Source organism: Mixophyes fleayi, chromosome 7 (assembly GCF_038048845.1).
Source record: "Mixophyes fleayi isolate aMixFle1 chromosome 7, aMixFle1.hap1, whole genome shotgun sequence".
Taxonomy (NCBI): Eukaryota; Metazoa; Chordata; class Amphibia; order Anura; family Limnodynastidae; genus Mixophyes; species Mixophyes fleayi.
Genome location: NC_134408.1, coordinates 147,454,887 through 147,526,975, shown reverse-complemented (window position 1 = coordinate 147,526,975; position 72,089 = coordinate 147,454,887). Strand labels below are relative to the sequence as shown.

General features: G+C 41.0%; 1 long non-coding RNA gene across 1 annotated transcript; it reads left to right on the top strand.

Moving 5' to 3' along the window:
* Positions 1–26,910: 26,910 nt before the first annotated feature.
* On the top strand, positions 26,911–71,043 carry LOC142097095 (uncharacterized). Its single transcript, XR_012678123.1, has 3 exons — positions 26,911–26,987; positions 35,908–36,088; positions 70,962–71,043. It is a non-coding gene; the product is annotated as an uncharacterized LOC142097095 (long non-coding RNA).
* The last annotated feature ends 1,046 nt before the right edge of the window (positions 71,044–72,089 follow it).

Below are 72,089 nucleotides of genomic sequence, written 5' to 3'. Positions count from 1 at the left end.
AGGAGCACCGCAGAGAGGAGTCGGCAAGAAGAGAGAAGACAGAAGAAGAGAAGAAAGAAGCCATTAGAAAAGGTAAGTGTAAGAACGGAAGCAAGGGGGAGCACATACAGCAAGGCAGAGAGTGAAGGGAGAGCACAGACAGTATGGCAGCGAGGGAAGGGGCAAAGGCAGCATGGCAGAGAGTGAGAAGAGACAAGGCAACATGGCAGAGAGTGAGACGGGGCAAAAGCAGCATGGCAGAGAGTGAGAAGGGGCCAAAGCAGCATGGCAGATTGTGAAGGGGGGCCAAAGTAGCATGGCACAGGGTGATGAAGGGGTGCCGGAGAAGGGGGGGGAGCAAAAGCAGCATGGAGGGCGCTGTGTGATCATAAGAAGGCACAGCATGGTGATGAAGGGGCACAGTAAATGTGTGTGTGATGGCACAGCAGGCTTGTGGCAATGTAATGTGTGTGGTAGGTGGTGGCTGAATAATGGGTGCTATTTTGTTTGTGGGGTGATCGTGGGGCAATTAAATTTTATAGTGGGGACTATTAATTTAAGATAGGGTGATTTGGGTGCTATTAATTGAAAGCGGGGCTGAGTTTGAGGAGCATGAGGTCTATTTATTAAATGTTATTAGGAATTATTTAATGGCATTGACGGTTGCGAGAAATAGGTATATTTATTATACGTAAATGCTATTAATTTATTGCTGGGCTGTTTGGAGGGAAGAAAATAGGTTTATTTATTAAATGGGAATACTATTACTTTAATGTTGGGGCTGGAGGAAGCCCTACGTATTAATTGTGGGTCCTATTGATTTGATGCCGGGGCTGGTTGGAATTTTCTAAATGTACCGATTTTTTTCCCAAATAGGGTCCCCAACATTCCAGGACCCAGACAAGCCACAACTAAAGAAACCAGCAGCCACAGGTGGTAAAAGTGACAAGAACAGGTATCAGGACAATCTGACAAATGTTCTGAGTCTAGTGGGACAATCCCGATTTTTGGTTAATGTTCTGCCCAATCTAAGGGGCAGGTCAAGGCTGTGTATTCTTAATATACTACACTATGGTGCTAGCTGTCCTTCGTGGGCTGACCACTCCCCCTCTAGTGTCTGGTGTCGCCTCTTTGATGACTGGCCACACCCCCTCTGGTGGACCCCTAGCATTGCAGTCCTCCGGTGGGCCCTTCATGCCCCAGTCAGACACTGTGTACCTATATCCATCCACCCCTTACCACCCCCGATCCGCCCATCAAGTCCTAGCTCTCAATTGCATTCGGACATGAATTACATGCAATCGGCGTAAGGTCCGCTTCTAAGCATTCTATTTCACGAAAGACACGTCATGCAAACGGATTACCCCTGAACATGAACCAGACCCATAATGTACATTGATAATGGTCTTTCTTTGGTGCCTACTAGGATGACGTATTTTTATCATCTTCTAATATTCGTGGTTTTCTTATTTCGACAAGTACCTGTAAATGAAAAGTACAACAAACCTAGTATTGGCTGCTAATGATGAACTTAGGTGTGAATTACTGACCACTTCCCCATAATACCTCTCTACCACTTATGATGAATGGATAAAGGAACACACGCCATGTAGCAGGACAGGATATCACAACAGCAGCATGTTCAGGGTCACAGAGAAAACTAATCATTAGACGCCTGACAGATATTGCAAGAATACGGCCATGTGCTCTCAATGTGTCAAAAATATTTGAAATCAGTAAATGTGTCTCTTAGGAGAGGCGGTGAAGCAAGGTGATATTGCTCCGGGGCCTAAATTCTAAGAAACATAAATCATCATTCTTAACTGCATGACAAAGATTTGTGATTTACATTTAAAGTTTCGGTTTGCCTTCAGTTACTGTTTACAAAATATTAGCTTATTTAATTAACCCGTCCAGAGGGTAGTTTGCACTATAATGAGCATTTTTACTTTTGCACTGTGTTGGCTTTGCCAGCAACAACTTATTTCATAGTCTGCGTAAGCACACTTAATTTTTTTTTAGAAGAGATAAGGCTTTCAATCTGTAGCATATTAGTTTAAATTAATATTTACATTACGGCTTTAGGAAAGGGGAAGAAATGAATTAGTACAAACCCAGCAAATTACCAAGAAATGATATTGCCTAGTTCTCCAGAGTATGGATGATACCAGGTAAGTATAAATAGCTGATAACGATGATGGTAAATGCACTTTTTCAAGGTGTGAGTTTGCTTTTGGACCTGTGGCAATGGTAAGTTTTTTGTTTTGTATTGGGGGCGTTGACACTGAAATTGTATTTATAACAATATATTACACCAATTACTCTTAGATCAATTTTTCATGGATTTATTTGTTATTATTTGCATAGGGGGACCTGATTCATGTCCCTCATGCATTATCAGGATCTTGCTATCCCAGAGACAAAATAGGACTTCTTCTTACAAATGTGGAAGTATGGGACTCTCATTGTTTAGAGTAGGACCATCCTATTAGCAAAAGCGCCTTGGCGTGGCGGATGGCTTAAACATACATTTGTAAATGTGTGCAACAAAGACTTTTGCATTTTTATCTACAGTAGAAATGGCAGATCTGTTGCTGGCTATAGCAGTGTGCTGGGGGAAAAAATGTTGTGTGTATGTTCCTTGCAGGATAACCCCACCCTTTCAAGCACCTGTTATGGCCTATAAATTGATTTGAGCAGCTTCCACTTTTGTAAATGTGGAAGTGTATAGCGCCTTTGAAATTATCATGGGACCAGGAACTACTCTATGGTCCCCACCACCAGGCCCCCCAGCTGGGGGGGGGGGGCTGGTGGTGGGGACCATAGAGTAGTTCCAGTGGGGGACAGTGGGGGTTGGGTTTATAAATGGATCCACAGCTTAAGGACCATGCCCACCTGCTATATTTACATATATATATATATATATATATATATATATATATATATATATATATGTATGTATATATACAGCAGACTAGTGGTGACCGGTTAATATTAAACCCTACATTGAGACCTCCTTCCTCATCATTCTCAGTATCCTCCAATGGATTTGGGCATCCACAAAGGATGGATGATCTGATTTGCAGTGTAGACCACGTGCGATGTCAGTATTATTATTAATTACTTATTTATAAGGCACCACAGGCTCCGTAGCGCCGGATACAGAAGCAAGTAACAAATAGACGGGGTAATACACATAAGTAGCACAGATGAGTGTGAGTAATTCTATGGGGACTCACACAGAGTGCACGGGACGTACGAGGGAGTCAGACAGTAGACAGACATGGGACAATAGGTTAGAGAGGACCCTGACCATGAGAGCTTACATTCTAGAGGGAGGGGTGGTGAGAGACAGTAGGACCAACTGGGAAGTGATGGAGATGGCAGAAGAGGAGGTGATGGATAAGATGGTCAGGAGGTGGTAGGATAGGCAAGCTTGAAATGGTGAGTTTTGAGTGAGCATTGGAAGGACTGAGGGTCGGGTGAGAGTTGAGTGAGACAGGGTGGGCGTTCCAAAGAATGGGGACAGCACGGCAGTAGTCTTGGAGCCAAGCATGGGAGGAGGTAATGAGAGGTGAATTGAGGCGGAGGTGAGAGTCAGACCAGAGTGACCGGGTAGGTATGTACCTCAAGACATTACTCCACCTGTAGTTACCTTTCAAAGGTCTTGCACAGAAAAGCAACAGCAAAGTTAAAAAAGTGGTGGTTGCGCATCTCTTAAGGGCATGGTTGGCTTGAGTCTCCACACTCCTACAGTTCTGAATTTATATGAGAACGCAGATGACTTCTCTCTCCAATGGAAAGCATTAAATACGCTCATCTTAAAATACGGCTACATGTTGAGTGCATGCTCACTGTGACAAATTTTACGCAAGTCTTTTTTTTTTACGTGGTATAAACGGACTTATGCCCAACTCTGAATTGGTTATAAAGTTAGTCTGCATGAGATGATCCTGTCATTAAGGTGTGGGCCTTCAGTGAATCGAAATATTTAACAGCAGAGGACGCAGCAGATTGTATCTAAATGATATTACAAAAATCTGAACAACTCATATTGCCAGCAGCATTTATTTTTATACTTCCACTGTCCCTCCTCTTTCCCACAGTGCACTCTGTTCTTCATGTATCAGGCTCTTGTACAATATATGGGTTATAGACGTACAGTCAGGATCAGAATATGGCGCATCTAGCGTTTGGCAAAAGCACCTAACAACAATCAGTACATAAAACACTTCTTTCTCACCCTTTATCGCACAACGAATCCTTTTACTATTCAGCAATATATTTCAAATGGCCTAAAAATACAATTTTAGTATTACAAAAATAACTTGTGCTGTAACGTATAGGTTATTAGAATATAGAGCCAGGCCCGCTCCCATTAGGCAAAGTTAGGCAATTGCCTAGGGCGCCGGGCTCTGCAGGGCGCCTCGAAATAAAAAAAAAAAGTGAAATCCACGGGGAGGAGAGGAGGGAAGGGGCTATTGAAACTTACCTGCATGAAGCTGCTCCTCTCTGCTCTGTCTTCTCCCCTCCGCTCACTGACAGTGACAGGCCGTGATGATGTCATCATCACGGCCCGACAGTGTCTGTGAGTGGAGGGGAGAAGTCAGAGCAGAGAGGAGCAGCTTCATGCAGGTAAGTTAAAGAAAGACATGGGGAGGGGTGGGGAGGGAAGCGCAGCGGCGATTTTTAAAGGAGGGGGGGCGGCGATTTTCAAACTGTGCCTAGGGCGCCAAGGACCCTAGCACCGGCGCTGTATAGAGCAGTATTATGAAAATGGCTCCTAATACTCTTATAATCTACAAAGCACAATACATTTTTTTCCTAAATAATTTTATGTTTCTTTTTGAGATTTAGACTTCGGCATTCAAATGAGTTAAATCTGCATCTTTCCCAACACGAGAGCATACAGGGAACATTACAGAACCATTTTAATTCACAAAACATTCCGTGGATGAAATAATTAACCCTTGTCACCCAGAGGATTAGGTTTCACTCCTTCCCACCCATAATGTGGGGGCTGCCACCTGAACCGGCCTCACTTCTCTGCCATCTCGCCACCGTCGCCCAGAGGACAGTTTCATTTTCTCCCTCCCAGTTATCGGCCTCTTTGAACTTCTCATGTCTTGTGTTTCATATTTGGCAGACGGGCGGTTCACCTGTGCTCATAAATGGACTATTCTTCCCATATGCAGTGCAGGATGCAGCACACAGACCACTTGCCAATAGGCCAGACTCGTTGATTTGCACAGAATGGCAGGTATTGTTTGCTTGGAGAGAGGCAATCTCCAAGAACGCTGGCAGCAGATTCACGGATAAGGCTAATAAACAGTGGGGTTGACAAAAATGTTCATGTATTAAAATACATTTACTGAGAAATAAGCTACATATTTTTATGAGCGGCAGCGGTGAAACCAGAAAGTACCGTAGTAATAGAGGACTTTTGCTGATGTCAGTAGCAGTCTTATTAATTTGGAACAACGTTGGTTTGAAAACAATCAGGACTACAATAGAACATTAACTACATTTAAAGAATGTATTATATAATGTTGTCCTTTATTGGGGAATTGCCACAATTTTAGAGAATTTAGACCTCTGTCTAACTACAAGCCTAATTAAGCCGAATATCAAGACATCACAGAGTGAGAATTACTGACTCACAGTGCAAGGGTTCAGTTCCAACCAAGGCCCAATATGTGTGGAGTTTGTTTCCCCGTGTTTGCATGGGTTTCCTCTGGGTGCTCCGGTTTCCTCCCACACTCCAAAAATATACTGGTAGCTTAATTGGCTTCTGATAAAATGGACCCTAGTCTGTGGGTGTGTGAGTGCTAGGAAATTTAAACTGATAGCGCCAATAGGGCAGGGACTGACGTCAATAATTACTGCATTATTAGATTGGTGCTACATAAAAAAATGATAATAATAATTATAAGAGTCGAGGTTTCACAAAATAAATGCAAAAGGTAATTCAGCTGCCCAGTTAATTGATGAAAATGGTTCTACAAGTAACTGTTAATACAAAAACAGGCAAAAATCTATTTTAGGGAAAATTTCATCCCGCACATTCAATTTTGCTTCTTTAATATGAAATTGATTCCCAGAGAAATAGCAGTGGATAACAGTTTTCCATGGTTTTTAAACTTCCTGATTTTCCACTTCCTACCCCCATCCCCCCTCCTCTTCGTGAGGTCACCGCACAAAGTTTGTGAATATGATCCACTTTGTGCATACCTAGGTTAACATTCTGCTTTTGGGAAATATCTTTATGCAAATGCTTTCTGTGACCATGTGCAGGACTCAGGGCCAAGATCGGAATAGCTGAAAATGAGAATGCTGGGCAGAAAAAAATAATTAAAAAATACAGTCCTGCCAAGTATCCCCATGGACCACCCCCGTCATTATTTATAATATTTAAATATATCTCCTAAATTGCCATTTGTTTGAACCTCATTTACTTTATAAATAAGTCACAAGAGCAAGGAGACATTCGGGCTCTCTGTATTTCCTATTTAACATTTGTACATTGTAATGTCTTACTTAGAAATAGTGGTCTGTCAATAACCAAACTTAGTTCCTCTAGCACACATGGGTGGATGCTATCTGGATCAGGTGATTTATGTGTTTTAAGCTTGCCTTTTCCTGCATAATATATGTGTAAATAGTGCAGAAGGTCACCCACTAGTGGGAGTTGAACCAGCAGCCTGAGTGGATGGTCACATAGAAGGAGAGCTCTGCAGAGATTATTTATCAAATTGTCTCAAAGCAACTTTCTGCCACAGATGCTAACTGCAATAAAGGAGCTAAACACTCCTGAATCTCTATTCTAGGGGAAATGAAAGGAAGAGATGCACCTTCAAAGTATCTTCCGAACCCCGCACAAAGTGGCAATTATAGTGTTGGTTTCTAATATGCTCTATGATTATTGTCTTGATATTTGTTTTATTATGGCTTACATACTGTAGAATCAAGGACCAATTAAGTTATTTACCATCCCTTTTTTCTTACAAGTAATCTTTGTCATTTTGAAGGTGTGGCTTGTTTATTGTGGTTTTATGCTTTTTGCATGCTTTGTGTAGAAAAATAAATGCTATGATTTTCTTCCCCCAGCCATGAGTTTTTTAGTCTTGGTTCTTGCTGGAAGTAAGCAGAAACCAAAATATTTGACACTTTCTTGTAAATAACTTTGGAGTTTGGTTGGGAGAATAGCATGTATGCTCTCATCCCTTACTAGTAACGGCCAGTGCTTTCTAAGAATGTTTTGGAAGGGTTTGGATTGATTACTACATTCCATTCTAAAAAGTATGTTGATTAGTCTTCTGCTTACATGTTAAAATATCTTTTTGTCTAAACTTCTTCATAGGCTTTGGATACAAAAAGGCCATATTTTCTGTCTAGAAACTTATCTTTGAAAGTATGTCCTGGGATGTTCTTGAGCCCGTTTTTGTGATGATTGCTGGTGGTCGGAATATAATTATTGCAATCCACTGATTGTATGTATGTTATTATGTTCAGTACAGTGGTCTCTACGTATTTATACAGATGCAGAAATACATCTTTTTCTTGGCTTCTTTGGGCTGTGAATTCCAGGTTGAGGTCATTGTAAATGTTCCTGAATGCCTTCCCAGATGCAGATCATGTCATCTATAAACCGGTGCCAGGTAAACATGTCGGATTTGTGTGAGTTGTTTCTCCATATACAGTTGTTCTTCCACTTTGCCTTAAACAGCTTTGTATAACTAGGTGCAAATTTCATAGGATCTCTTAAGTTCTCTCTAAACTAATATCCCCCTATGATCAAACATTAAAGTAACCAGAGTTATTGTTAACCAAACAATAACCGTTCATAAATAACCAAACTTAACCTAGCACATGAGTTTAAGAACACAAACAAAGAAATGTATTAAATGGAATTTAATGCAATAAAATAGTCACAATACTTAAGGTATACAAGAAGAATATTAATAATATGACATACAGTATTAAAAGGCAAGCAGGTTTTTTTTAAAATAAAAAAGAATAGAAACAGAAAACTCACTTATTTTAGTGTAGCTGCACCTGAAAAAAATTGGAAAATTGGATAATGCTTCAAAATGACTTCCAAAGAAATGGCAATGGATAACAATGCTCCATCATCATCATCATCATCATCATCATCAGTTATTTATATAGCGCCAACATATTCCGTAGCGCTTTACAATTGGGGACAAACGTAATAAACTAATAAACAAACTGGGTAAAACAGACAAAGAGGTGAGAAGGCCCTGCTCGCAAGCTTACAATCTATGGGACAATGGGAGATTGACACATGAGGTTAAGTATACATTTTGCATCTTGGCCCAGCCAGACTGCAAAGGTAGGGTGACTCATAAGCTAAATGATCCTGTCACACAATAATGTTGGTCCGGGGGTAGTTGTCTTGTGTGAAATTGTGTAACAGGCTAAAGGTAGTGAGGTTAAGATGGTGGTTGAGGAATATTATACGCTTGTCTGAATAGGTAGGTTTTCAGAGAACGCTTGAAAGTTTGTAGAACAGAGGAGAGTCTTATTGTGCGAGGGAGAGAGTTCCATAGAGTGGGTGCAGCCCGAAAAAAGTCCTGTAACCGGGAATGGGAGGATGTAATGAGGGTGGATGAGAGACGCAGATCTTTTGCAGAACGGAGTTGCCGAGTTGGGAGATATTTTGAGACAAGAGAGGAGATGTATGTTGGTGCAGCCTTGTTGATGGCCTTGTAGGTTAGTAAAAGTATTTTATATTGGATTCGGTAGAAGACAGGCAGCCAGTGTAGAGACATACAGAGTGATTCAACAGAGGAATAGCTATTTGCAAGAAAAATCAGTCTTGCCGAAGCATGCAAAATAGATTTTAGGGGTTTGAGTCTGTTTTTGGGAAGACCAGTAAGGAGGGAATTGCAATAGTCAATGCGGGAGATGATTAGTGCATGAATTAAGGTTTTAGCAGTGTCTTGTGTGAGATATGTGCGGATTCTGGAAATGTTCTTTAGATGTATGTAACATGATTTAGATATAGAGTCAATGTGGGGAACAAAGGATAGGCGTGAATCAAGGATTACACCTAGGCAGCGAGCTTGTGGGGTGGGATTTATGGTCATGTTATCAACAGAGATAGAAATGTCAGGTATGCTCTTGTTGGCGGGTGGGAATATTATTAACTCTGTTTTAGAAAGATTAAGTTTGAGTTGACGAGAGGACATCCAAGATGAAATGGCAGAAAGACAGTCAGTTACACGGGACAACACAGATGTCGAGATATCAGGAGAGGATAGATAGATTTGGGTATCATCCGCATAGAGATGATACTGAAAGCCAAAGGAACTTATTAGATTTCCAAGAGAAGCGGTATAGATAGAGAACAGCAGAGGACCTAGCACCGAGCCTTGTGGTACTCCAACTGATAGGGGAAGCGGAGCAGATGTGGCTCCAGAGAAATTAACAGTGAAAGAGCGATTAGAGAGGTAAGATGAGAACCAGGATAGAACTGTGTCTTGAAGACCTAGGGATTGCAGCGTTTGTATGAGAAGAGAGTGGTCAACTGTGTCAAATGCAGCCGAGAGATCAAGGAGAATTAGGAGAGAGTAATGGCGTTCAGTCTTAGCAGTGATCAGATCATTAACAACCTTGGTCAGCGCAGTCTCTGTGGAGTGTTGAGAACGAAAGCCTGACTGAAGAGGATCCAACAGGTTGTTTGCGGAAAGAAAGCGTGTGAGGCGAGTGTAGGCAAGTCTCTCTAGAAGCTTGGAGGGGCAAGGGAGCTGAGAGATGGGACGGTAATTTGAGAGAGAGTTTGGGTCGGAGTTTTGTTTTTTTAGAATAGGAGTAATCACTGCATGCTTGTATAGTGATGGAAAGATGCCAGTAGAGAGTGAGAGATTACAGATTTGAGTTAGAGGTGAAATGAGCACAGAAGACAGGGATCTACCAATTTGCGAGGGAATAGGATCAAGAGGACAGGAGGTAGAGTAGGAAGATAAGAAGAGCGTAGAAATTTCCTCTTCATTTGTGGGGTCAAATGAAGAGAGGGTGTCAGAGGGTAGTGGGAAGGAAATGAGCTGATGGCTTGTTGAGGAAGAGGATACCATTTCTAGTCTGATCTTATCAATCTTGTCCTTGAAGTAGGTAGCAAGATCCTGAGCACTGATAGTAGATGGAGGGTTCGGGGTGGGAGGATTGAGAAGATGATTAAATGTATTGAAAAGGCGTTTGGGGTTAGAAGCCTGAGCATAGATAAGAGATTGAAAGTATGTTTGTTTTGCAGTGTCCAGAGCATTTCGATAGGAGTGGTAGACAGAAGTATATGTGAAGAAGTCATTAGAGCTTCGAGATTTACGCCAGTGACGTTCTGCTTTACGGGACAGTTTTTGAAGATTTCGTGTTGCTTTGGTGTGCCACGGTTGACATCGAAGTCGACGTGTAGTATGAAGTGTCGCTGGAGCCACTTGATCAAGGGCCGTTGCTAAGGTTAGGTGAAAATGAGGTACTGCCATCTCAGGGGATGAGAATGTAGAGATAGGGGAGAGAAGGTGTTGGAGAGAGGTGGAAAACTGTTGAAGATTAATAGAATTCAGATTTCTACGAGTATGAGGAGGCTTGGTTGAGTTAGACAGTAGAGAGGTTAGAGCAGTGGGGGTGAGAGTGTAGCTGATAAGGTGATGATCCGAGAGGGGGAAGGGTGTATTAATAAAGTTAGAAACTGAGCATAGTCTAGAGAAAACAAGATCAAGGCAGTGGCCATCCTTATGAGTAGATGATTCAATCCACTGGTTTTTAAACTCACTGATTTTAAACTTCCCACCCCCCTCTTTGTGAGGTCACCCTACAAGGTTTGTGAATGTGCTTCCGTTATGGCTTTAACCTCTCCACTCAGTATTTCTTAGAAATGTGATATTTTTTTCTTGGCACATCTCTATAAATATAATTTTACATTCAATAAACAGGTTATAATGCCCCACGTATGTGCACATGAAATATAACAACTTTTATAAAGATACTTGATTACTATCATTTCCTTATAAACTTTACGTTTGACCTAAGTCAGGAGCCTATTTGTACTGATAAATGCCTACAGAGTTTGCGATTAGAATTATGTAAAATAATGCTTTAATCTATTCCCTCTCCTATAGGAATATATCCATGTCTTAGAATGATCACATTTTTGTTCTTTGTAATCCCAACAGCCATAAACCTTATCTGGTGTAGACACTAGTTTTAGTTAAATATGCCACCTCATGCTATATAGAAGGATACAGACCTAGGTAAGAGCCAATGGACAGGGGATATTGCCATCCTAGTCAACAAACTCCTTCTGTAGTTGCAGTACTTACAGTTACTCACATGTACACAGTTACACTTGCACAGCAATCACAAAAAATATATCTGGGTGAGTAATCAATTATATATTTATTTTTTGTCTTAGCCAAGAGATTTGGTACATGGGCAGAAGGTGTTTGGTCTGGATGTCCTACACCACAGCCCTGCTCAGTTATTTTTTTTAGATATGCCTAAGGATTGAAGGATGGAATTAATGGTTTAATAGGAACTACAGCATAAAGTAGGCAGAGTGGATGAATGAAACTGTAGGTGTAAGAAAACACTCGGTCACCAGTGGAAAATAAATGTGATTTGTTAGTGATGGGAGAGGTGGATAGTACAATTGTTTAATCCAGTCGGCGAATGATCCAAGAAATGTGCAGACTGATGTCTATAGGTTTTTGCTGAGCGTAGACTTTTTTCTCCCTTGGGATATTGCATTGATCACAGGGTATTAAACAAACAGAGTGAGTTTTCTATGTGGTTACTCACAGAAAGTCTCATGAATGAGTCCACAACAAAGCGGGATAGGTGTGAAAGTCCTTTCTTGTGGGGGCGATCTGAGCATCCTTTCAAGTGGGTATTTTTCAAAGTCAGCAAATCTTATAGGAATCTGCTGGAGTCTTGTGTCTAGGTCCAGTAATCTAACCCTCGTTGTATATTAATTTATTATTGCAAGAAAGAAGAACTGTGTGCAGGATGCCGGACAGGACAGGATGGTGGGTTTAGTGTTGTGGTGAATGAAACCAGAGATGATTAGTTTTTCACAACACCTTGTTTATTCCATATAAAGGACATGGTTCTCTGCTGTGGAGAGAGAGGTAGAGTTTTCTTCAATGTGAATCTCAGTGAAGAGTATTGGAAAGATTCAGGTATGGAATACTTAACGTTTAGGCAAATCTTTGGATATTTGCATGATTTCTGTAGAAAGTTGTGTCCCTTTTAGGCTGTTTTGTAGAGAGGTTCAGCAGCGTGCGGAAGTTTCTGGCAGCCAGAGGAAAGTTGTTGTCCAACGCTCACAAACAAATAATATTTAAATCGCTATGTGTCAGCATATACATAAAGGAAAATTTTGTGCACAATATAGCTATATTGGGATTAAGCTCCCCAGCCAACGTCAAGGCATCTCCTGTAGGTGAGCCATCTTGGAAACGCTATTTGAGCTAAAGATCAGCTAAGCAAAGTTATTTAGTTACTGTTCTCCCAAGAAAGTTCGTGATGTGGCTGATAAAATTTATAATCTTTAAAAGGTGAATGAAACTTCCTTCCCCACAATGTACCCTCCACCCCTTTCCCATTCTTCCTATTGTAGCCTTTCCTTGCTCCCTTAATGTTTTTTGTACCCCTGAAGTTTGTTAAAAGTTTTATTAAAAATATTGCAGCTGACAAGATAGAAGGTGAATGGAAAAAAAGAACAAATTTAGAATTTTTATAAATGTCACCATCTTTGCAACTTGGTAAATTGGTCTAAAAAGGTCATGCAAAAAAATAGTAAAAAATATAATTTCAAATTTTTTTTTTCAAAATGTCGTTTATCAGCAATAACCTCTCAAAATAAAAAAATAATACATTAACCACCTTTTTATCTTTACCTTTTAACTAACCACCTTAAAACATCTTTAAAAATAATTTTCATCAACAGTAATAAAGAGTCTGGATCAATGCAAATATATTTATTGGTTCCATAAACGGAACCTTAGGAAATGACTCTATGTAGATTTTTTATAGTGAGTATTCAATACACCTGGATTAGTGAAAAATGGAATCACAACTATCCACAGGAAGCATGTGATGAGGATTTTATGGAGTAATCAAACTTCACATCGCATAAGGCTCCAGTATTTGTTTAAAATAAAAATAAAAACCACGAGAGCCCTTAGTAAAGACAGGGTCAGAGAAATGTACAGAAAACTATTTGAAAGAATTCTACAGGCAGTCGAGAGCGCAATGTGCCTGAACAATTCCATGTTTGTACTTGCAGGACTGAAGACTGAACCTGGGAGCATATATATCGTTTGCTCTCTATGTAAAACACAGTCTCAGTTTTATTCCAGAAGGCCTCGCTTTCTATGATTATTTCCTAGAAGGACGTCTTTTTAACAACTGTCAATGACACCTGGAACAATATTTAGGTGCATCAGAGACGAGAGCAAAAAAAAGAAGATTTTTAGGGTCATGGATCCAACTGGTGGATTATAGAAAAAAATCAATTATAGTTTTTTTTAAACTAAATCATTATTTATAATGTATTAATGTCATATATGTAGTCAGGAAAAAATGTTTGCTATATGTGGAGTGTTTCTATTGTTAATTAAGTAAGTCAGAATTTAGACATTGGAAAAATATTTTATAGCCATCATAATAAATTGTGCACCTGGATCATCATGTTATAGTAATATATACAATGAAAACACTGAGTGTACAATGTAATTATATTTATAGCAGGTGGGCCTGGGATCTTGGGGGGTCTGTCAGGATGACTCTAGAACTTGCCTTGATAGAGTTCTAGCTCGACACAATATTAGGCTTCAATTTGGGTATTAGGTTGCCACATAGCAGGGTATAGAAACGAAGGTTGTACACACATTGATCACTCACAGTGTTGTTGGCTCAATATAACCAGAAGATGACAGTTTATTATCATTTTCTCAGCCTGAAGCAGGAGGTCCAGGCTCAAGACAAAGGTTAACCAGTAGGATCAACTTGGTCATCTACTTGTCCAGGGAGACCTGTTAGACATTCAAGTAATCTAACCATTGGTTTCACAATCGTTTCACAAACAGGAGCCCAGAAATGATCATCTCTGAGCTGAGTCTGAATGTTTCACCCTGGGAGGAGACCCAGACCATTCCTCGAAATAAGGTGAGACCTTAGCACCCTATTGTGAGAAATCTTTGAAGGGTGTATCCAACAAGAGTCAAAGAGAACCAAACCATATGTCTGACTTAGAATGATGAGAACCCCTAATGAATGAATACTGGTAAAAAGTGTATCAAAGAGACATCACAAAGGTTTCAACAAGTTAAATAATACCTCCTTGAGAATCATATTGTTTATCAGAAGAAACAGGAATAGAGCTAATAAGGAATGATGTCCACCAAAATATAGGCATGAATGTACGTTTGTGCAGCGCGAGAGAGCTGAAAGTGCTTTTTGTACAATCACTTATCTTTACCTTCTGCATGTCCAAGGCTACTATGTAATAACTATGTTATATATGATAATATTTACATAGAAAACACAAACACATAAATACCAATAACAACATTTATAATCTATATTAATCATGCCCTAAAACAATTTACAATGCACTACAAATAATTGCCTTTCTGGCTATTTGTTAGATTATTGCTACCTATTGATGAGAAATAGCCCCGCTGGATCTGGAGGGGATTCTTCCCCTCCAACATAAAACAATTCTTATGTGGGATGGGGCGAGGGAGGGGCTCAACACAAGTAACCCCACTACCCACCTCAAAAATGACCTAAGCTTTCAAATTGGTTTTGTGTTGACAGTGACACTGCTTTAATGAAAGTGTTCTTTCTACCCCTTAGTGATAAGATATTAATGAGGATTGTTTCATGGGTCCCTATGCAAGACATGCGCTGTCATCTAACCAACCCCCCTCCCCAAAGCCCCTGCAGCACTCCCCGATGCCCCCTCTCTTCTTTATCAAAGCAGAGCAAACTCTTCTTCTGAGCCGGACCATGGATGCTCGTTAGAGGCCTTCTCCTTACCTCCCAACTGCACTGATTTTGGTGGGACATCCCGACTTGCGGATTGTAAAAAAAAAGAGGTGGGGATTAACAGGGAAGTGGGTGGCGTTTTGCCCAAATATGGCTATTTGCGGGCTTAGTCTGGCAGGACGGAGCGGGGCTTATTTGGTCCCTCTTTCAAGATTCTAAACGTTGCAAGGTATGGCACTTTATGGCCTTTTCAGAACAGAGGCCATCAGACGCTAACGCACCATCCCCAGGCCCCATCCCAACTTTTGGCTATGAGGCCCAACAATCCACATGTCTGCCACTGGTTCTGTTAATTCCCACCTCTCCTTAACTACCACTCAAAACAGTTATTGATCCAGTTTGCAAATGGCTTCATAAAGGCGTCTTTAATTATACTAAAAGCAAGGCGAGGTATAAGCATTGTAGACGGAGTTCTTTCTACATCACGTTTCGCTGAAGGCGGCAGCTCTCCAAGAAGTAAACACCTCTGATTTAAGCTGGATTCCTTGTCTGTCGGGGCTGCCAAACCCACAAGTCAAGTAAATAGCCTGACTGGTAAAACAATCGGCATTGTAGAGCAGATTTACCCCAGACAATAGAAACACATGGCTTTCTCACTAAGACAAGCACGATGGCAAAAGTCAAGCAGGGGATACAATGCAGGAGGCAGGCCTGTCATGGTCTGTTTCTCATTAGCTGGCTCGTTCCTGTAACCCCTGACTGGGCTTCTTTTTATGGCAGGAGAAAAAAAAAAAGAAAAAGAAAAAGTCCCACTGTGAAATAATTGCCAGACTGGGGTGCAAAATGCAGCTGTTCTGTATGCAACCGAAAGAATGCAGAAAAGAAACACATTCGGTGAGTGAGAGGTGTTTTAATACAGCTGCTTCTGGGCATAAGCCTTGGTTCCAGACGTGGAGCATTCCAAGAGAATGAGGATTCATACAGTGGAGCTTTTGTTGGGATGTGGAGAGATACGGTTGGCACGGCCATAAAGCACACAGAACTCCTGGACCCTATTCCAACATTCTATCACTGTCGGATTCCTCCACTTCGTTCCCTCAGGCCATTTGTTTTTGATGAATCCCTCAGTTTTTCTAAGAAAATGAAGTAGATTTGCGACGTACAAGATATTGGCAATCACAAACGTTTCAGTCATTGCACTGCACAACACAATTCCCGAGCCAAGCTTCGGCATACAAAGAATGTTTTCTGTTGTGGGAAAGTATTGGAAAACAAAAATGAAAATTTTTTTTTTTTTTTTTTTGAATCTTTCAAATTCTAAGAAATATTCACCAGCGGATAATTAAAAGCATCATGGGATGAAATGGGAGGGGATGATAGTTTATGACGGCGCAGAAGAAGCAGGCGCTATATATTTCTGGGTTTTGTGCAGGTTTTGCGTTGTTGTGTATGTCAAAATGTTACCTTTTGTGAGCCTATAAATTTAAAGTTACAAATGTACACATGCAACAAGAATACCTAAAGCCCCTTTTTGGAAGTCAAATAGAACCTTGAGGGACAAACGTGTAATTCATAGGAAAAAAAATCAGGACGTATTTAATTTAATGAGGTATGGGGTCTGGGTGTGGGGTTAAACAGTGTGCTATATTATATCAAGCGCTGTAAAAATACCCGCCCATATGAGCATAGTATTTTTATAGGTATGGTTTGCTTTAGCAGAAAACTATTTAGTATTTATATTCCCAAGTAATACATTATATTTTGCTAAACTTAACTTCATTTGTTAGTTATATAACCAGCAGTGTTGTATGATTTGTGACTTTCTGCGACACCTCCTGTGGGGGAGGAGGGGACGTGGCTAGGGAGGGGAGAGAGAAGGAGTTATCACGTATTGATACAATTTAATAAATGTGGATACATTTTTGTACACAAATAGTAAAGTTGCATGTACTTAATACTAAGTACAGAGGGAGGGTGCTTTTCATGTCATCATGATCATTTATTTATATAGCGCCACTAATTCTACAGCGCTGTACAAAGAACTCACTCACATCAGTCCCTGCTACAATAGAGCCCTAACATACACATAAACACAGAGACTAGAGTCAATTTGATAGCAGCCAATTAACATACTTGTACGAGAGCTTACAATCTACCAATGTGGTTACTGAAACAATGGGACATATCTGCAACAATGTGTGATACAATGCAATATGCGCTACAGAGGTGCATATTTGCACCTTTAGTGTCTGATTAGGGGCAGTACGGTTGCTCAGTGGTTAGCACCTCTGCCTCACAGCACTGGGGTCATGAGTTCAATTCCCGACCATGGCCTTATCTGTATAGAATTTATATGTTCTCCCCGTGTTTGCGTGGGTTTCCTTCGGGTGCTCTGGTTTCCTCCCACACTCCAAATAACATACTGGTAGGTTAAATGGCTGCTAAATAATTGACCTTAGTCTTTCTTGGTCTGTTTGTTTGTATGATAGGGAATATAGACTGTATGCTCCAATGGGGCAGGGACTGATGTGAGTGAGTTTTCTGCACAGTGCTGTGGAATTAGTGGCGCTATATTAATAGCTGATGATGATTATATTGGTCACTTCCTGAACTTCTGAACACTAATGCGTTAACGTTAATTCGCCCCGCTCACTTCCTACTTGACCATCTTGTCCATAGCAGTCAGTGCATTTAAAACAAAAACCCACTATATTGCCTGAGTATTTGTAAACTTATATAGCTAATGCCGCTAATGACACATACTGGAATAAATTGGAGTTTGGACTTATGACAGTACTAAATAAATAATTGTAGGAGATTAGGATAAATTTAATAATGAAAATTAACTAAAACTATGTTGTACTCCAAGAAATTGTGACAATAGGGCTAACAAGGTAAATAAGGCAAAGTCGCTGTACCGTTAGGACTGCATGTACCAAATAAAAACACAGCTATTGTCAGAGCTTGTCCTATCTATTGCAAATCTGGATGTATTATCATCATTTATTTATATAGTGCCTGCAAATTCCATAGCTCTTTACAATTGGGGACTTTGACACAGTAATAAAACAATACTGGGTAATACAGACAGAGAGGTGAGAAGGCCCCGCTCACAAGCTTACAATCTATGGGCTATATCTAGCAAAATGAAAGTATGAGACATTGGTCCATATTTTGATCAAACCATTTAAGCCTGCAGCCCGCACCAAGGGTCCAAATGCAATGTGCACAGAAGTGCAGAACATTACACATATAGGGTCTGACTCATTATGCACGCATTCTGAACGCAAATTGCGTAAAGTATTTTGCGCACATGTACGCATCAAACGGACGGCCGAATTCGTCAAGCAATGGATCTCAAGATACGCAGCAAGATGAATACGACCAATAATGTGTTTTTTTGGCATTAAAAATGATGTTGACACTTGTGTCTATGTTGTATTTAAATGTGTCTTTTGGACATCACAGCAGCCATGGAGTATGTTTGTGCTTGTAGTAATAGTGCTGCTAAAAACAGTTTGGAGAGTTAATATCTGGTAGAAAGGGACAAATGTATATTAGATATTCGTTTATGTTCAAAATATCCCTTCCTTATGGCCCAAATTTACATGACTACATATTTTCAGTTCTTTGTATTAAAAAAAATCCACTGATACTAACGGGGGCTGGAATCCGGGGCAGGGGAAGTTCGACCGGGCCCTTGCGCAGTTAATGCCAATGGCTGATGGCTGTCTTCATTAGCTATAAACAATAAATAAATGTTAAAATATAGACATATAGGGATACAAGGGCAAGCCACAAAAAACCAAAAAAAAACAAAAAAAACCTAAAAACAAAACAAGTAACCAATGCAATGAAGCATGTGAAAGGCTATTCAACAGTCACATAACATTTTAAAATAGAGAAGCATTGTTAATGTGACACATAAATGATTAAATGCAGTTTAGACATAAAAAATGCCCAGTATAAGTAAGGGAAAATATACCTAAGAAAAAAAAGCAGGTAAATAAATTAATATTACAAATCATACGTGGTTGGAAGATCCCGGAAGAGGGTTGGTGGGAGGGCAAAAGGGGGTGGGGCATGGCGATTTGCGTCATTTTGGCACCACTGCCGTAACAAAAATTGGTATTGAGGATGGATGCGGGAGAATTACCTGCTCTTCTGGGAGTCTCCCGAAAATTCCGGGAGACTAGGCAAGTATATTTTAGATATATATAGAACCATTCACAACTATTTTAAACTCCCAACAATTGTAAATGTACATCAGTAAGTGTTTTATAATAAGAGGAGTGTATGCAGGTGTCTGGTCGGCTGTGGGATCAGATGATAAGAGTGACAGCTGTGTTTATCCAGCGCTAGATCCCGGGCTAGGGTAAGTGTTTTTTTAGTGGTATTAGGTGAATTGCTGCGTGCGGCAGAGTATGAATCAGACGTATTTGGAGGTAACCGCCTATTTTGAGTATTTCCCAGCAGTGTCCGCCCATCACACACCCCTTTTTCTTCCCAAAGACGTAGGCTATCATAAGTGGTCCTTGTGGTTGTCTTCAATAATTTATTTATATAGTGCCAATCATATTATGCAGTGCTGTGTTATAAAGGGTTAAAAAAAAATTGACAACCAAAGGGTTTTTGTAACCTGTACTGAGCTTTCTCTCACACTCCAAACCCTGTATGTGTCCATGTGGTCAGGAATATAGATTCACTTGGGCAGGGACTGATGTGAATAACTAAATATTCTCTGTAAATTACTGTGTAATATATATGTGCCATATAAAAAACTGTTAATAAATACATAATAAGAGTAATACAATGTTCACCTGGAGATGGCAGGGTCTGCTTTGTGCTGCAGAAACTTTAGCTGCTCCTTTCACTTTTGTTGAATGATTGACAGCTCTTGCTGGCATCCGATACAACGGCTAAACCCAAGTGCACAATGTCTCTTTTTGTAAAGCACTTAGTTCTATGCTCCTCTTTTTTTTGGGGGGTTGTTTTAATAAAAATGCTTCAGTGTTTTTCAAGCCCAGCCCATTGAAAACTAAAACGTTTTCTTTATTCCTATAATTCGAGTCTTGTATCCTTGTAAAACGGCTTGGGTAATACTGGAGTTACCTGGCACAATATAACGGCTTCTGCCAGCTGCTAGTGTGGGCTCTGCCCAGAGAACCAGGATATGAGAGAGTAATTTAATATTTTGCTGAGAGGAGAATGTTCATTGCAAAAGCAGCCATTTGGAAACTGGGGCACTTTGAAGCTAAAGTGATTATAAAAAAGTAACTATCACCGTTGTATAGTGCAGTGGAACATGTTGGTACATTATAAAAGCATAATAAATTCAATTTAGATTGCCAGGATTGCTAGGCTCGATGTACGATCTCAGGGGTAGATCTCATCTTGTATTATTTTACACTGGTATAAAAATGAACTTTCATTTCCTGCTACTCGGTGGTCCAGTCTCACCTACTGTCTGCAATTTGTGTATGATACAAGACATTACATACCAAGTGGTATGACCACCACCTCACTCAACTGTCATGGGCACCATGGTGGGTCAGTGGGTAGCACTTCTGCCTCACAGCACTGGGGTTTTGAGTTCAATTCCCAACCAGGCCGGTCCTTAGCTGTGTTGAGTTTAGAGATGCTCAAGCCAGCTTGATCGGATCAGTCCAAACCAGACATTGAATCTTAATCATCTCAAAATTAGCAAACTTAGCATATGGTTCAACTACCACAATGTGTATTTTATAACTCCTGAGATGTTAACTCGAAGATGTTTGAACCAAACATGGTAGAACCTGTTCACCTTGCTCCAATTAAGCGCAATTTTTATTAGTCACAACTTTACCACATATTTTAGAACTTTAGAACAGGCTTAACAAAATGGTTCTAGGACCACTTTGAAACACTTCTAAGAATCTCTATTGGAACCGAGATAAAATATAGTGTATTACTTACCTGGGGGGCTCTGTTCTCTAGAACCATCTGACTTCCAAAGTCTTCAATCGTCCAACGAAGGTCTTCTGCACATCTCTACGCTGGTGTGACCCAAACACACAATCTCTGGTGAACTTTCCACTTGCATGCACAGAGAATGGATCTCCCAAGTTAGTAAAGTTCTTTAAGGTCTTCTTCTATTATACTGAAGATTGACCTCTGTACCATTCTCCTGAGCATTTAAATCAGTGATGGGCAACCGGACACACGTCAAGGGTCTCTAATCTTTAAAGGGCTTCAGATTACCCTTATTCTCAATAATAAATTAAAGTAATACACTTAATCAAAGACACACCAGATGCCCTTATAATAGATGCTACAAGTACTCTAAAACACCCTTCAGATTTTCCCACATGCCAATCCAATCCACCCACTCACCTCAAAACCGCCCGTAGATTCTTACACACTTCACCCAAAACACCCCATATGCCTTTTAGAATCCCATTTACCACAAAATACCTCTCATACCTACTGTATGCCCTATAACACACATTAGAACCCACTCACCCATCAAATACCCCATGTCCCACTGACTGCACAAAAGGCTGGTACTAGTCACCCAAAAGTAATCTAATGGCTAATTAAACTCTGTTTACAAATTCCTTACCTTTCCTTAGTAAAGAAAGTAGAAATCATGTAGCTCTTCCCATGGAGGAAGAAGGAAGGAGACATTATGGTGCAGACTGCACGGACCTCCTCCTCTGATCTCAGATGTTCTGCTGGTGCTGCATGACCTCTAAGTGTGAAACGGAAAAGACCACTTGATGCAGAGAAGACCACTTGATGCAGAGTAGACCACTTAATGCAGAGAAGACCACTTGATGTAGAGTAGACCACTTGATACGGAGTAGACCACTTGATGTGGAGAAGACCACTTGATGCAGAGAAGACCACTTGATGTGGAGAAGACCACTTGATGCGGAGGAGACCACTTGATGCGGAGAAGACCACTTGATGCAGAGTAGACCACTTGATACGGAGTAGACCACTTGATGCAGAGAAGACCACTTGATACGGAGAAGACCACTTGATGTAGAGTAGACCACTTGATACGGAGTAGACCACTTGATGCGGAGAAGACCACTTGATGCGGAGTTGACCACTTGATGCAGAGAAGACCACTTGATGCGGAGAAGACCACTTGATGTGGAGAAGACCACTTGATACGGAGTTGACCACTTGATGTGGAGAAGACCACTTGATTTGGAGAAGACCAATTGATGCAGAGTAGACCACTTGATGCGGAGAAGACCACTTGATGCAGAGTAGACCACTTGATACGGAGTAGACCACTTGATGCAGAGAAGACCACTTGATACGGAGAAGACCACTTGATGTAGAGTAGACCACTTGATACGGAGTAAACCACTTGATGCAGAGAAGACCACTTGATGCGGTGTAGACCAATTAATGTGGAGAAGACCACTCCATGCGGAGAAGACCACTCGATGGGTAGAAGACCACTTGATGCGGAGTAGACCACTTGATGTGGAGAAGACCACTTGATACGGAGTAGACCACTTGATGTGGAGAAGAGCACTTGATGTGGAGAAGAGCACTTGATGTGGAGTAGACCACTTAATGTGGAGAAGACCACTTGATGTGGAAGTCGGCTGCTCTAGCAAATAGTAAAATAAAATTCATTGTTCTCAACTGTATGACCTGCAGAGCTTCACCCTTGACTCCAGCTCTTACTGAGTCCAAAGTGGGCCTCGAGTGAAGCTTGGTGGTACATTATCTAAAGAATAAAAGCTGGAACTGACTGGCATAAAGCAGGAAAGAGCTGGGGGGCGCAGGAAAAGTCTTGGTGGGTCACATGCTGCTTTCGATACACATGTTGCCCATCACTGATCTAAATCAACCAAGCTAGTAGCCAGGATGGGGTTGAAATAGGTACATAGGAATCCCAGTCTGCACACTTGGGTCTCCGATTTAGACGGCAAAGCACTCAGTCCCTACACTAACAAGAGGCTAGTGATCCCATCAACAGAAAGGCCTTTATGCCCTTCTACTGGCATAAGGCCCAGATCACCCCTCCAAAGCTATGAGCAAGGTATTAGTTATACTTAATGTAGCAGGAGGACCAGAGCCCCACGGTCCTGCTCACTGGAGAAAGGCCTCAGAACAAGCCAAGTCATAGGAGTGTATCTCTATATTTGTATTAAACATCACGTTTTAGTCTTTAGCTTGGCACAGCTATGTACTTCTTTTAACCATTTTTGGCTCACAGAGGAGAATTATACAGGAACCATGAAAGAGCCTCTAATCCAGCAACCAAATATATTAATACATTTAAAGATTCCTAGAATATATTTTTGTACGATTCATAGAAAAGTGCTGTAAAAGTAACCCCTGTTTATCATTAGGGTGTACGTTCCCTTTAATAACATGTTTGAAATGCGTATTACACCGAGATATTTCACTGTTTTTGTTTCATTATTGATTTTACCTCCTTTGTACATTAATAAATTGCTAGGAGCCCAATATAACTGTGTTCAGAGAAGCAAATGTAGAACTTGAAGTTGCGACCTTGATTCAGTAAAGAGCGTAAATTCCGTTTCGTGCTGCATTTTGTGTCAAATTGTTCTGCGCATGCTAGAAGCGGACTTTGCGCCAGTGGACGAAAGCACATACAATTCATCTGTGTCACTTCTGAAGCCTACGACTTGAAGGGCGATACAAGGGGAGGGAAGGAACGTATGCACTTAGGCAATGTACAGTAGGGTGTGCCGTGGTTGAGCGCAAGCACATCAGCCGATTAGCCATATTTGCAATTAAGACAAACTGTAAAAATGCATTCTATGTACAGTAGGCATTATAACATCCTGATAAATGTATTTCATGTAAAAAAAAAATATAACGGTGTGTGTTATCTCTATTCATGATTAACAGGTGTTAATGTATTTCATTTTTTTCCCTGTGTTGTGTCTGCATTTATATAGCCAGAGCACACTTATATCTGCATTAAAATGGTAACGTGTCTTCAGATCCGCTTGTAATTGAATACGGGCGAACTTCACACCTTTGCAAAACAGCTCTTTTACGCTGTTAAACTCGATTTCTGTTCAATTTTTCAGTGATTTCTCTCATATGTGCTCATGAATATTCATATCCTCTCAAAAGAAATCTAACTTCATGCAAAAATAATAATAAAAAATATTACTGCGCAATAGGTGGGTGACGTTTACTTTGAATACAGTTCTAACAACCATGAACTTGTTTAACGAACCCCTCTTAATGTTTTGCCCAAAGCCCAGGGCCCTTTTTCCAAAAATGGACACACAACTGACCGTATGTAACATCTCGCTGTACAGAAATGTCGCATTCAGTATTTGAATCACACAACGGTTATGCAAGAAAAAGTTGTGTGCTCGCATTATCATACACTTCAGTTCATGTAGAGTCATCTTAAATCACATCCACTTGGTTTCTTTGGGCTGACTGCTGCCAACACAAGACCTTTTAAGCTTTTTTCCATCTGAGACATTTGACAGTGTTGGCAGTGGCACGATCGTACATCTGTTCCACAGTCCTCTCCAAAATAGAAATCCATTTGTCTCTTCCATTTCACAGACAAAACGAAAAGATATTAAATTGAAACGGAAAGAAAAGAAAACTCTGTCACATGACGCAGTTTCAGCGTCCTGTTTTTTTCTGTGCACAAAAAAAAATTGTTTCTTTTGGATGGTAGCGAAAGGTCAACAGCATTAAACAAATATGGGTATTTGACAGTGTCTAACGGTATCACTCTGTGACTCTGAAGAGGTTAAGAAAAAACACAATGTCACAAAGCACTATTAACACATCATTGTTGATATTTCTGTAACAATCAGATATGACAGTGGAACGCATAAGCAAACCGAGGGGGATTTTCTAGTGCCTGGAAACCCCCCTCCAAGCCTGGGGCACTGTATAACTGAGGTGGCTGGACCCTGCCCCCGCTTCACACGGCTCTGCTTGAAAAGGTAAAGCTGCGTGCACCTAACAGTAGTGCAGGCAGCATTGCCCATGTATATTATGGGGATAGGAAGAGTTGGAGAACAGCTAAGCACGCTCTAAAATTATAGCTACGCCCCCATGCATGCTGGTCACACCCACTGGTGGCGTGGGGTGGAAACCCCCCTCTACAAATCCTGCATTTGCCCCTGGGAAGGGTAAACTAAGACACCTTTTTTAAATAAGTCTTTATTTTCACCAGTGATTCCCAATGTATGCCACTGGAAATCTGCAACTTAAATTTGTAATGTGCCAACAATTCAGATTATCTTAAAAGAACAGAATTAATAGAAAAATCTGTTTGCATGTAAATGGCTACATTTTATACCAGAGACGTATATGATTGTTGTGTGCCCCAAATGATGTTGCACCTCTCTCCAAGACACCCCCCCCTTACTTAATTTTTACTGGGGATATATACCAAAAAACATACAAAGAAAAGGGGGGGAAAAATAAGTGAAATTTACATAAACCATTTCCACTTTGCCCCTATAATAGCGCAGCCCCAGGCTTATTCCTACATTGTCTGATGGTAAACCAAATACAGCCTTGTTTGGCACCCAAAATAATCAGAGGACTGGCTATAAGGGACTGTGCAAACATCACGCTGCTCGGTATCTCAGGTTTATGTTTCAGGAATACGGGAGACCTGAATTTTGTGAAAATATCAAACATGGACTGGAACTCATGATAACCAAATAGTTACCTTCATCCGTCTACTTGAAGTAGGGGTTTTATAAAAAGCTACTGGAGCCCCCAAATCAAAAATGTAGATTTATCATGCAATGATCCTCCAACGTAACCGTTTCATTTTACTGTAATATTTATATTAACATTTTTTCAATTCCACTTTAATTGATGTAAAAAAAAGTAATTAATGTCTTAATTCAACAAAGCTGCAATACGAAAATAAGTGGAAAAATAAAGAGAAGAGTATTTAATAATGAGTGAATTGGGTCATGTTAGAGGCTAAAAATCAAAGATTAAATGAACTTCTAACTCCCATTGTCCTATAGATTGTAAGCTTGCGAGCAGGGCCCTCTTACCTCTCTGTCTGTATGTATTACCCAGTATTGTCTCATTAATGTTTGTTCCCATTTGTAAAGCGCTACGGAATTTGCTGACGCTATATAAATAAATGTTGATGATGATGATGATGGACTCCGTCTGGTCTTTCAGCTTTATTAAATAGAAATTCCACTCAGACATATTTTGCCTAGTTAACATCACTGGGCACATTGCTGGGTACAACTACTGCAATAATTCCTAATTCTTGTGCTGGAAATCATCTGTTGAAAACTGAGGGACACATAGTTGCAGATTATGAATAACTGACCTTGCTTAGCAACATTTGTAACCATGGAAATAAACTGTGGACTTCACTGATTGTTTCTATGGTTACTAAGAAAGGTCAAGCATTCACAATCTATCTGTCAAATTGAAACAATAGTGTAGTTTTCAGTTTTCAACAGGCAATTTCAGGCCTGTGAAGTTACTAGCTGCTGCTGCTCCATGTATGTGATGTCCTGGGCAGGAGCAGGCTGGGCTGGGGGGCAGGGAGGCATATGCTCCCAGGGGCAAACACAGGATTTGTAGAGGGGGTTTCCACACCACGCCACCAGTGGGCGTGACCAGCATGCATGGGGGCGTGGCCTATAATATCAGACAGTGCTTGGCTGCTCTCCAACTCTTCCTATCCCTATAATATACATGGACAAGTAGTGCACGCAGTTCTCCCTTTTCAAGCAGAGCCGTGTGAAGCGGAGGCAGGGTCCAGCCACCTCAATTATACAGTGCCCGAGGCTTGGAGAGGGGTTACAGGCACTAGGAAAGCCCCCTCGGTTTGCCTATGGCTCCCGGGCCGGTCCCATAGTGGGCTACTTTGGACTGGGTCACTGGGCCACCTGCATTTTTGTTCTTAAAAATAGGCCCCTGGGCCAAAATTTGCCAGCCCTCCCCTGGTCCTGGGATTGTGGCTCTGAACTATGATGGCAAAGCACAGAAAGGTAAGAAATGCCCCCTCCCCCGTTGCCCTGCCCCCTGCCCCTCCCCTCTCCCCCACAGGGCAGCGAGTGGTATGTATGGGGGCACTTAGACTACTCACAGGTGTTAAAGAAACATTAACTGTAGTTTTAGTTTCCAGTTCTATGTTTGCACCTGGAAATACAAATGTATTGAAATTGAATCATGAAACTTGCAGCCAAACACTAGGTATTAATATAAGTGCAAACTAATCTGCTGATAAATTAAGGGGTTTGCAATCTGTTACTTGTTATCTAATCAGAAGACTAGATATTGTGCTACCAGGAAGAGGCGTATGAGAGAGATGAAATGTGAGAGAGTTTTATAAGATCATTTTATCTTTGAGTAGCCTTTGGCTTCGTCTTTCTTCTGACTCATGTAATTTGAAGATATGTTCCATGTTCTGCTATTAATGGACTATAAAAACCCTTTGCTTCCTTGCACTCCCAGAACGGGGTCCCGCCCAGTACATGTGTTTTTTTTGTGCCTGGAGAAATTTCACGAGTAACAATTACATTTAGCTCATTGTTACGTCAAGCGATGCAAGCACGGGTCCGCTGGGAGAACATTTCATCTGGTTTATCAAGTCAGATAGACGGAAAAACTATAAATAGGAATGTTCCTTCCCTTGGAAAATGCAACAGGAGCAGCTATAATGTTCTTAAAATGGGATCTGGGGAAACGAGAAATGAGTTTAAATACGTCATTGTACAAAACAAGTTTCTTGAAAACATTGAGGGACTCTTTTCCGTTACTCACTGAGTGCTGCCATATCTCAGAGATAGCCTGTCTTGCATTATTATTATTAGTAGTAGTAGTATGCACAAATTATGCCAATATATGTATAATACAGAAGTGGTGTTAATATTTGTATGAACTCCTGTAAATAATATGTGTATAAAAAGTGAGTTCTGATGTCATCACTTCTGTGTTCATTAGCAAAACTTGCATATAAAAATGAATAACGGTCTCCCTACAGCAAATTGTTATGTAAATTAGAAGTCACCTTAGAGGTACAATATATGATAAAAGTATTCAGACTCTTGACCCTTACACCAGCAGGAACTGTAATGACATTGTAATATCTATACTTTAATATGGAGTTGGTCCCTCTTTGCAGTGATCAGCGTACACTCTTTTTGGAAGGCTTTCCACAAGATGTTTGGAGTGTTTCTGTGGGAATTTGTCCCATTCATTTTGTAGAGTATTTATGAGGTCAGACACTGTTGTTGGACTAGAAGGCCTGGCTTGCAATCTCCGTTTCAGCTCATCCCAAAGGTGTTTGATGGGGTTGAGGTCAGGGCTCTGTGCGGGCCAGTCAAGTTCTTCCACACTGAACTCATCAAACCATGTCTTTGCAGTCCTTGCTTTGTGCACTGGGGCACAGTCATGTAGGAATAGAAAAGGGCCTTCCCCAAACTGTTGTCACATAGTTGGAAACATAGAATTGTCCAAAATGACTTGGTATGCTGAAGCATTAAGATTGCCCTTCACTGGAGATAGGGGGTCTAGCCCAAACCCTGAAAAACAGCCCCATATCATTATCCCTCCTCCACCAATGTTCACAGTTGGCATAAAGCAGTCAGACAGGTAACATTCTCCCAGCATCCACCAAACCCAGACTCGCCCATCTGACTGCCAAACAGAGAAGCGTGATTCATCACTCCACAGAACACGTTTCCACTGCTCCACAGGCCAGTATTGGTGTGCTTTACACCACTCCACCTGATGCTTAGCATTGGTGAGCCGGAGGACCAATGAGAAGATGCTATCATGGACATTATGGCTTCTGATTGGTCCCACCTGCTCACATCCCTCATCCGCAGAAATTTTAAAGTAGTGAACAAAAATGTTCACCAGTCTAGGTGGTGACGGTGCTTTAAGTAATGGAACTGAAATCATTAATCTGTGTCTGATTGTTAGCGGTGCTCCAGAATGTCACCTGCAGTGTTTTCTGGGAATGACCTGTGATGTCGGCAGTCGACGAGGGAGAGGTGAAGAGCTCTCAGCTGTACTGAAATCTCACAGAACCTTTCTCATTGTTTCTTTTTTGGGCACATGCTTGATGCAACTGTAACCAGTTATGGCTGATTTAACTCTAGAAATCACCTTCGGTCACCTTTACCAGTTTGGCTCAGGGTTCATTTACTTAAATTGGGTACACATCTATGCAATTATCGTTTGAGTTGGTTTTCCAAACTTCGTAAAAATCACGATCGATGATGGAACGATGTCGACAAATGTGGCAGTGTAGGCAGATACCTGTACAGTGTCACAATCTTTTCAGCAGATGGTTATGAGAGATGAAGATCACAGAAAATGTGTAGGTGTGTACACATAAATCTGCTTTCTCATCGGGACTTTCGGTCATTAGTGACTTTGTCACAGAAATTGCATTGAGACGGGATGGTCTTAATTTGCCACCCAGTCTATTGGGGGAAGAAGGATGATGGGATGTTCTTCCTGCACAGTTTATCTGGGTATCTTTCTTACCATTAGTAATCGACTGACCACTCCTATTGGTGTCACTTTGCCACCAAACACTCACCGACTGCAAATGCCAACTGCACAATAGTTGTAAGAGAATCTCGCTGCCACCACTAGGCTCCTTTGCGGTAAATACTTCTGGGGTAGCTGTTATAGCTGCTACAGCGCCTCTTTGCTGTGTGTTGGCTGGTACCCCCTAACCGCTTGCTATAGATCAGGACTGCTGGGTAGCGGACAGAGTGTTGACACAGAGACGCTGGGTTCAACACAGGGCAGCCGGGGAACGGATTAGAGTGTAATCTGTTGGTCACAGGATACATCAGGCAGTAGGCGACCGGCATAATCTTCAAGCAGTGATGTTTATTTGCTCAAGTTGTCCTTACAAAAACCATTACACACTAGTTGGAGGTAATAGTGATCATCCAGAAGGACAGATGGAATAATACATTACTTGAACAAACCAGAGCTCTTTATATACTGTTTCTGAAAAACAAATTTGCTAGGAAGTACCAGACCCCTTTCTTATTTGGCACCACAAGGTCTGAGATATTACATTCAATGATTAGCATCAGGATGTAATATGTTCTCTAAACTTGGATTTAAATGCAATTTAAACATAGAAAAATTTACATCAATCTGTGATTTCCTAAATTACTTGGTTTTCTATCTCTGTAAGACACAGGATGAAAGTCTAACAACCTCCTCCTGTGCATTTAGGCTAAAAGATGTCTTGATCACTCACAACTTAAAAGACCTGATTAGCATGAGATTAACTTTTTTTCTTTCTTACAAAAATACATTTCCTCCAACATATGCCTACTGCATCAGAATCAATTTCAAATACAAAAATCAGTACATGTGCAATGATATACATCGGTGAACTGCACCACTAACTTTATACAGAAACTTATGTATAAGTGACCCAGCCATACATAATAACTTGGATTTTATTGCTTTCTAAAACCAAGTTAAATTAGTCTTTAAAAGTGCTAGGCTATTATACCATAGAAATGATAAAAAAAAAAAACAACAGCAAATGTATATGATTAATCACATTACATATTCTAAAAGTTCTTTATTTAAGTGACTTTTTCTTTGAACTAAGCAAAGTTTCTTAGCTCTGCACGATTTTTCATTGTTCTAGTGACTGACGAGTGCAATTGTCCTGATAGTCCTGATAGGGGTCCCTGCCTGCAAAAGGTTGGGATTTTTTTTTGTACTCTTATTGATTTTTTTTTTACATCAATTTTCAGTTGCTTTGTAGCTGTTAGTAGTCTATCAGTACTCTAACACTACTGTATTAATACCCTGTAGTACTACTACACTCATATTGCATTAATTAGCTCTAGTTAATATTCAGTGCTTTCATTTTAGAGTAACTACATTGCTGTCAGAATGTTTTCCATGGCTGGTAATCTCAGCCTGTGTATACCTGGTGCTATGTATGAATTTCTAGAACAACCCATAAATGGCAAGTACTCCTTCTGTAACATCTGAGCTAGTTGTCCACCTATGGAGGCCCAGATTCTAAATCTAAATAGACAGCTGATGATACGAGGTTTACTGACAATGTGGAGAGGAAGTTGCTGCTTACTGAGCAGGTACTGGCTGGACCATGAATGTCTCACTGTTTGCTGTTTGCCAGGTGTTTGTGTTTGGCATATTGTGAATTGGTTCATAGAAAGTTGTGACAGGCACAGGTGCCAATAATAGAAATAATGGAATTGGGTTCTAAACTTAAAGAAAAGACGTCCTACTCAGCATTATCCTGCTCTCTAGTAAAATGGACATTATATCTAATGTACAAGTGAAAGGGAATTTAGACAATAATAATCATGGTAACATTTGAGTTTCAATATATCATTTTGTAAGGAAGATACAAAAACTATGAACTTTACAAGGGCAAATTTTGATCAACTTAAAGAAAAAATGATGCTTATCGACTCGGATAAAGTACATTAATTTTTTTTTAAACAAATACAAATATATACAGTATGGAAATACAATTTCCAGTAATAAAAGACCATCAATTTGGTCAAATAAGAAAGTATTGGAGGAGTTACGGGAAAAATTGGAGCTTTAAAACTGCTAAAACTAGAAGGGACTGGTAATTAATTTTGGAAATACAATAAATGTAGCAAAATGTGTAAAAAAGGAAATCAGGTTAGCAAAGACTAAAGCTGAACAACAGGTTGCTAAATGTAGCCTCTAAAGTCCCACAACAATGCTGGTGAAGACCATCCAGTGGCCTGGTCTGGTTACCATATGGGCTAGCTAGTGGGAGCGGGCAAATAAAAACTAGAGCCCTCCCCTCCCCCCAAAATACTCTGGTGTTTAACACAGGTTTAACTCAGTGGAGACAGAGGATGGGGGGGGGGGGGGGGGCACGTGTTGGTGCCGAGCAAGAAAATGGGTGGCAGACCATCTCAGTTCGAACAAGATATAAAAGTTTATAACACTCCTTCTCCTCCAGCAGATACGATGATGACGTTATACCAGTATGTAACGCCAGACTTCTCCTGCAGCTCCTTAGTAGATGTCAGCATCATACTTTATCACGGTCTCCTCACTTCACCTGCATGGTACTTAGTTACAGCAATCAGTGTTGTCAGTTTACATGCCAGCTGCTGGGAGCAGTAGTACCACGACCGCTCACATACCACTGCCTCCTTCTGATTTTCACATTACCAGGCAAACAGGTTTCTCGCATGTCTCCAACATAAACCAGACATTCTCCAGCGCTTCCCCCTCATTGAAGTTATTCCAGGCTGCTTCTTACAATGCCATCCCAATATCCAGTATTGGAGCAGTTTTCAAGGGGGTCTGTCCTGATGGGGTCTTTATCCTCAGTAACTTCCACAAGACAGTCACACTGCTTCTGTCTCAACCACTCCTTACTATATGGAGACACTTTACAGGGTCTTAAAACATTTCCCACATTCAGAGCTTTACAAGTGGTACTTCTTCCCCTTGTACTATATATCCTGTACCATGTGGCTCCATACCATGTACCCAAGCTATTATTACATCCCCCTTTTTGGCTTACTCCACAGGGCTATAATATATATTGCCTCACAGCATGCACCGTGACCACTCCGCGGTCGAGGACCCGCCTCTTACCTCCCGGGTCTGGGCACTACTCAAACTCTTATTTAATAACAATTGGTCGTCGTAGCTACTTCCTGGGAGACCGCTCCCAGGAATGCTGGAGGAACCTGGAACCTTCTCCTCTCCTGTCCTGGGTCCCTGGCAAGAATGGCAGACCTGCTTTCAAATGTGGGAAACCAGAGTCCTAAATAGACTCTAGTCCCTAAGTGATATCCTTATACCCATCACTGTAGCTCTCGCTCCACGCCACTATGCCCTGCCTCCACAAGACGTGGCTGTCCGCTTCACTGTCCCTCAGCTGTCTTTCTGGTGACCTCGCCTGCCGTCACTAGGAGATAAGTGCAACTACTAAAGCACAGACAGGTGCTCCATGCTTATGCATCTAGTCTTCCTAGAATCCTGCAAACCGAGCCATCTGTAAGGGTCCTAATGAGTTTCCACCAGCAAAAAAGTTGGCTACAAACAATCTCTGCACTTTGCAGTCCTGGGGGCTGGTTATGGTTACAAGAAAGAGTTGCAATGAATTTTGTGTACCCGCTAAACTCAGACTGATCAACCCAGTTTTCATAGTAAGGTGTCGTACACTACTGATCTCTCCAACGTAACGCTAGCCATCAGGGCTGGTAATGGAAATTCAAAGGATGCCATACTGTCTTTTTTTAATCTAAGCTATTAATGACATTGGTCACGCCACCGAAGCAGCGTTGCTGTCTTGTACATTTATATAAAGGATTTAATATGTATTACATGTCCCTAAAGGATAAATATAAATACAGCCAAACCAAGGAGAGATAAGTACACAGTGCTAGAGATTAAAGAACCCAACCCACAGAATAGAGACACACGATAGAATAACCGGTAGGCGCTATTTTCGAGAGCGCCCCCACCAAGTGAATGGAGGATGACTAATTTTAAATATCTCTTACACAGAACGACCGCAGGGATGAAAATATAAGTCAGATGACTGTGTTGCAGACTCCACAACAGAACGGGCCAAAGTAAAAATAAACTAAAAGATAAGAAGGTCTATGCAGACAGACACATAGAACAGGAGTTCGGATGAACTATTTATGTCCTGTCATTCCAAAGTAATACAAGTTGCCGGGGATGTCTAATGTCCCATCAAAGTTCTGACCTTATATTTCAAGTCTGACCTCTGAAATCTTTAGGTCTCTACGTAGCATGTTAAGGACTGTTAATGGGTTCCTCCTAGATCCCTTGAAACAGTACGTGTATGTTTTAATGAACATTGCAAGGCTTCTCTCTGTTATAATGTCATCCCAGAAATAGTGCTGACCGAAACCCAGTTTAGGGAGTAAAGTAATTAAGGCATTCCTAAGAAGAAAAAAAAAGAGTCCAAACTCAGAACTAAGTTTACGTCAGCATCCGTATTTCCAACGAAAACTAGAACATTTTATATAAGATGTTTGTGAATAGTGCAAATAATACCTGTGCAATAGAACTCAAGTGCTTGGTGCCAATTTTGCTGCCTTAGGCTTTATGATTGATTATATTCTAACTAGAGATGCTCACTGACCCCCGTGAACTGGTTTTGGTTTTGGATTAGCTTCATGTTTTGGTTTTGGTTTTGGCAAAACTGCCCTCATGTGTTTTGGTTTTGGATTTTTTAGAAAAAAAACTAAAATATTCTAAAATCACATATTTTTGCTCTTTTTTTGTTCCTACATTATTATTAATCTCAATAACACTAATTTCAAGTCATTTGCAGTCAATTTAGACCACCTCACAGATCACAATATTATTTTCATACACTTTCGGACAAATACTGCAGCGACCTGGCTGGATGGTAAGCGACAGAGCAATGACACAAACACACAGCAGTTCCTAGCACATCTAGGACACATTGGCACACAGCAGTGGCAGAAAAGAAAAATGGTGCAAGATGGAATTGTCCTTGGGTCTGACCTCTCTCCCACCCACTGTCATGTTGGATCTTAAAATGAAATCCAAAAATCGCGAGATCCGACGACATAATGATGATATTTTGCCTCGCTTTCGATTCCAAGTGCGCGTGACAGTACAGAGGCGACTCAGCTCGGATCCCCTAAGTTCGGGTGTGTTCGGTTCTCCAGGAACCGAGCCTGAGCATCTCTAATTCTAATTAATAATAGAGAAAAAGTAATGAACTGTTTTAGATCAATACTAATATACGTCTTTGATTACTATTCTGCAATTCCCTATTAAGGTCATTTAGATCGTTCTGCTCCGTTTTAAAGGTTCGATCTGAATTTCCCCTCATATAAGGCTCGAATTTGAACCGCATGGCGCAGGAGAGATAGATAGCGCTAGGACCATATTCACCGGCATGAAGTAAGCAGTCACCAGTGAGCGTATTTCAAAATGTCCAAATTAAAAGTATATTGGCCTGCACTGGGTATCTGGAAAACCTGGCATTTGCCAGAGGACTGGTGCATGGGAGAATCTCAGCTGGCAGCTTGTGCATTAAAAATGCACAAGCAGCTCTCACTGTAATAGGGAGACATTGTTGTGCAGATAGACTGAAAGTACTGGGAACCACCCAGGGATTGATGGACGACACTGTGCTATCATTAGCTAAACCAAGTTTGTTTTTTGTTTAATTTTTGACACCCTCTTCTATGCTAAGAGTGCCAAGACTACTTTATTAGTGTCACAACAGCATTGAATGTATGGATGTACCTGTTTGGTGTTTCCGGATACAAAATAACTCCTTCTAAAAAGTAAAAGTGGAGATGTTGCCCATAGCAACCAATCAGAATCTAGCTATCATTTATCTAGTACATTCTACAGAATGATGACCAGAATCTGATTGGCTGCTATAAGCAACACCTCCACCTTCCCTTTTTCGAATGTTTGATACATTTACCCCATGATGCTAAGTAATTTAGTCTTACTTTTCCAAGAAAATACCTTAGCTCTACTTTTTTTTCGGAAGTAAATTTTTAGCTGTAACATTTTAGTGTGTTGTTATTCCGCATTACTTGTGAAAACGTGAGAGATTTAAAAAATATATATAAAAAGTCCCTTTAATATTTTTTAACTCTACAGCTTCTTCTTTAAAGAGCCGACAATACCAAGCAGCGCAAAATGCTCACAAATTACAATGAAACTTTTATTTCCCTATCCGAGCGTTCCGACTGATCCCATAACTTTCTAACAATTTGCCAGAAACACCCTAATTGCAAGATCTTAAGATACAAAGCATGTCATTTAGAGATACTGTACTGTTCCTCTGGGTTAATAATTGCTTTGCAAAAAAATTGACTTTTTAATAATGTTTTCCCATGTTGTTTGCTTCTCCCGTTGCAGTGAGAAGGCAGCGAGCTTATCCTTGGAACGGATCCATTTTTGGAGTTTAATAATGTAATCTATGTCATCCATCTCAGCAGCTATTAATTATCTTGCTGTAAATACTTTGCATGTGATATCACTTGTTGAAGAGAGGAGCAAAGTCTCTGAGAGCACGGTATGGTGGCGCTTCATCTGCAAGGTAACCATTTAATTCTTAATGATGTTATTTCTGGAGCGGTGGACAAACGCTGCACAATGACTGCACTCCAGATGGTCCCAGCACATTGAACCCCATGTTTAGGCTGAATGATGTGGCACATACCTTATCTCGAGCCAAGGTAAATTCATACTGAATGCCTGGTTCATATCCTGCTTGTTAAGGATGTGACAGCTGAATGCTGGAGTTAAGAATTCCAGAGATTGTTTTCAATGTCAGGTTGAGAAAGAGAGAGACGGGGTCTTGTTAAGAACTGCAATGAATTGGGGAACTATTAACGTTGCAGCAATTAAAAAGGATCCGAGTGATTTCCTGCTGTATTTTCTAACATTAGTGTCAGGAAAAGGGACAGACTGACAGCCAGGGAACCAGTCAAAGTGAACTTAGCAGCCTTTAGTTTAGTTGCTGTACTTACAAGGCCTGGGCAGAGGGGTAGGCAAAAAAGGCAGAGAAATTGGGTTTTGGGGGTTTGCAAGTCCAGCACTGAATATAATCAGTGGTGGACGAGCTTTGGGGTATCAATAGGGGAACTGTGTATTCAATTTCAACTCTATCCCTGACCATTATTCGCAATGATTGTTACCTGCACAATGTGTCTTTGGTAGTGAAAGCAAGAGATTGCACTTGGAATATTCTTGGAGGCTTAGAGGGATGAGCTCTGCCTTGTTTGTCAACACACCTTGTTCTGTCACTATGTATTCATGGATTTAGTGTATGCATTGATTTATTTGTGCACTTACAAGGATCTGAAATGCGATAATTGCGAAGCCATTGCTCATTCAGTGGCTCAAAAAAAGTCCTCCGCTGTTTTGAGGGCCGAGTGAGGGTCTCGGATGGGGGGACACAGTACAGCCGCGCTGCTTGCACAGCCTGCCGTTCCTCTATTGCCCCTATACACCCCCCCTTCTCAGTGCCCCTGCTGTTCTGTGCCACCATATTGATGCTGCCCGCCTACTGATTTATTACCCTATGAGTTGTAGCAAGATCTATTTAGTTATATCACTACATTATATTACTCCTGGTTTGTTCATTTTGCTGAGGGAAAGTTCCTAAATAAAGTTTTGTCAGAACACCAGTTTCAGGTGAATTCATTTCTATCTTACACTGTGTCTCTATTACTAGTCTGAGTTATACAAGCGGCAGCCATTTTAATGGAGACCAAAATGCCCCGAGGCCTATGAAAATAGCTCCGCCATTGTGTCTTCTGCATTGGAGACATATTTGATTGCGACAATGGGTCACTAAGTTGTGAGTTAGACTGAGCAGTGTGAAGAAGTGTCGGTATGGCATACTGTTGTATACTGGTTCACTTTGACCACTGGTCCACACAAGTTTTCCACTTGGCCATACCCATTATTGGGATCCAAAAAGGACTTAAAAAAAAAAAAAAAATTGGGACTGTTGGTATGCACTTACCCTATATTGTATACATGAAAATTGTATACATGAAAAAGTACAATAAGCCCAACATGATACAGTTCCATAATACAATAAGGCTCATTTGTATGCAAAACACCATTTACAATTAGCTTTTAAACCTTCTAGAAAGGAAAACTGGAGTTGTTGTCCATAGCAACCAATCAGATTCTAGCTCTCATTCTTTAGAATGCACTTGATAAATGATAGCTAGCATCTGATTGGTTGCTATGGGCAACACCTCCACTTTTCCTTTTTAGAATGTTTGATACATTTACCCCCCTAGAGTCAATAATGTAAATTTCTCGGCCTTGCAAACACCGTCCCTTTTATCAAGGGACCGTGCACAAAACTATTACATAAAACAAGTTCTGTTTTGAGTCTTTGAAAACAGACCTCTGACAAACGGATGTTATTTAGGGTGGGGTCCTGCTTTTTTTTTTTTTTTTCTTTTCATATCTTTGTTTTACTTGGAAATCAAATTAAGAAAATACAAAACTGAAGTTCTAAAGTGTCTCCTCAGCCCTGGTGATTAAATGCCTGAGTTTTGTTATTTGTTTGCACGGCCCAGCCAAGATTTTAGACACTCCATTTAACACAGCCGTCGACTTCCGAGGTCGAACATAAATTCTCTGTCCTAAAAAACAGGTTTCAGGCGAATGTTTTGACTGTGAAAAACAAGGAACCTGTTCTATTTAAAATATTTAAACAACGTGAACTGGAGTTTTATAGACACCCTGATAAATTCTTGCAAATTCCAATAATTACAGAGCAACTCAATGTCCTCCTATTACACTATATATATATATATATATATATATATATATATATATATATATATATATATATATATTGTGGCAATGGGAGTGTTTTTCCACAGGCCTCTCAGAGTGGAATTAGCTATGGTGTTAACTGTCTGCAGATAAAAGGCTGTAAACCAAGTTATATACAGGTGTAGCACTGTGCTTAAGTTCAGTTATGTACAGGTCAGAGACATGTGGTAAAGTAAATGTAAAATGTGATTTGTTAATATGCTGTTAAGCGTTTGTATCCACAGCTAGCAGCAGGGCTGATAGGGGTGACTGTACTGAATAGGTGTTACAGAACACCTGCGAGAACTTCCTTTAAAGACAAGGTGGGAGTGTCGCCTGTCAGTCATCCAAACCTGTGGGAGGAGACATGGGTATTTAATCCTGAGTTGTGCTCTTGTTAGAGGTGACTGATGCTGAACTAGTTGGCCAGTCAGTAGTGAGCTGGTCTGTGTCTAGTTAGTGTTTAGGGTCCCCAGGAGGTGCAGGCAAAAGGTAGTTGCTTGCTGGTGTCATCCTGACAGAAAAACTGTTATTTATTGTGATGCAAACAATAAATATATTTGATTTAAAACAAGAAGTTTTCTGACAAAAGTACCATGAGAAGGGTGCGGTTTTGTTACAATATATATATATATATATATATATATATATATATATATATATATATATATATATATATATATATATATGTGTGTATGTATGATTAAACCTATTCATATGGACCTGTATGTACAGCTTGCACTTTTTTTTCTATGCTTTTCCAGGATGAACGAGGCACTGTGAAAAAAAGTAATTTTCTCAAGTCTAATTAAATCACTTTAAAGGGCAACTAAACTTAAACGACAGGTTGACCTACTATGGCTAGACACAATGAAATATTCACAAATATAAAGGTACAGGCTCTCAGTACAGAAGAGAGAAGTAGGAAGAACTTGATATCTATGTTTTGAATTGTATGGCATGCTGTGATTTGTAGTTCCACAACAGATGGAGTTTCATAGGTTGCCTACATCTGCCCTAGTGCTATATTTTTAATCATTTTAAAACATGGAACTAGGTTTACTACCTGTTACCATCCCCAATCTATTGCCACTTATAAAGAGGGAGAACTAAAGCACTGATCACACATAACGCAGGTCTTCTATCGCTGCCGCTTATCACAATTTAGCTGGAGAAGCTTGTAAAAAAATAAATGAATAAATAAAAAATGTTAAAAAAACTATTCAGAAAATATCTTTAAAAATCAATAATTGTCTAGTGGTTATGATTTTAAAAATGCTTAATTTAAATAAATAAATAAAGCAAATCTTTTTTTTCATTCTATGTATTCTGCTATCACCATCCTGGGCTGGCGTGAGCGAAGGGATGGATTGCGGTGGTACGAATGATGTTTGCTAACCCTAGAGTTCTGCACTCCTGTGTTTCTTCCACATGTTACTTCTCAGAAATCTCCACATTAGTGATGTTGAACAAGAGGCCGTCTGACATCCAGCAGTCAGCTGTGACGCAGCACTGTCTGCTGAACGCTAGGTCAGCTCTCGGCTGCACTTCTATCCAGAGATCAGCCGTTTCATCACCATCAGCAGACAGCAGTTCTATTTTCTGCTCTCTCATACGTGCCCATTAGCAAGATGCTTGGCACAGTCTGAGAGCTGAACTGGCATATCCGTCCGTGTGGAAATAACGCGACCCCCTGCTAGAGGAATGACATCTTTTCTCACCATTCCCGATAGTCACTTTTTTACGTCCCTTTGTGATTTAAATTGCAGACATGTTCTCTATACCGTTAGCTTTACCTGCTGCGGTTTGGAAAATCAGGGGCTGTGTAATCTTTAATGTTGATATTAAAGCATAGTTGCCAACTGTCCCTATTTCCTTTGGACAGTCCCAGTTTTTAATTGTTTGTCCATGAAAATATCCCTATTCTTCAGTACAGGTGAACTGCACATAACAACTCTTTTTATTATTCTTACTCTCTGGAAATTAGTGCCCCGGGGTCCACCGGGAAAGCATCACTTTTTAGGTGATTAAATGCATCAGAGCAGCAAAGTCTGACTGAAAATAGGGATCCCCATAGGGAACAGAACGTTACCAGTAGAGATGGGCGAATAGTTTTGATTTTGAAATTCAGCCAAATACGTTCCTGATTCGCCAATAATTGGCTGGATAAATAATGCTCACTGGAGGATTCCACCAATCACAGTGCATGGAACGTAAAGGAGCCAATCAGCAAGCATCAACAAATGTCACATGACAATAGTCTTATAAAAGGAGTTTACAGCCTCTTGCAGGGGCAAACGCCAGTGGGCGTGACCAGCATGCATGGGGGCGTTGCTATAATTTTAGACAGTGCTTGGCTGCTCTCCAACTCTCCCTTTCCCCATAATATACATGGGCAATGCTGTGTGCACTACTGTTAGGTGCACGCAGCTCTCTCTTTTCGAGCAGAGCCGTGTGAAGTGGGGGCAGGGTCCAGCCACCTCAATTATACAGTGCCCCAGGCTTGGAGGGGGGTTTCCGGGCACTAGGAAAACCCCCTCGGTTTGCCTATACCCTGGATTGTATTACAGGACAATGTCTGTGGATGCTCTGGGACTATTAGTAATGCAGACTACTGTATATTGCTGTGCAGCACCAGCTACGTAGCTGTGTAAATAATGTCACCTGCTTAATTTATCTATTCTTTTCTTTTATATTACATATTTTACAACAGCACTACAACACTATTGCTGCAAAAAATCAATTGCTTTCTGCACTTGCACCCAGGGGAAATATAACGGGTAATTCCCTGCAAACACACAAGATGGTCTCAGCCGATACGTTCAGTTAATATGCTCTGGCGCAAAACAAAAAATAAATTCCGTAATTACCATTAGCTCCATTAGCTTTATAGGGGTATAAAAACAAATATACAGTGATCTCAATTGGTGTATTTGTTAATACGCACTGACTGGCACAAAAAAACATTACGCCCCTGCAGTGTCATAGCCACACCCCCTTTGTGCCATGACCAGTGTCCCACTGCCAGAGACCAGACATGTTGGGAGCTATGCTGTAGTTCCGCCACAGTGTAGCGTCAATTCAATGTCATGCAAATCCAGTAAATTAGTTGAAATGCTACAAACAGAAATTTGGCAAATTACTTGTCACATCTAAACGGGAGTTGGTGGTTACACATTGCAGAGAATCTGACGAACTCTTCTGTCATTCAAACAGCAAGAAAAGGAAATACGTCAAAGAAAATTTAGCAAACTACTGTCAGTATTACCCAAGTTGCGGGCCTAGACTTTTTTAAAATGTGTGTGTTGGTACTTTGTTAAAACAGCGTGACTCCCAATGAGCCTAGACTAAATTGCAATTGTCATCGCTGTTTCTCCTACACTGGGTGCATTGGCCAACTCTTTAGTATGGATAAAAGTGGACTTTTAAGAAAACATTTAGCTGAAATAAAAAATTGTCCATTTGCCTGTAAGTCACCATCGTGAAGACGTATGGGGTGATGCAATGCATGATGGGATGTATTCACTGTATGAAACAAGGGTTCCTCATACATAGAAGCCAGTACACAGGTGCCGAACAAATACCCCATTCCATGGACAATGAGATTGTGTGAGGATTGAGTCTGGGCTAATACTGGCCCGGAGATCTAGAGTTATAATACCAAGTTTCGTGACTTATCGTTACACTATTTGTCCAATTCCTTCAAAACACCGTCAGACTCAGTGAATTAATTAACTCCCCTGAATATTACGGTCACATAACCTAAGCAGTGAGAACCATTTGCCCCTTTGCATCTTTCTGCATTACTCATCCCAATATATTCTGGGGGCACCCCCCCCCCACCCCTCCTCACCAGCACCACCCCGGCCCCTACCCCATTCTGTTAAACTTCATACTGAGTTTTTTGTTTAATTGATGTTATTTTATATAACCTCAGATTTTGCAACTCTGCTTATTGTATAATTTTGTATTGTTGCATTCTCTGTTTCAGTGTCTCTGTGGGTTTGTTAAGCGATATATTTTGTGGTGATACGTCAAAAAAAAGTCTTACCTTATTGCCGAAGATTTATAAATAGTCCCATTCTCCCATCACACTAAATATTCTTTCTGACATAGAACAATAAGGAAAATAAAAGTCTAGAATTCAAACTTTGCTGGTTCTGACCAAAGGACCAATCCTTTGGTCAGAATCCTGTTAGTCATTGAGTTATTGGGGCTGTCAAGGTGGCTCAGTGGTTAGCACCTCTGCCTCACAGCACTGGGGTCATGAGTTTGATTCCCGACCATGGCCTTCTCTGTGTGGAGTTTGTATGTTCTCCCCGTGTTTGCGTGGGTTTCCTCCGGGTGCTCCTGTTTCCTCCAACACTCCAAAAACATACTGATAGGTTAATTGGCTGCTATCAAATTGACCTTCGGCTGTGTGTCTGTGTGTATGTTAGGGAATTTAGACTGTAAGCCCCAATGGGGCAGGAATTGATGTGAGTGAGTTCTCTGTACAGCGCTGCAGAATTAGTGGCGCTATATAAATAGAAGGTGACGATGATGATGATTCAGGTTTCTGATCGGCAAGGACATAAAGGCATTTCATGTAGGACTCCACAACACAGCCAGGTATAGAGTATGGGGTAACATAGTGTGAGTATAGTTGGGGTATCTGGTTTACATGACATACATAACACTGTGCTGTCACGTCATGCTGTCACGTCGTGCTGATGACCTCTATTCAGGAAACTTGATATATTTTTTTATTACTAAGGTTGATTTTTATGTCATGCTTTATCTATTAAATTTTATGGAGTCACAACATGGCATTTAGTTAATTAATGTGCTAAAGAAAAGTTTACAACTGTACTATTGTCCATTTATTTTATATGTACATATATCCAGCTATCTTTGCTTCTCTAAGTGGATAAGCAAAAAATGCTGTTATTCACATAGAAAAAGGGCAACTTAGTGATGTCCTGTACGTGTGCTCCCAGCAAATCATCACAAGCAGCAAATATTTGCCAAACCAGAGCACTGTTGTGATCTGTCGGCAGAACACAGTGTATAGCGATGACAATATCCTAAGATACTGTATTCTCCGTATGATTCCCAGGGCAAAATACGTAGGTAAATCCAAAATAAAAAAAATTGTGTATGTCTACTTATAGAAGGAGAACAAGGATGTCGTGTAGTGTGTCCATCGTCCTTGAAATACTATTAGGGAGGATTCACTTTTATACCTAATATCTCCGTCAAGCGACAGAAAATAAGAACACGCTGCTTAGAAATATATCCCCAGACAGCACTGGGAACTCTATCTTCAAATAACTGTATATTTTATTTTTCCCATAACAAGCGCTGTTCACTGCGGTCATCACCTCCCACAAATGCTCACTCTGTTCCTGACTCTAACGGTCATTTGCAACCCCCCCTCAAAAAAAGTGATTTTGCAGTAAGAACATTTTCTTACAATCCCTGTGCTCAGTGATCATAAAGGTCCTTACATCCATCTTACATGTGCATGGTCCATTCAAGCAGATGATTTGTGCCACAATCTGCAGATGTTTGATGGCGACAAATGCACAAGAAATTGCGTATAGAATCCAAATCAAAACATGCGCCGTCAGGTCCGACAAAATGCCAAGCAGGATAAAAACTGGGACAGTCACAGAAAATAGTCACATGACGTCACAGACCGGCTTAAGCCCTACAGATGTTCATAAATCATCCTCAGTATTTGGGCAGCATGGTGGCTCAGTGGTTATCACTTCTGCCTCACAGCACTGGGGTCATGAGTTTAATTCCTGACCATGGCCTTACCTGTGTGGAGTTTGTATGTTCTCCCCGTGTTTGCGTGGGTTTCCTCCGGGTGCTCTGGTTTCCTCCTACACTCCAAAAACATACTGGTAGGTTAATTGGCTGCTATCAAATTGATCCTATTGTGTGTGTGTATGTTAGGAATATAGATTGTAAGCTCCAATGGGGCAGGGACTGATGTGAGTGAGTTCTCTGTACAGCGCTGCGGAATCAGTGGCGCTGTACAAATAGATGATGAGTATTTGTTATTCTCACAGTTCCATGAAGGAAACTGTAATGTTTCATTGTCACCCAGCATTACACTGACAATTAAATGCAACTTCTGCCTCCAAGATCTGTAATAAAGGGAAATTGCACCATTCTCAGTGGCAGACCATGACAGACCTCTGTATACCTCCCAACTTCCAACACTGTGTGTGTATATATATATATATATATATATATATATATATATATATAATGTAAGTGACTGGAATGTGATAGTGATACAATGTAGGCAGTAGGAGAAGTGGCGGTATGACATAACACTGTATTGGATTGCATGAACCCATGAGAGCTGATATTTTTGTCGGGTCCCTGAGACACACTGTAAGGGGCCACAGTGACACAGACATATTTGTAAACATCCTATTTCACCAGCAGGGCCCTCTCTCATGTTTGCACCTTCCCCGACAGCCTTGTTCTGTTTCTAGACATGATTGTGGTTTCTGCCGTATGAATTGTTATATCGACTGCAGATCTTTGTGGCGCCTTATAAATAAACGATGAGGAAGATATTAATCCTTCGGGGGCAACTTTGTATTTTAGAGAAAGTTGAATCAAGTGGTATTTTAGGTATAATGGCCTTTTAAACTGCCCTCTTAGAAATGGGAGCTGATTAAAAAGGAAGTTTGGTGCCCGTGATAGGCTGGGATAGGCCGGGATAGGGTGCCCTGGGAGCAGAAAGGTTAATATTTCATGGGAACAAGCAGCTTAAGGATTCCATTATGAGACGCAGCTCCTCAGAGAGATAGACGGCCTCTCGGTTACATACCCAGGCAGCTGACAGGATCACTTGGTGCCAGAATAATGATTTATGGTCATGATAGAAAGCTGTCCAAGAAAATGTGGGACTTCCAAGAAACGTTCTAACTCCATCATCTGCTTCTGATCTCCATTATCTGACATTTTGTATTTAATGTTTCCACAAACAGATCTTTTAATTAATATTTTAACCTCACGGCAGCGGCTAACATGGGTTCCTCTAGCTTATGCACATTGGGCCCAATTCACAGGGAATGATCAACCAATAGGCTGAGCAGGCTGCGGCCTGGGACGCTGACATTTCATATTTTTTCTAGCTTTTCTTTTGTTTTAAATTAAGCACAGGGCCTGTCTGGCATCATCTGGGCTGAACCCACAAAAAAATTCCCCCAGCACACTGCTATAGCCAGCAAAGGAGCTGCCATTTCTACTGTAGATAAGAATGCAAAAGACTTAGTTGCACACATTTGCAATGTATGTTAAAGCCCCCGCCACTCCACGGCGCTATTGCTAATAGGGTGGTCCTAACTCTAAACAGTGAGAGTCCCATATATTTTGGCCATACATATGTGTTTTTAAATTGAGAGCTAACTTACCAAGATGTATCCCAGAAGCCTCCAAACAGTAATTGAGCGCCAGTACTCCCCCTCAGCTACTGACACCAACATGCCTCTCAGACAAATACAGAAGTGGGACGATCCTGGTCTAAAGGGGACGACCTCGACAGTTGCTATACAGACAGGCTGCCGGGAGGGAGGTAAGGAACATGGCACTATGGGTGTATTAGCCTAGGGTTAGCAGAACCCTTAATCATAGTTGCCTACTCTCCCTGGAGATTCCTAATTTTTTGGGAGTTCTCCCGGACTCCCAAGAGAGCAGGCAAACATCCCGGATGCAGCCATCTCCGTTGTTGAAGAAGGTGGGGACGGGGCTAAATGCGACATCGCGGGGGGCGTGACTTAACGGCGCACCACGCGTGGCCACATCCCCTCGACGGACCCCTTCCCGGACAGCTGCCTTCAAAAGTAGGCAAGTATGATTCATTTTCGGAAGCAACATGCTCTCGATTTGAGTTTTAAGAAAAAAAAAACATGGAACTCGCGCATGGTTCCGACCGTATTCAAATCCAAACGTATCTTAAAAAACGTTTCCTATTGAATCCGGGTGTAAGTACGTCCTGCCTAAACGTTACTGACCGTATGTAGACAGACAGTCAGACTGCAGGATACGCTCGATCGCCTGTTCACTAAAAGGTCACATCAGAACACGTAAAAAAAAATGTAAATTCTAAAATAAATGAACAACTCAAAATGTTTTACATTAAGTACATAAATCAGGATGTTATTAATGCAAACCGTTCATACAATCTTTCTTGCAAACACATGTTCTGTGCTATCTAGTGGCACGCAGACATGTAGTTTTTAAAATGATGCAGTCAGTCATCGCTATCATTCGGCACTTAGACCTACCCTGTAGTTGGTGCCAGGATACAGCTGAAACCTGACGAGAAACCCAGGACTTGAATCTTCCGCCCCCTTACTGTACATTGCCTGCATTCATCCGCACCTTCACCCGATCCACCTTTCAAGTCGGAGGCAGTTGTCATTTGCATAAACGTGATTTGCGTTCGTTAGCATATGGTGCACTGCTAAGAATGCGCAAAGCTATTTCATGCAAGATACGGAACGCAAATGGACTTATGGCCGAACATGAATCATCATCATCATCAGTTATTTATATAGCGCCACTAATTCCACAGCTTTGTACAGAGAACTCATTCACGTCAGTCCCTGTCCCATTGGAGCTTACAGTCTAAATTCCCTAATATACACACACACACCGAGAGAGACTAAGGTCAATATAATAGCAGCCAATTAACCTACCAGTATGTTTTTGGAGTGTGGGAGGAAACTAGAGCACCCGGAGGAAACCCATGCAAACATGGGGAGAACATACAAACTCTACACGGATAAGGCCATGGTCAAGAATCAAACTCATGACCCCAGCGCTGTGAGGCAGAAGTGCAGCCCCCTCAGACTCATGTAGTCATACGGTAAAGTCCCGTTCTTCAGTATATGTAATACCTGATATGGTTAATCTCACAGCATCACAGTTTCCAAAAAAAAATATTCTGGATTTAAATAAGACTTTCAGGTAAGGAATGCAATAGAAAAGCCTACAAGTCCTGACAGCTCCTATAATCTACCATTCCATCATTGTCTGAGAGCTCAGTTAAGTGACTTTAAAACAGCAATAATAATTCCAAACTGTGATTTATTTATTTTTTACATAATACATGGGGGTGAGCTCAGGTGTTTTTTAATGCCCCATAAACACCTTTTCTCTCTTTTTTAACATTTGATTAGATGAAAATCAGCTCCGCCCACTTCTCGTAATGCGGGTGATATAAACCTATATACTAGACAGGTGAGCTGCATTGTATCGTGTCCCTGCCAAAAGAAAGCAAGATAAAAATCCACCAGTATAATAAGCTTAAACTTTTGTGGCAACAGTGTGGTTTGGACGGAACGCTCAGATAATTGAGTAATTCTTACGTGAACTTCTTAAAGATTAAATGATCGCTATCTGTGAGTAAAAGAGATACAATGTATCGTGGTAGAATTGTATCCTTTCAACACGTATTTACCGCTGTTTGGCGTTGAATAAGCTGTGCTACAATATATAAAGGCAAAACAGCCCAGCCACGATCTGTGTTTTTTTATTTCTTAGCACTGTATCAAAATAACACACAACTATTTCTCTTTTTTCTTTCTTTCTTTTTTTTTAATTCACGATACACAATACGAGCAACGGCGACGAGCCGTTTACGCTGGTACCTAGACAGGCTTGCCCAGAATTAATAAAGCGCAAAGCCTATATCTATACACCGAGAGGAGAGAGCTGTTTTAGCAAGTTGAGTTCCCCCCCCCCCCGCCTGCAGGCAGCTTGATGAGAAAGGCAGAGGGTGTTAGATAGCGTATCACTATCTATCATACATTTTATTTTGCTTGTGTATGTGGTAATTACTTAGCAACTAAAATCAGGTCCAAAAATATTATGAGAGACTATTAACGCATTCCATTCTTACTGTTCCGGAGTTTTCATGGTCTGTTACAAACTTGCCAGCTTATATTATTCTTTCAAAGCAGATCAGTCACCATGCGTTGGAAACGAGGGCCATTTCTGCCTCCTTTCTCGGCGAACATTCCCAGAGTGATTATATTATTTGGGACTTAACAGTTTTAATGTTATTTGGTTACTGTAAGGGCCTGATTCATTCAGGAACGTAAATGACGGTACGTGCCGTACGTTGCGTTAAATTGCTCTGCGTATGCCCAGATACGAACTATACGCCAGCGAAAGCAAGAACGTCCACTCCATTCTCGGAAATTAAAGACACTTCCGACAGCCTATGATTTGAGGGGCGGAACAGGGAGGAGAGGTGGGTGTGCAGGTAGGCAGTGTACGGTAAGAGCGTGCCAAGGTCAAACATACGCAGGAGCATCCGATTCAAGCTTTGGGGGTCTCTCAGATACGTGTTTTTCAGTTGCATCCCTTGCACCAGCTACAGGCCAGGTGTAAATGATGACTGCTGTGTATACAGATAAAACACATGTTTGTAGTCAACTGTAAAATTGCATTTTATGTACAGTAGACATTAATAACATCCTGATAAACGTATTTCATGCTTGATGTTTTGTCATTAATGACTGTATTATTAGCAGATAGCAATAATTGCACTGGCAGGATATGCACCTGGTTGTCTTCTTGATCAGCGAATATTTGCAGCAGGTAAGTAATGCCCCTAACAGGCATATTTGCTTATTTCTGCATGAGCCACATTTGTGTGAACACTTTTCGGTCCGTCTCTCACCGCCTCCTTAAGCGCAATCATGTGAAAGTGCTAGAATCGCACAGTAGCATATTCGTGTACCCATTTACAGGGCGCAGAGCGACTTCATGCAAGACAAACGGGCGTACGTTGCCCTCTGCAGCAGCCCAATATATTTGCTGGCAATGGTGGGACTTTATTTTGTAAGTAAACGTCTCCTGATTTTATTCTCTTTCATATCAACCTACAATATAATAATATAATAATATAATAATAATAGCCTGTGTCTCACCAGCTGTCCTTGAGCTACACATCGTCAACGTTTATGGATGTAGCACCACTAATTCTGCAGCGCTGTACAGAGAATATCTGTCATTCACATCAGTCCCTGCCCCATTGGAGCTTACAGTCTAAATTTCCAAACACACTCATCAATTTTATCAGCAGCCAATTAACCTACCAGTATGTTTTTGGAGTGTGGGAGGAAACCGGAGCACCTGGAGGAAACCCACGCAAACACGGGGAGAACATATTAAACTCCACACAGATATGGCTCTGGCTGGCATCAAACGCCCTCGTCAGAAATCAAACTCATGACCTCAGTACTGCGAGGTAAAGTGCTAACCACTGAGCCACCGCTAACCACTGAGCCACCGTGCTATCCGATAAAGAATTTATTTGCCTTGCAGTGGTTGGGGTGTGAGTGACTTGGCTGTCTGGAGCAATTTTGTCCATGATTCAAACCCAGAATGATTCCACTTTTACACATCCCGGCATGCTGGAACTTGTAGTTCACTAGAGCTACGCAGATGCTGTTTGCCCTGTTTTACAACATGGCGCACAGCGCTCATTTTTACTTTTTCTCTCTCTGTGCTATGAAAACAAATAATTGATGGATATTTTGTCATATTTTAACCCTTTCTGAAATACTCTTAAGTGAGCAGAGTATTAAGCTGACAATCCAGTATAGTCACTGAAGACACATTGTCAGAGATTATTCTGTTATTTCATTTTCACTTTCAATCCCCGGTAAGAGCCGAGTTTCAGGACATAGTTTTCTTCCTTGATTTAGTTATGACCCAATCTCAGTGACAATAGAGAAGGGAGGAACGTAGGCAGCAGAATTATCTGCAAGTCAGACAAATCGATGTCAAAAGAATGGAGAATAATTCTCTCCGGCATTGTCAGCTACAATGTAAATAATATGCTTAGGAACGCTATCTAACAATACAGACGTGCATTCCAAAAAACATGCAGAGCTCATAAGCTTCCTCCATCGGCCAGCGATACGTCATTCCCAACACAGAGGCGGAAAGTAAGTTCAAGTTGCAGAGGGTCAGTAAATATTTGTTCACTTGTGGATTAGTTGGTCAAACAAATGAAGTCATTGATTTGAAACCATTTACAAACATTAAATCTGTTCTTTCTTTTTCGATTGTACACCCATCTCTTTGTTTCAAGCAAAACAACACCAGCTTTCCCCCTTTCTCCTGTTTGTTATTACAAATGTATTTGGTCGGGACAAACAATGCGCCAGACTGAGGGTGAGGCCAGTTCGTTTTTTAATACTTAAAGGCCCTCTTTTATTAACTGCGCCTTTCTTTCTAGTAGATATTTGCAAACGTCCAAGAGATCAGATTTAGTTCCAACAAAAGACCCCCGCCCGTAGGCACACCTAGGTCTACGTTGATTTTAGGAGGCCGAGATTGTTACAGAAGATTGTTTTTTATGCATTTCATATTTTTGCTCAATTTTAAAGGGGAATTATGTGGAAACTGGTCCCCCGGAAACAAACAGTGTTGCCCACAGCGACCAATCAGATTCTATACAAGGCCGTCAACAAAATTGCACCGACATACATCTCCTCACTTGTCTCAAAATATCTCCCAACTCGACACCTCAGTTCTGCACAAGATCTACGTCTTTCTTCCACTCTCATCACATCCTCCCATTCTCGGTTACAGGACTTTTTTCGGGCTGCACCCACTTTGTGGAATTCCCACCCTCGCACAGTAAGTCTTTCCTCTCAAACCTTCAAGCGTTCTTTGAAAACCCACCTCTTCAGACAAGTTTATAATATTCCTCAACCACCATCTTAATCTCCCCCTATTACCACCCTCTACACAGCTAACACAAGACAACAACCCTCTGACCAACATTGCAACACACACAGCCCACTCAGTACTTTTACCTTTGCATTCTAGCTGGCCCAGTGTGCAATATGATGTAGCACGTGCCCTTGTGTTTCAAACTCCCATTGTCCTATAGATTGTAAGCTTGCGAGCAGGGTTCTCTTACCTCTCTGTCTGTATATATTACCCAGTATTGTCTTATCAATGTTTGTTCCCAATTGTAAAGCGCTACGGAATTTGCTGGCACTATATAAATAAATGTTGATGATGATGATGATGATGATAAAGCAGTTTGGAGAGTAAAACTTAGAGCCTGATTGGCTGTTATGGACAACCCACTGAGTTATAAGGGGACCCGACTAGATGGATAGTACTCATAGGCCTATAGATAAGGAATCTGAGACAAGCAGCACCCTCTACGCCAGTGACGGGCGCTATGTGACCTTCTGACCGCTCACCTGCAGCCCCAGCTCCTTCTGCTTTATTGTCAGATACTGTTGTAGTGTGCAACATGTTTAATATGCCGGCTGATATGTTATTACAGATAGCTGTCTCTTTCTTTGATTAAATGTATTGTTTTCTCTTATTACTGAGAATAAGGGTAACGTGCCGCCCTTTCGAAGGTCATGAAGCCTCCAAAGTTTTTCAGGTCGCCTATCACTGTCTTACATAAATACCGTGGCAGCGTGCAGTGTTGGCACTACGATGAGCAAGACCCTGTTGGCACTGCACTCCATGCAATGGTGCCCGCACGAGTGCAATGAGGATGAAACAAGAGGCTGTGGGTGACTGTGGATAATGGACTGCAGCGCCCCCCCCCCACTCAAAAATGATGCACTTGTGCCCAGTAGCGCCCCGCCACTGCCAGCCTGTAACTGACTTGCGGAGACCAGTATGGAACTAGTTCCCTAATCATGTGACACAGTCCTAGAGGGCAGTTTAAACCTTTACTCTCAGTAAATTACTTATGATGTCGTCATCTTCTAGAAATACTGCGACAGCTCAGTTATACAGAACGCAGCACACATTGAGCAGTAAAGTTAAATAAACAGTTATGATGACAGTAAACATTGCCCCTGTTGACCCCCGGTGTTTACTTAGCAGGCTTCTTGTAGAGGGTGCTCTCACTAACCTGCACGCTCACACACAGTCAGCTGGTTACACCGGGTCACCGGGACAGGCAGCTGGCACAGCCACGCTTACAGTAGCTCATTCCTTTTCTAACCTGTTTTGCAAGTAGCAACACCTTCTAGGTAAACAGCAGTTAGACAAACAAGGAGCGTCTGAAGGTGAAGCCGAGACTGCAGGATCTGGGATTTTTGCCTGGTGAAGCCTGTGTGAAAGTTAAAGTAGAAAATCTAAAAAAATGAAGACAAAGAAAATGACTGTAATGGATTCTATGTGAGACTTGTGTACGGGCGCACTGTCTGCAATTAGGCTACCCACGTGGGTGACTGGAATGGACAGATCCGGCAGTTCTGTGCTTGAGCTGAGCTGATCACAGGGGTCGGGGGGCTAGGTAGATAACCCATACTTGCCAACTCTCCCGGAATGTCCGGGAGACTCACAAATTCCGGGAAGGTCTCCTGGACTCACGGGAGAGTATTGCAGCCTCCCGCATCTGCCTACTTCCTAGTGAAGTGGGGAGAATTAGATCCAAAATTCTGCAATTCTCTGGGAATCGCAGCATTCCCCCTTCCCTGCTGTAAAATGATGTGTTTGCGTCAGTACATCGCGGGGCGGTGCCAAAATAAAACGATTTGATGAGCCCCGCTCCCGGCGCCGACTTCTTGAAATAACCACATGCACAAACCAAAACAAGATTTTCTGCAACCAATCAGATTGTAGCTATCAATTATCAAGTACACTCTAGACATTGAGAGCTAGAATCTGCTATTAGGAAACACCTCCAACTTTCCTTTTTCAGCAGGTTTGATAAATCTACAGCTATAGTCTAAAATGCAATGAGTATGGTCTTCTCACCTAATAATTGCAGCTTCTTCACATAAGTCATAGACTTATTGGTCTAGAAACTGTAAAACTGAACAGTGATACCCAAGAGGAAGGACGAGCAGGGTATTCTCTCAAGTAACAGTGTAACAGTATACAACTAACAGTTTTTGCCAGTAACAGTATGTGCAATCTTCAATCCACAATGACATATACAGCATGTGACGCGTTCTCTTTCCTCTCCAATTCTTCAATAACAGACAATATATTTATAGTTACTGTTGAATAACAGCCCCAATCTCCTGTAAGGTATTCGGCATGTGTACAGTATTCCAAATCTAAGAGAATATGACTTTGCTGTGCAAGTGTCAAAGTGATTTCAGCAGCTTAGTGACCCAGCTATGCTGTTGATGTAACTACCACTAGGTGGCAGCAAATCGCACAGTCATTCATCTCCAAAGTCTCAAGCCAAGTAATGACTGAAAATATCAATATTGCTGTTACCCCTGAGATTACAGGGTGGAGAAAAAATGATGTCTGTCATTCTTTGTGGTATTTTGCAATGTAGAAAGACCATGAAAGTGCATTCCGAAATACATTTATAGTTAGGAAAAAAAACAAATGACGACAATAAATACTTATATTGCATGCGCCATAATCACTGAATTTGGGCTCTGAATTGATTTGTAGATTTCCCCTGTATATGTCAGACTGTTCTGCCATAAAACAATGAATGTTCCAGTTTAGGGTGGTGCCTGCAGCGAGCCCGTGGGTAGTATCTGTTCTGTGTGCTTCTTCCCAGCCGTAGATAACAATTTGCATTCTCATTCTGCACTCAAAGATTCATTTTGGACACACATGGCTGCAACAACAAGTGATTGCTTTAGTTGGGCTGGGGTACAAACTAGAGAAAAACTTTATTAGCATGTCCACCTTCTAAGAGCATTTTCCAAATGTCTTCACCCCCTGAAATAGAATGGGATTGGTATTTTTTTTTTAGAACTGCTATAGTTGGGGGTGAATATCTTTGGGATCTGGGGCTCGAGTAGGGTTTACAATCTGGTGCCAATTTATTAAAAGCCCCAAAAGACTATACAGATTCTACATGGACTGCTAAGCATTTGTCAGGAGAACTTGAACCTTTAATAACATAAATTTAGACTCTGAATCCTGTATTCATTTGAAGCTGTAGGCACTAGTAGACAGTGCATGCCGTATACTAATCATTAAACCTAAGACAGAAATTGTCACTAGATGGAATGTTTTTGAGATATAAGTTTGATCACAAAGGGTATGGCACAGGTTTGCATTAGACATAGTCTACCTGTCTCTAAGCGTATTAAAGGACACTCTCTGTACTTAAAACAGCATAAAAAAACATTATTAATACCCCTTGAAAAAACTGGGAACATTTCCTTTCAAATTTATTGACGTCCACCAATTTTTATCGATATGCCATTTTAGAGATATGAAAATGTATAATAATTTGACATTTAGAGCCATCCATAGTGCACAGAAATGAAACCGATATGAATGTCATATTTTTACTAAGGGACAAAAATGTTACTTATTTCCCTGACTGCCAGCAAGTTTACTGACGAATAGTAAATAAACCATGCATAGGACAGTAGCACACACATACGTGTGAAGCTGGGCATTTGAAGTGCTACTGTGATATGGTAACATTTTGAAAAATGTACCTGTAAAAAAGACAAGATGCCATTAAATTCTGAATCTAATGGTATTTTAGTGCTAATGGTATTTTCAGGAATATCAGACATGCCCATAGTTGTTTACTCTCCCAGAATGTCCAGGAGACTCCTAGAATATTGGGACACCACTCAGATTCCCGGAGGGTTAGGCTGACCTGCAGGACAGGGGAGGATCCAGAGGGGGGGGGGGGGGGGGTGGGGGGTGTTTAAAGCTCCCTTGTGCACACATTACAGAAATGTGCAACATGGTGGCTAAGTGGTTAGCACTTCTGCCTTACTGCACTGGGGTCATGAGTTCGATTCCCAACCATGGCCTTATCTGTGTGGTGTTTGTATGTTCTCCCTCTGTTTGCGTGAGTTTCCTCCGGTGCTCCAGTTTCCTCCCACACTCCAAAAACATACTGGTAGGTTAATTGGCTGCTAACAAATTGACCCTAGTGTGTGTGTGTCTGTGTGTGTGTGTCTGTGTGTGTGTGTGTGTGTGTGTGTGTTAGGGAATTTAGACTGTAAGCTCCAATGGGGCAGGGACTGATGTGAATGATTTCTCTGTACAGCGCTGCGGAATTAGTGGCGCTATATAAATAGAAACAGACGTAGTGAACCTCTAGATTATCAAGGATGAAATGGTCGAGTCTGATCTTTATACAATCTCGATAGACGTGTATATATTACAGCTACGGTACAGACGTCATTTTGTAATTCTTTGTAGACTCACCTTAGATTCTATAGTTACCAAACTTCCGGCCAACTAGGATAGAACATCGTTTCCTGGCTATTATGAGAAAACATGGTTTCCAGAAGCCAAAAAAAAGTATAAAATTGCTCCTAGCTTACCAAATATTTTATTTTGGAACAAAGTATACGCTGTAAATCTGTCACGGTTCCATCCTGACACTCATAAACTCTTAATGCAACTCCTGATGCACCGAGACATGACTTGTATCTTTTAAAAGGCTGTTAAAAGTTTATCAGCCTTTGCTCAGAGTGACAGTTAAGCCCTTTCTCTCTTTCCATCTCTCACTATCAGAATCCCCCTGATCTAATTCCCAGCGTGCAGGAGGTTGATTGAAGGAATGGCATTAAGTGTTGAAAGGAAAAAGCCATGGGTTATTGGCATAGAAAAGGCCAACTGGGGCTTCCTGAAGTCTGCAGCAAATTCACTGACCCAAAAACTTGGACTCTCAGTTACAAATCCCTTAATTGCTTAATGCTGACAAACGGCATTATGGGCTGTTACCAGTGATACATTGTCCTACATAACAAGTCACCAAAGCAGTTAATGTGAGAACAGGCAGCAGAGAGGTTATAAGCTCTTTGTTCCAGCGTGAAGTGCGGACTAAGTGTGTCCTTGTGGAGTTTTCAACCCTTCGTCAAAGAACAGCACATTCAATAAATTGTGTAGCAGCCCTCGCTGCGGGGATCGTGTGAGATTCCAGTCACCAGACAGCAAACTGCTGGGCAAAAACTTTCCATAAGTTCTGGAAAAAAAAAAAAAGTTGCAAAAAACATGTGGTTTTGCTACAAAGTGCAACGGTTTAGCATTAACGTCAACCTGTTGTCTACAGTCTCTCATTCCCAGGGAAAGCACCAGGTCTTAAAGATTTGTCCTTGGAACATTTTGTTCCTAGAAGTGTCATATTTTGATAATTGCGACCAACCGCACAATATAATATCTATTATCCTGTATGCTGAAGGCTATTCTCACTATATGAAAATGGAAAATAAATAATGGCGCTGGGGAGCAAGTGGTAAATCATCTAGAAATAAACCATAATAATGACATATACATAAAATATAAAATGTAAAATTCAGTTTAATGTGACGCAATCACTACATCAAACAAAATATCCCCAAGGGAAATGCATAAAAAGACTGGTGTAGAAGAGAAAAGACTCCTTAGAGACTTAAATGGAGGAACATTGGTAAAAATAAACTGATACCCTACTATATCTAATGTATAGTCACACAGATTTAACTGTATAGGGCTCAAAAAATCATAATGCCCAATCAGAAAAGTATTGGTAAACGTTTCCAATGAGTCAAATAGACCTCCAGAATCGATCAAATAATGAACCAACAGCGAGGAGTGTTCATGTATGGTGATAAATAGTCCTCCGTCCGGGCAACGCTGAACTTCAGAGAAAATTCTCACTCTCTGGATGTAGACCTTACCCACATCTATAGTAAGATAAAACTTCCGTGGGATGTAGATAATAAGTGCGGTGCAGTGAGAATACACGGACTTTGCCCGTTAGATGGTAAAATATATATAATAGTACTCACTGACAGTGAGTCCCCACTGACCAGCGGTCCCCAGAGGGCCTTCCCAGGGCCGGCGGTGAGACCACCCTTTAAAAATGGCCCCTACTTATGGGCCAGTGCTATATGCTTGACTCCCCACGGGCTAAAGTCTGCCAGCCAGGGGTATATGTTATGCTAAAAAACTATAGTGCTATGGATTTTTTTTTAGGGAGGGGGCCCCAAACCAGTATCTTGCTTAGGGCCCCATGAGGTCTAAATCCGGCTCTGCTCACTGTTCTTGCCGCGTCGTGTATTCAACAGGTCTCTGTACAGATCGTGTAGGTGCACCTACTAAATCAGTTGTCCGGAAACGGCTGCAGTAAACAACGTTCCTCCTCCTTTTTTTAGTTCCTTTCTCCGCAATGCATATAGGAGAGTCTAGATTCTCAGAAAGTATCCCGGATGACTGGTAGCTGACGCGTTTCGTCCCTAGGGCGGGACTTTTTCAAAGCTTACTCTGCAATACTTTGACCTGTCTTAAATAGGAACTGAGACAGTCAAGGTAATTAGGACCAGCATCGCATAATCACTAGCAAACTATCCATGTTCCAATATAAATTCGGAGTCATCTCCTCCAATGTATCATCACCTATTCAAAATTATAAAAATAAATTAACATATACATATGTATACAAATAACTCATATTCTTAACTTATCTCATATTAAAATAAATATAAGAATAAAAAAAGAAATAAAGTTAAACTAAATAATACAGCCAATCAGATGGCAGTTATTCAATAGGAGATACCTTCTAAAAATATAATAACATTGAGAACATACAGAATGGATACAAAATTAATAAACAATATATAATAAATAAAATATAAAAATAGACATGGTATACATGTAAATAAATATATATATATATATATATATATATATATATATATATATATATGTATATATGTGCATATGCACACATGCATACACAAATACCTATAAGCATGAGGACCTATATAAAGAGGAATTTGGGGAGGGGAGGGAAGACAAAAGCAAAGGACGGGGGTTGACAAGTTATGAAGAATATAACAATTGGCATAGATCCCACTCGGGATCCTATGCCCAGATCTATCTAACCCCAAATGTGGACAATATGTGCAGTGTAAAAAACAAAACAGAACTGAGGGGCTCAATAAATCATTCTAGGCTCTGGTAGTCTAAAGCTTCATTCAGTCCCTTAGGTTTAAGGGTTCCTAGTTTGAAGATCCAAGCTGATTCACTATATGAGAGATATGTATACGTGAAATGCCAAAATCTCCATTGAAAGATAACTCTAATTTCTGCCCCTGGTGAGGGGAGCTGCTGTAACTGAATATGGAGGGGCCTCGTGTTTACTTAATCATTTGTATCTTTGTTGTGCAAATTGCGCATGTCTCTATACAATAAAGGCTTACGCCTATGTCTGTATGTCACATCTTACACTTAATGGGCCTGATTCATTAAGGAAAGTAAAGCAAAACAAATTGAGTAACTTTGCACCTTGGCAAAACCATGTTACATTGGCGGGGGAGGTCAATTTAAAATGTGATGACAGATTTATAGTTGGGGAAGGACATGTCCTAAATCAACTTTAAATTTAAGTCTAAAAATAAAATATCAAGTATTTGTGTGCTACATGAAAAAGCAGCCGGTATTTAAGTTATGTGTAAAATAATAAACTAATATGCACCCCTTGTATTGTAGCATGGTTTAATCCAGGAGAAAATTTACAGACTAGGAATCAGGCGAATTGTATCAAGCTGCGAGTTTCCGGCGGGTTTGAAAGTGGAGATGTTTCCTATAGCAACCAATCAGATTCTACAACATCTCCACTTTTCAGACCCGCCGGAAACTCGCAGCCTGATACATTTACCCCCAGGGGCTGGAAATAGCATGCAAACATACCCTGAGTAAAATAAGGGCGTGCTCTCGTAAATGTCATTGAGTCAGACTAGGATGCAGGCGCATATGCACCTGTCAGGTAGCGCATCGTTCGACCACTGATGCAAAGTGTGCGCTGATTGATGATGGTGATCTGCAGAATTAGACAGACGCCTCTTAGTCCCTGCTTTCTGATTGACTGGTTGCGCATTACCTTCTCCAACCAATGGTGCTTAATTCATTTATGTTGTGCCTGTATGATAGGCGTCAGTTCACATTTCTGAATTTTAAGATTTTCCATCATAGAGCCAAAGACAGGACGTGGTAAGGCGACAGGTGTGGGGGTGTTTGTAACTAATGACTATGTTATTGCTTAAGAGCTGACACTGAAGCACTCACAATAAGTAACTTATCTTTTCTTAAAGCTATACCCACCAAATAAATAACAACAAAAGGGACACCATTGGGGTTTTTGGGTACTGCAATTGGTGCATTTTAATGAAAATTTTGTAATAGTGTCACACAAAGTACACAAATCCAGCGTGACATAATATAAGTGTAGCGTTACTGCCTTGTACAAGCGCACGTGCGGCAAACAGTTTGATTCAATATACATGAGAAAAATATAAATATATTTTTGAAGTGCGGGAACAAGATATATGAATTATAGTTACAACATATACAAATAAGGAGTATTACGCCAATAATAAATTGAGGAGTCGTAAAAAGAACTCCTGTATTACTGCGTAGAGATATAATTTAAAGTTATTTAGAATTTGTAATAACTATCTCTTACCGACAGGAGAACTCAATGATATTTTTCCTAGGATGAACTCAATGATGAAAATTAATAAATAATTTGCTGTATCAGTAATACCAGCAGCGTGTACTGCAACGGTCTTTTATAGAGATTCTGAGAGGCTCTGATAAGAGACAAATTAAAATAAAAACATCAGACCTCAGATTTTTAGGGTATATTTTGCTTTGTTTGAGAGTCAATACAAACCTTTATACTTTCACTCACCTAAAACTTGAATACATTTGAACCTTTGTATCATTGAAGGAAAGTGCAAAAATATTAAATATAAAATGAATGATAGACCTTAGCTTATCAGACAACATATCTTCGCCCCTCATAAGAGTTTGAATCTCATTGATTATGTGAGCACATTTTCTTTCTTTTCACGTTACTCTTATCTTTATTTCTCCACCTTAAATCCAAGTAATGTAGAGTCGTGTACGCATACGAGGCCGGGGGCAAACGCAGGTTTTGTAGAGGGGGGTTTCCACACCACGCCACCAGTGGGCGTGACCAGCATGCATGGGGGCGTTGCTATAATTTTAGACAGTGCTTGGCTGCTCTCCAACTCTTCCTATCCCCATAATATACATGGGCAATGCTGCGTGCACTACTGTTAGGTGCACACAGCTCTCCCTTTTCAAGCAGAGCTGTGTGAAGCGGGAGCAGGGTCCAGCTACCTCAATTATACAGTGCCCTTGGAGGGGGATTTCCAGGCACTAGGAACCTCGCCCCCTTCAGTTTACCTATGGAGACCTCTGCAGACCTGGACAAATCTTGTGATACTTCTGACTTTTATGTCTGCGGTTTCAGCCCTAGAGTGTTTTCAGTGTCTGTTAATCAATTTGGCTTTGTTCAGAATAAAATTGAGTCTGGAGTCATCTGCGATCATACTGATGTGAGTGAATTCTCTGTACAGCCCTGCGGAATTAGTGGTGCTATTGAAATAAATAAATAGATGATCATGATGATACTTTGCTTTGTAATAGCAATTAAATCAGGAGAGCTCTGGCCAGCAAAATTCAAATCTCAAACCCCGACCCTAATCCTCCACCTCTGATTTCCATTGTTATTGATGTTATGTGTTATGACTGCCTTTGTTTTGTATCTGGCAGCAGTACCTATAATCCATCAGAGGTGCTGCTGTCCTGCTCCTGAACTCTGCAATATGCCTGAAGGTGTTAATCTCCTTGTCTGATGCTAATTAGAACTGCACCTGTTGCACTGCTTTAAGTATCTGCCTCTAGCTGTGCTCTGGACAGTTCATCCGTTTGTTCCTGACTGCTGCTAACATGCTCCTGTGCTATTTGATATATACCTGCTGGACTGAACTTCTGTGTATGACCCCTGCCTGTACCTTGGACCTTGCCTGCTTGCCTGAGACCCTGAATCATTTTCCTGTACCTTGGACCACGCTATTTTGCCTGTTGCCCTGACCTTTTGGACAGACTTCTGGACCTCACTAATTTGCTTGATCTCTGCCTGGCTATTTGCATTTGTTTGTCTGATCACTGCTTTATCCCTGGACTCTGTCTGCTTTCTTGGACAGCCTTGTGCCTTCTGGACTGGGGTAAAACTTATTATACTTGTTCCCGCGATTTTACTATACAGTCTCTTTTGGTACCTGTTATCCGTGGATTTGAGTTATCTTTGTTAATATATTTACCTTATTAAAGACACTTTGCCTTACACTACTGTTGTTCTACGTGAATGCACTGGGATTCATAACATCATGGATAACTTTATACTTTGGAGTAATGATGAATGTGCTGTATGTTGGGCCAGGAATGGGATATTTAAAGAAACTTAGAGACGTCTCTATAAACACACTCATATCGCTGCTTGTCTGTCGTGGGGACATAATTGACTTGAGGCCTCAGCACTTAGTTGAATTATTATCCTGTCTTTTGTAAGAAATTAATAGTTTTATTTGTTTTTTTCCTTCAAACTGGGTTGCTATTTACACCTTTCATGCAAACCTCTTAAACACAAATTTTTACTCAACACACTTTGTCAACACGTACAAAAAGATCAATGGCTGATGATCATCTTGCTGTATCAACTCCGGCTACCATGGATATAACTATTATATACAATGCACATGATGTAAACATTTCTAAGAAGAGTCTTTAACATTCCTCTAGCTCCAAAATAATGATCATCTATAATCACCCTCGCTAAAACCATTAACTTTACATTACGGTTTTGTGGAGTTTATAGGGTTCTCTATCTCGCTAATCACTGGCAGGAACAGAAGCACAGAGAGGGTTTGGGCCCTTTGCCCTGGACCCAGGTCTGACGAGATGGCGTCAGGAGGAAGAAGAGGATAGAATATACATTGTAAAGCGCTACGGAATTTGCTGGCGCTATATAAATAAATGTTGATGGTGATGTTGATGATGATTATTATTATTATTATTATTAATTTTTATTTATAAGGCGCCACAAGGTGTCCGCAGCGCCGTACAGGGACAAACAAATTACAATACAATGGGAGACAGCACAGTTCAGTAAACAGTAAGCACAGTAACTCAATAAGCTCAATGCACAGCTAGAGAAGGCGGGGAAGGGGGATGGAGGATCCGCAAATGACGGGGCCCAAGAAGGAGGGCGCGGAAGACCCCCAGGGGGGAGGAGGGAGCGAGAGTGGACGTGGGGTGGAGGACCCTCAAGGAGGAGGGCTAAGTAGCTGGAGAGCAGAGTTAGAAGTGGTGGAAACAGGAGGAGAGATGGCCCTGCTTAGAGGAGCGTACAATCTAAGGGATTGATGATGAAAGCCAGGACTGGTACATGGATGGATTGCAAAATGCCAAGTTGAAATCAGAAAGGATGTTCAGGACAGTCCAAGTCAGCTAGAAAATTAACCAGTAACTGAATCAAAACAGCAGACAGAGGTATCTGGAACGGTCCAGGTCAAAATCACAGGAAATAACCACAAGAATACGCTTGTAAGAGCCTAATATTCTAGCAGAGATCTGTGTAGAGAGTAGAGATGCTCAGGCTCGGTTCCCCGAGAACCGAACACACAACCGAACTTAGCAGATCTCCCCCCAGCCACCAACTCCTCTCCTTCCGCCCCACCTCGGGTGAGGAAGTCCACTCTCTCATTTCTTCTTCCCCCCCTTCTACCTGCCCCCAGGACCCCATCCCTTCTCACCTTCTTTGTTCCCTTTCCTCCTCACCTGCTCCCACCTCGCTCACCTCTTTAATCTGTCCCTCTCCACCGGCATCTTCCCCTCCGCCTTTAAACATGCTCTCGTCTCACCCATTCTCAAGAAACCCAACCTTGACCCCACCTCACTCTCTAATTACCGCCCCATATCCCTTCTCCCATTTGCCTCCAAAATACTCGAGAGACTTGTCTGCAACCGTCTCTCCACCTACCTCTCTGAACACTCCCTCCTTGACCCTCTCCAATCAGGCTTCCGCCCCCTCCATTCCACTGAAACTGCCCTGGCTCAAGTTACGAACGATCTCCTCTCGGCTAAAGCCCTGGGCCACTACTCCCTCCTGATTCTCCTCGACCTCCCAGCGGCCTTTGACACCGTTGACCACCCCCTCCTGCTTCACACCCTTCAGTCCATTGGCCTCTCCGGTACTGTCCTCTCCTGGTCCACTTATTACCTTGCCGACCGTTCCTTCTCTGTTTCCACCTCTGATTTTCTCTCCCCTTCTTCATCCCTTCCAGTCGGGGTCCCTCAGGGCTCTGTCCTTGGACCCTTACTATTCTCACTATACACCTCTTCTCTGGGTGCACTCATCAGCTCCTTCGGCCTCAAGTACCACCTTTATGCTGATGACACTCAACTCTACCTTTCCTCTCCTGATCTCTCTCCCTCCCTTCTCTCCAGGGTATCCGCATGCCTCTCTGCCATCTCCTCCTGGATGTCCTCTAGATTTCTTAAACTCAATCTTGCTAAAACTGAACTCATTGTCTTTCCTCCCTCTCGTACCTCCTTCCCCTTTGACCTCTCTATCACTGTTGACAACTCATCTATCTCCCCTGTTCCCCAACTCCGCTGCCTAGGTGTCATCCTCGACTCCTCTCTCTCCTTTGCCCCTCACATTCACTCTCTCGCCAAATCCTGCCGTTTCCAGCTTCTCAACATTACCCGCATTCGGCCCTTCCTCTCCCAGGATGCTACCAAATCTCTCGTCCACTCTCTGATTATCTCCCAATTGGACTACTGCAACCTTCTCCTTATCGGCCTCCCCCTCTCTAATCTCGCTCCCCTTTGATCTGTACTTAATGCCGCTGCTAGGCTTATTTTCCTCTCTCGCCGTTCCACCTCTGTCTCCCCATTCTACCAAGCCCTTCACTGGCTCCCCTTCCCCTACAGAATCCCTTTCAAGCTCCTCACTCTGACTTACAAGGCCCTCGCCAACTCCACTGCTCCCTACATCTCTAACCTTATCTCTATTCACACTCCCTCCCGCCCACTGCGATCGTCCAATGATCGTCGCCACTCTTCCCCTCTGATTACCTCCTCTCACGCACGTATCCAAGACTTCTCCCACACCGCTCCCGTCCATTGGAACAAGCTCCCCCGCTCCATCAGAACTTCTCCTAATCTGTCCTCTTTCAAACGAACATTAAAAACCCACCTTTTCCTTAAAGCCTTCCAGTCTCATGCCTAAACTCTCACCGGTCGGCTACCTCTCTTTCTCATCCCTTCTCCCCCTTCCTCGACTCCGTCGCCATTTTTCCCGTCTCTCCATCTCATCCATGTGTCTGTCTGTCTTCCCCTCCCTTTAGATTGTTCACTCCTTTGAGCAGGGCTCTCCTACCTCCTGTTTCCATCACTTTTAACTGCGCTCTCCAGCTACTCTGCTCATCTCCTCTCGGTCCCTCTGCCCTCTGTCTCCTCTCGCTTCTCTCCACTCCCCTCAGTGACTCTCAACCTGTCATCCATGCCCACCCTCTTGGGCCATAGTTACCTGCCTATACTCACTTTTCCCCTCCCTCTCTCTCTTTCATGCTGTGCCTGAGCCCCCAGAGTTATAGTGCTTACTGTTACTTGTACTGTGCTGTTTCACCTTGTACTGTGCCATTGTTTGTCCTTGTACGGCGCTACGGATACTTTGTGGCGCCCTATAAATAAAAATTAATAATAATAATAATAATAATAATAATCTGAGTACCGAGCCGACTTAAGAAAAAAAAGTAACCGCTCAGGTTTTGACCCGCTGGCGTGACCGTTTTTAGCTAATGCCATGTAAAAAATTATGCAATTCAATTTAAAAACAAGTAAGGCAGCCCCCGCGCGTTAATCATTTGTGCTTGCAAATTTTTATGTAAGTGAAGGGGAGGGTTTAACGCGGTCAACTGTAATAGAAATAAATGCATTGGTATATATTTGTATTGCATTACCCAACCTTCTATTTTATAATATCTACATAGCAGTACTTTATTTACTATATCTTTTTTTTTTACTTTATTTATACTATACAATAATCTATACCAGTGTTTTAACACCCTAGTCCTCAAGTACCCTGGACAGTGCAGGTTTTCCAGGTGACCAGTGATATAATTATACCACCTGTGGATCTGTTACATTGTATCAGTCAGTAATGAATACACCTGTGCTCCAGCAAGGAGATCTGAAAATCCTGCATTGTTAGGGGTACTTGAGGACTAGGGTTGGGAAACAATGATCTATACCATGAAAAAAAACATTAGTACATAGTACATACATACATGCATAAATATATTAATTAGTGATTATTGTGTTTATTAATTTTATGATTTATTTTTTTTACATCCTTTTTGTAAAAAATAATCACCTTTTCCATGTTATAAATTACTGAGAAACATAATTTTTCTTTTTTTTTACATTATTATATGATTTCAATAGTTTTCTTATGTTAATTTTTTGCACAGCCATGAGAGGTAAAACTGGAGATTTGACAGTTTACCGCGCCACGTTAAAAAAAAATTGAATAGCTTTTAACGCTTCTCCCTTCCTCCCTATTCTTTCAATGGATCATATACTTGTCCGCGATAGGACAGTTTGAGCAAAAAAAAAAGTGCGTTAAAAATTAATTGAATATCGTGTAAAGTTAACCCGCTCCAAAATGAGTGAAAAACGCATTAAAATGACTTAAGACGGTGTTAAAAAAAAGATTTCTTTTAAAGAGAGGTCTGCACTCCAGACATCCAGACACCTGCCAATGTGTCAGTCAATGTCCGCGTGTTGCTGGCGTGTAATTGGAAATCACCCTGGTAAAAATATGCTCTACAGATTGTCACTTTGTTATTCACATTTATACAATGAACATAGTTGCAACATTTCAACAACAGTGGATGAGGAATGTATATATTCCGCATCAAACAAAGAAAAGCTTGTCCTTTCGATTGGAGACAAAAAATTTAAATAAAACTGTTCACTATTAATAATCTAATGCCTTTTGTCATTTATCTTAAGTTAGATCCAAACAGCAAATTGGAGACATCCATCATCTACAATCTGTGGCCAGATGCTTAATATAACTTCCAACTTTGCCCAAAATTGTCTGTTTTTTTTGGTTTCATTAAAGCCTTACCAGAGTTCTTACTTTAATGTGGGATATCCGCTCATTAGGAAATTAAATGAAAAGCATTCCTGTCTCTTTCCCGTTTGATTGAGGGACATTCCACACATTTAACCCATTAAAACAGGAAGTTTTCCATTTCAAATATCTTTCTTTTCAGCTGCGCAGGGAATGGTGGACGTAATTCTTAATCGTCATCATCATCATTTATTTGTAAGGTGCAAAATACAATTGCTTATAAAAGAGGACAAGTGCAGGTGAGTCTGACGCAAGCGGTGTAGACCTGAGACAAAGGACAGAGGGCGCTCTGCTCGTCCGAGCTGACAGTGCAGAGGGAGAGGGCAACTTTGCGACAACAGCAGCTAGTGGGACACAGAGTGGACCGGCGGCTGGATGGTAGGATGTGCAGAGGGAAGGATTAGCTATAGTCATGAGGAGGGTATTGAGAGAGCACTTGAAAGATTATTAAAGGGCGAGTGAGAGTCTGGTGGGGTACAGAGAGTTCCATAAGTGGGGAGCAGCACGGGAGAAGTCTTGGGAATATGAGGTAGTTACCATCGGGCGCCATCCCACGATCACTGCGGGACAGCCGCCTGTGCTGTCTCCTCGTGCGTCTGGTTGCCAACCAAACGCGTCACTTCCGGCTACCCAGCCCCGCTGTCCACACACGCGCATCCCATTGCTAGGCAACGGGAGGCTACTCTTTGTTCTCAGCGGCGGCTGATAACAGCGCCGCCGACCTCCAGCTCCCCAATAACTGTTTAATAACTGTGCAGTGATGATTTTCTGTGACTGTAATTAATTAGAGATGCTCACTGATCCCCGTGTACTGGTTTTGGTTTTGGATCTGGATTAGCTTCGCGTTTTGGTTTTGGTAAAACCGCCCTCGTGTGTTTTGGTTTTAGTTTTGGTTTGGGATGTTTTAGAAAAAATACACTTTCGGACAAATACTGCAGCGACCTGGCTGGATGGTAAGCGACAGAGCAATGACACAAACACACGGCAGTTCCTAGCACATCTAGAACACATTGGCACACAGCAGTGGCAGAAGAGAAAAATGGTGCAAGATGGAATTTCCCTCCCACCCACCGTTATGTTGGATCTTAAAAAGGAATCCAGAAATCGTGAGATCCGAGATCCGATGACGTAACAATGACATTTTGCCTCGTTTTCAATTCCGAGGGCGCGCAAAAGTACTGAGCCAGCTCGGTACTCGGAAACCCCTAAGTTCGGGTGTGTTCTAATTCTCGAAGAACCGAGCCTGAGCATCTCTATGATTGATATTTTTATAATTGTTTGCACCCTTCTGACCTATCTAGTGCCAACTACTGGCCCTTGTACTTTTCATTATATCATACCATCGCTGGCGTCCTTGGCTTGGGATCTCAGTGATTCTAATAGGGGAATCCCGAGGAGCAATGGATTTTTATTTTAAAGGAATCCTTTAAAAGATATTGACCTGATAAAGGTTTTCAAATATCTTGTGTTCTAGCGTGTTCCTGAAACGTTTATGAATGTATAGGAAGCGCATTACATTGTAGTTTTAGAGATCTTTTAAATGAGCGTGTCAATAATTAAATCTTTCCTTTTTGTTTATAAATGTATCCCCAATTAGCACCGTGCTTCCTCCTCGGCTGGTTTTGCAGCCCTTGTTTCCAGTGCAGAGAGACACGCTGAATCTCCTTAAAATAGCTCCGAGTTACTTGCATTATTTATTTAAATAAGGAGAGCAAATTCTTACATAAACGCGGAGGCTAAAAAAAGGTCTTTACACAAACAGCTGCAGCTTGAAGCGATTTCTGCAATATGTAAACCAGGCATTCATTTAATCTCTTCAGTTTTGACCACAAACCGGATTTATCTCTGAAAGTCCAAATCAAGAGGAGTTTGACATACATCTGCGCTCTAAACACTTGAGCAATTCTCGGGTAAACACGACAGGACAGAAAGCTGTCATTGCCAAATTGCGTTAACCCTTTCTTCACTCGCCGCCGAAGCAGTTTTTCTCAGGACTAGTCAGACGATTTTCCAGCTGCTAGCGGTTACTATTATTAGTACTGACTTTTATTTATAAAGCGACAACATACTGCTTAGCACTGTACATCAAGGGGATCAGAAGATATAGACGAAAAAAAAGCAGCTGGAAAAGTGTTTCTGAGAGACGAAGGTCTTATTCCTGAGCGTCAGCTCACCCTTGCAGATCATCATCACCATTTATTTATATAGCGCAGCTGATTCCGCAGCGCTGTACAGAGAACTCATTCACATCAGTCCCTGCCCCATTGGAGTTTACAGTCTAAATTCCCTAATATAGACACACACTCACACACACAGATAGAGAGACTAGGGTCAATTCTGATAGCAGACAATTAACCTACTAGTGTGTTTTTGGAGTGTGGGAGGAAACCGGAGCACCTGGAGGAAACCCACGCAAACACGGGGAGAACATTCAAACTCCACACAGATAAGGCCATGGCTGGGAATTGAACTCAAATTAAACTTTTTTGTGTTTCAAAATAAATAAATAAATAATCAGTGTTATATATAATATATAACTTACACAATACATTCTTTTTTTAATTAAATAAACTTTCTTTTTCTTTTTTTTTCTAAATAAAGAAAAAATATATTTAACAGTAATGCGTTTAAAAACTGTTTATTCCAAGAATAAAGTTCGGTAATGTGAGGATGGCATTACCTGAGTAGGCATCTTGGTGATGCCAAAACAAATAGACTCTCACGTGCTTTTGCTTTCGTCAGCAATACTTAGCGCTTTGATAAGTCAGACGAAGCTAACACAAGTCCTATCACTGTCAAAAACAGTCATTTTTCGGGCGATTTCCTTTGATTTTCACCCTTTGATAATTATCCCCCTGTGGCCTTTAAATAGCGGTTGTGTTTCAATAGATTATCTAGAGAGGCTAAAACGGGTGATTTGGTTGTCTCCGATCACAGTTCATAGAGTAAGAATTACATCTTTGGCTTCTGGTTCCATGAGATAATGTTTGATGTTGTTGATTTTTATGTGCATGCAAATCCAGCACTTTGTGTTTTAAGAAGACTCAAATTATTGAAATGTCTTAAAATCTTGGTGGATTTGTTTTATTGATAGTTTCTCATTTGGTAAATGTAAGAAATAGCACCAAGAAAACTTGTCCTTGGTTACCCCAATTTTGACAAGTAATGACATCCGGGATCCAGACTGTCTTTCAAACTTAAGCAAAGTTCAGTTCAAGTTCCTGGCTCGTACCTTGTGAAAGCATCTCACATCTTCTGAAAGGCCTCTGGCTGATTCAGCTTGTCCGGAAAGCAGAAACCAGGGCTTCAAAATGGCATCTCTATGAAAAACCATTAATGCAAAATATCTTGTTCATTTTTAATCTCTGGGGTCGTCTTGCTTGGCATGACTTCTGCTTTTTCTAAAGACTTTTAGGAGGTGTTTGTGTCTTTTTTTGTATGTATAATTGCTTTGAACCCTGTAATATTTCCAAATATTAGCTGAAGACTGTTATTACTCTAGAAAAGAGAGTAGATCATTAAATATTTTTTCATATTACCATTGCAATTAGCATATATCAACTTAAAGGGTGATGAATGGTCCCTAATCCGAACGTTGAACCAATTAGTGAAAGCGGAGGAAAACAAGTTTATATTTCTAAATTTCCGAGAAGTTTATATGCTTTGTCCAAAAATGCTGAAATGGAAATGCAAGCAGCCTATATCGTATCGCTGCTAAAAACATAACCAAAAGAGGCTTTTTGGGTTTTTTTAAATAATATTTTTGGTAAGTTCGAAGATATATTTTTTTATTTGATCTTTCAGGACAGGTAGGGCTTTTCGTTTTGTGCCATAATCAAGTAAATATATTTTTAATTAATGGTCATTATCTGGGGGGAAAGAATGGTAGCATCTTTCTTTAGCGCTTTCACAAACTGATTTAAATCCATTAAATAACCTAATTTTTTTATTCTGCAACTAGTAATATTTGCATGTTAACAAAATCACTGTACTTTATTTGAGGTTTACTGTGTATTAGCGATATAATAAAATTAATATTGTACTGTATGAGGCTTTCTTTAAGTATGGGTAGCGTTACCTAGGTTTAACACTGTTATACAGATAGGAACTGTGATTTTTCTTTTCCTTATTGTCTGTAAAACTTTCAATAAAAATATTTGAATTTTACAAAAAATAATTTGTGAAACATGCCTGTGTTTCTGCCATTATAATAATAATATAAAATAATAATAATAATAATAATAATTATCCCTCATCTTTTAAGATTTTTTTTAATTTTAGTATTTTTTTTAAAACTTTTTTTTTTATACATCTTTTATTTAGGTTCCCAATTGTAAAGCGCTACGGAATTTGCTGGCGCTATATAAATAAATGTTGATGATGAGGCTGATGATGATGGGTTATAAACATCCCAGCGTATGTTAGAGCATGTAGAGACATTCTCTACCACTAGGGGCAGTGTGGCAGAGATCAAATGGTTCTCACTAGACCCGGATCATCTCTTATGTAGGACCACACCCTTCATTTATTTAGGATTTATCTTTTCTCCTAAAATACTGCTTTGTTTAGACTCATTTTTTGTCTTAAATTAATCATGAAATGGCGGCGAATTTTGTTGATTGTCTTACATGTGTCACTTTTGTGTTTTTGAATGTTTTCACTATAGCCGTCAAAGTGAGCCCAGAAATGTTCTTTACCAACAAATTACAGCTGGAAGGTGCAAAACATTTCATTTCATTAAAAGTTCAAGGTGAGAACGGTGATGGAAACTGTCCTTTTGCAGAAAAAAATGGCTGTGTCCCCCCACAACAAAGCCAGGAACACACCCTAAATATGCATTATCCACCTTTTTATCTTGGTCAAATTATCTCATCCTACAAAGCAAAATTTTGTTGGTGCGCTGAGTGCAAAAGCTGGAGATGTCAGAAACATTTTAATTGGTTTGAAATGCAATCAATTTTCACTGCTTCGATGGCCACAAACATAATTACAATGTATCCATTTAAGCTCAAACATGGAGCAAACAAAATTTAGCTTGACTTTTATTTAATTGATTTAAATTTCAAGCCGGTTCAAGCATCTCAGTGTCTAATCCACAGTCAGCAATGAACACCCTGCCTTATCCGCCCAACTTCTCCCAAGGGGCATTGCAGACTTTGCCCCACAGCATATGATGCTATCTTGTCCTGTGCATTCCGGTGAACCGGTGCAATTGTACAAATGTAGGTGATGTCACAAATTAACATTTGCGCTTTGGTTTTGCATTTTTTAACTTTCCTTCTCAAACCTAAATGTCACATTTAATTCATGTCACAGATATTGTTTAGCATCTTAGAATATTTTCTGTTCCATCCACACTTTTCAGGTGACGCTAAATATGTGATATTGGCTGCCATGTGTTTACATTGGTGAGGTGTTTCCCCGTGGCATGGATTGTATAGTGTTGGATTTAGTAATTGCTGTTCCCTTTGGTGTCTGTTACTTTTCAGGCATTAGACCTGATTCATTAATCCACACAAAACGAGCTTATTGTGAATTATTTTTTTTAAAATGCACATAAACCGGTCATACGCACGTCCATATTCAACAAGGAGCGGATCTGAAGATTCGTCTGTTGACTAATACGGGTCTAGGTCCACTCTGCTCTAACAGACACTGCAGGATACATCCAATACATATGTGGAATATAAAGTCTCAAAAGATAAATAAATTATATATCTATATATATTGTAGCAAGAGGGCGCTTCTTGTGAAACTGGCACCCTGCAGACATCAGAACACCAACAACTTCTTG